This window comes from Balaenoptera borealis (assembly GCF_965194805.1).
Source record: "Balaenoptera borealis genome assembly, chromosome: 2".
Lineage (NCBI taxonomy): Eukaryota > Metazoa > Chordata > Mammalia > Artiodactyla > Balaenopteridae > Balaenoptera > Balaenoptera borealis.
Window position 1 is genome coordinate 158204361 of NC_138867.1, and position 70793 is coordinate 158275153.

General features: G+C 48.2%; 1 protein-coding gene and 2 long non-coding RNA genes across 6 annotated transcripts in view; 1 reads left to right on the forward strand and 2 right to left on the reverse strand.

Moving 5' to 3' along the window:
* The window catches only part of LOC309623865, a 543116-nt gene extending 541182 nt beyond the window's left edge, over positions 1 to 1934 (reverse strand). Inside the window, exon 1 of the long non-coding RNA XR_014241700.1 lies at positions 1812 to 1934. This is a non-coding gene — a long non-coding RNA (uncharacterized lncRNA). The remainder of the gene's footprint in view (positions 1 to 1811) is intronic.
* Positions 1935 to 16637: 14703 nt separating this feature from the next.
* Positions 16638 to 26739, reverse strand: BOD1 (biorientation of chromosomes in cell division 1). Of its 4 annotated transcripts, none has more exons than XM_082381114.1 (5): positions 26131 to 26645; positions 24590 to 24652; positions 22431 to 22555; positions 18346 to 18614; positions 16638 to 17428 (listed from the first exon to the last, which is right to left on the reverse strand). In XM_082381114.1, exons 1-4 carry the CDS (start codon positions 26620 to 26622, stop codon positions 18419 to 18421), a joined length of 876 nt encoding a protein of 291 aa, XP_082237240.1. In that variant the 5' UTR covers positions 26623 to 26645; the 3' UTR covers positions 16638 to 17428; positions 18346 to 18418. The 4 variants fall into 4 exon arrangements, with proteins under 4 accessions (XP_082237240.1, XP_082237239.1, XP_082237242.1 ...); XM_082381113.1 differs by having other exon boundaries at positions 18418 to 18614; positions 26131 to 26636; XM_082381116.1 differs by lacking the exon at positions 18346 to 18614 and having other exon boundaries at positions 26131 to 26739.
* Positions 26740 to 26743: 4 nt separating this feature from the next.
* On the forward strand, positions 26744 to 39406 carry LOC309623856. The gene is made up of 3 exons (XR_014241690.1): positions 26744 to 26892; positions 27293 to 27441; positions 36775 to 39406. It is a non-coding gene; the product is annotated as an uncharacterized lncRNA (long non-coding RNA).
* Positions 39407 to 70793: the final 31387 nt, after the last annotated feature.

Here is a 70793-nt window from a genome sequence, read left to right on the forward strand (position 1 = left end):
TCTTCTGGGTTGGGCTGTGCAATGAAAGGCAAAAGCAATTTGGAAAAAACAAGTTGTGGCTACTAACGGCAAAGGTTTTTTTTTACTGCCGAGACTGGATCATCTATTAAAATGCTGCCATTGCCGAAGTTTGTCAGGCCCTTGGGAAATGTTATGGGTGCTTTTCATTACGGAGCTCACTTGCTGTCAGTGTCTCAAGGAGTTAAGTGAGAGCCTGGCCAAGGTCACACAGTCCCTGCCAACGGAGGTGGTGTCACCTAAGGGCTGGGGTTTCTTTGTTCGTCACATCATGCTGCCTGGTGCTGCGCTCCGCCCACATGCCAGCACACAGGCTGCAGGAGACATGAATTTCTGGGTTGCTCTGTCGTTCTCCCAGACCTGAGATGCAAGTTTCTCGCAGAGGTCACCTGCCCTGTGCATGGCTCCATTGCAACGGGACAGAAAATATTCTCTGAGGGCTGTCTGTGGCCGGGCGCAGGGCTGAGTGAGATTTCTGCATTCCTGAATCCTGAATTGAGAAGATGTGTCTAGATAAGCCATTGCTCTCCTAGCAGCTATTTGAAATGAGCTTTCAGCTGCTTCCAAATGCTTGCTGCAGGCTTCGCAGCCTCTTCCAGAGAGATGGGCAGAGTGATACTCACTGCTGGAGGGGATGACATGAAGGCGGATCGCAGACAATAAAGATAGTGCGTGGTGAAGAATATATTTCCTCTTCCTCTTCTGGCACGGATCTCCAGCTCTTGATTCTTCAAAAACAAAATGATTCCACTTTTCCAGTCCTTTTTTAAAAATAAGTCTTCATTTGGTGCGGTGGGGGGCAGTTTTAGGTTCATAGCAAGATTGAGAGGAAGGTATAGAGGTTTCCAATATACCCCCCCTCCCTACACGTTTCCAGCCTGTGCCATTACCTACATCACTCACCAGAATGGTACGTTTGTTACCAAAGATGGATCTACATCGACACGTCATAATCACCCACAGTCCGGAGTTTACCTTAAGGTTCACTCTTGGTGTTGTACGTTCTATGGGTTTGGATGAAAGTATAATGACATGTATCCATCATTAATTATAATGTCATACACAATGTTTTCACTGCCTTAAAAATCCTGTGTGTTCATCTCCCCCTGCACAACCACTGGCCACCACTGATCTTTCTACTGTCTCCATAGTTTTGCCTTTTCCAGAATGTCATCTAGTTGGAATCATACAGTATGTAACCCTTTCAGATTGGCGTCTTTCACCTAGTAATATGCATTTAAGTTTCTTCCATTGCTTTTGGAAGAAATTCTTTCTTCCAAAAGCGTTTAAGACTTTCTTCCAAGTCTTTTCACAGCTTGATAACTTATTTCTTTTTAGCACTGGATGATATTCCATTGTCCGGATGTACCACAGTTTATTTATCCATTCACCTACTGAAGGACGCCTTGATTGCTTCCAAGTTTTGGCCATTATGAATAAAGTTTCTGTAAATACTGTGTGCGGGTTTTGTGTGGACACAGTTTTTAACTCTGAGTAAATACCAAAGACCATGATTGCTGGATCGTATGGTAAGAGTATATTTAGTTTCGGAAGAAACCACCAAACTGTCTTCCAAAGTGGCCATACCATTTTTTTTTACTGAAGTATAGTTGACTTATAATATTATATTAGTTTTAGCTGTGTAACACAGTGATTCGATTTTTTTAAATTAATTATTTATTTACTTATTTATTTTTGGCTGTGTTGGGTCTTCGTTTCTGTGCGATGGCTTTCTCTAGTTGCGGCGAGCGGGGGCCACTCTTCATCGTGGTGCGCGGGCCTTTCACTATCACGGCTTCTCTTGTTGCGGAGCACAGGCTCCAGACGCGCAGGCTCAGTAATTGTGGCTCACGGGCCTAGTTGCTCTGCGGCATGTGGGATCTTCCCAGACCAGGGCTTGAACCCGTGTCCCCTGCATTGGCAGGCAGAGACTCAACCACTGCACCACCAGGGAAGCCCGATTCGATATTTTTACAGATTATACACAATATAAAGTTATTATAAAATATTGGCTATATCCCCTGTGCTGTACATTTGAATGTACCTTTGTATCCTTGTATCTTATCTATTTTATACATAGTAGTTTGTACCTCTTAATCCCCTACCCCTATCTTGCCCCCCCTTCCCTATCCCCACTGGTAACCATTAGTTTGTTCTCTATCTGTGAGTCTATTTCTGTTTCGTTATGTTTGTTCATTTGTTTTATTTTTTAGACTCCACATATAAGTGAAAACATACAGTATTTGGCCATGCCCCTCCCTACAGGACAAGGGTCAAGTGATGTGTCCATCTGGATCCTATGTCTCCCCTACTTCTCGACCAGGCCCTGGGTACTCTGTACCCTGGAATTCCCTCCCCAAATGGCTCTGTCAGGTAGGACCTGGGTGACCCTGATCAAAGTATGTTGGAAGGAATGGAGATGAAGTGCCCCACAGACAAACTCATTTTGTCTGCTCAGGCTGCAGTTACAACATACCATAGATTGGGCAGCTTAAACAACAGAAATTTCTTTTTCTCGTGGTTCTGGAGACTGGAAGTCCAAGATCAGTGTGCCAGCCTGATCAGATTCTGGTGACAGCCTTCTTCCTGGCTTTCGGATGGCTACCTTCTCACTGTGTCCTCACATGGCAAGGAGTCAGAGCACGAAAGCTCTCTGGTTTGTTTCTCTTCTTATAAGGACACTAATTCAATTGGATCTGGCCTAACCTAACCTTAATTACTTCCATAAAAGCCCTGTCTCCAAATACAGTCATACTGGGGGCTAGGGCTTCAACATATGAATTTAGAGGGAGGAGAGGACAGAAACATTCAGCCCATAATGCTTACCAAGAAAAACATGGGAGGCTAGGTGGTGAATGATTCAGGCTCAACAGTGGGACAACAGTGGAAGCTGCTCAGGGTCTCATCTGGGGGAATCATGTCTGAACATGAACCAAGGGAGCCAACTTTGGAGCCCAAGTGTGGGACACCACTGCAGAAACAGCAGATACAGAAAAGCAGGGACTGCCCCACAGTGGTTTATGTGTCCATAGGGCTGTGCAGAACTGGTGTTCAACAGTGCCCCCTTGTGGTACAGAGAGGAAAGAGCTCTTATCAAAGAAGGATGTGGGCTTTCCAGTTCTCCCTGCATCCGGTATTTCAGAAGAAGGACTAAGGCCCTGGCGTCTTTGGAATATTCAAAAGCAAGATATTAAACTTTATAATAATAGAGTTTGAGAGGGAGGGAGGATTCAAGTGATGAGTTAGGAAAAAAGAGATATGCCCAGATTCATATTGGTGATATAGGGCCTACCAGTTCCTCAGGAAAAGAATACATCTGCATAGCCGTTAAGCAACTTGGTAATAAAAGGATTTCACCTGTTCACATTGGCTAACTTTTAAATATATTCACAGTACATAAGAGCACAGGCACACCTGAATATCCACAGAACATGGCACAAGACTTTAGTGGTTCTCTCTCTCATAAAATAAAATGCTTCAAATACTTTTTTTTACATAAATTTGTTTATTTTTAATTTTATTTTTGGCTGCATACGGTATTTTTCTCTTTTTGGCTGTGTTGGGTCTTCGTTGCTGCGCTTGGGCTTTCTTTAGTTGTGGCGAGCAGGGGCTACTCTTCGTTGCAGTGCATGGGCTTCTCATTGCGGTGGCTTCTCTTGTTGCGGAGCACGTGCTCTAGGCGCGCAGGCTTCAGTAGATATGGCACATGGGCTCCAGTAGTTGTGGCTCGCGGGCTCTAGAGCGCAGGCTCAGTAGCTGTGGTGCACGGGCTTAGTTGCTCCGCGGCATGTGGGATCTTCCCGGACCAGGGCTCGAACCCGTGTCTCCTGCATTGGCAGGCGGATTCTTACCCACTGCGCTGCCAGGGAAGCCTGCTGTGAATACTTTTTAAAAGTGAAAATCCAAGGCAGAATCAGAACAGGGGCCTCTAAAACGCGTGGCCTGGAGCAGGGGTCCTTTTTGCCCAGGTCTAGAGCCAGGCTGCCTGAGCTCAATCCACTAACTGTGAGCTTGGGGCAGGTTATTTTCTCTCCTTGAGCCTTACTTTCCTCACCTGGAAGATGGGGGTAATGATAGGACTCACCTTACAGGACTGTCATGAGGGTTAAATGAGTCCATTCATGTAAAACACACAGAATAAGGCCTGACATATGAGAGCTATTATTTTTATAAAACTCAGCCACTCTGAGTGCTTTCAAAATCATCCACTCACACATAGCAGCAGTGGTTAATGTAGCCTTTACTCAAGATTTAGTAAGTGGGCCAGAGGCCTGGGGTTACATTATGCTTTCCACAGTAAAAACCCTAAAGTTATCCTTTCAGGAAGTTCTGGTCTCTGCATTCTCTTTGGTTATCCTGCCAGCAGCCTGTCTCTCCGGTGGCCCCCTGGCAGCCTCTACCATTCTCATTCCTCATGAACAGAATTTACCCTCTTTGTCCTTGGAGAAGACTCATTCCCTTTCCTGTCTCCTGGTCTCGGAACCATTCAGTCATATCGTTTTTTTATTTGCACATGTGCTATGGGTCTCACCCTCCATCCCGATCATTCTATCAAAGTACTTCTTTCAAGGAGATAAAGCGTTCTCCCCCTGAGGATCCTGGCAGAGGACATTTTCTCCGTCCTTCTATGTGCGGGACTGAAAGCAGGGCCTTGGCGGGCTTGTGAGGCTCAGCTACACTATTTCAATGCTGCCTCTGCACCCACAGTTGAAGTGAGCTCCCCAGAGGCAGGCCTGACCCCTTATTACAGACACCAGGGCCTGGCTTCCAGAGGCACAGACGGCGGGTGTGTGTGTGGAATGGCTGTGTGGGCGCTGCCCTTGGTCTCTGATGGGTCCCCAGGAGCAGGGGGGCTCACCAAGCTCCCTCCCGGGAATGGCCCCTTTCTAGTTCCCACTAGTCCCTTGCATTTTTTATCTTCACCCGAGGGCTTCTGAGAAGCTCTGCTCTGTGCTTTTCCCTAGCAACACAATGTTCTCAGCCTTGGCGTTTAAAACCACCCCTTTTGCGTTGTTTCATCTTAAATAGAAAGGGAGCAAAGCAACTCAAGCGCCAAGATTAATGGGGAACACCCCCCCCTCCACAAGGGTTCCTGATCAAGGCCTGATGTCCATCTCTGATGTAAAACAAAATATAAATTAAGATTTTGTGCAAAGGTATCTAAATCCACAAGCAACCGAGAGGTAATATTTTTTATCAGGTCAGATACTAGCTTAGATAACTGCATAATTTTAAATGTTCACACAATGTGACCTCCAAAACTGAATTGAGACAGCTATGAAGTAGAGTTATAAATATATGTATATATATATATATCTTTCTATTATATTGAGAACTAAAACCAAATCAGTAAATAAAGGATTTTGCAGCCTTCAAGCCATTATATTACTGCCACATGGGCAGTGAGCCCTGAGGGAACTCAGGATGGAAACAAGGATTGCCCGCCATCTAGCAGTCATCAGACTGCAGCCGCCCCCGGACTGTGCACCTGAGAAAACTCAGGATTACACAGCAGAGGATACTGGCCCCAGATAGCTGAGGTGCATATCAAAGGAATGACTTCAGTGAGCCCAGGCTCTTGCATCTTCCCATACATAGAAGAGCACTAAATTCCTTAATGTGAGATATCTAGTTTTCTTTTATTAACAGTAACCTTTTGTTCTGAACTATCTGGTTTTGTTGCAAAAACTCCTATATGTCCTGGCTGCCCGCCTTCCTCTTCAGAATAGTTTTCTCAGCATTATCTGAGTTGCTGTCTCCCAGGCTTGAAGTCCTAAGAATGTCCGCAGAATGAAACAACTCTCAACTTTTAGGTTGTGCCTTTTTTTTCAGTCAACCATATATACATATAACTTTTTTAACTTAAAAAACATTTCATTGGAACTTGTTCTGTGCCAGGAAACGTTCTAAGAATGTTACAAATATTGACTCACTGGCTCCTCATATCAGCCCTCTGAGGCGGGCACTACTATAACCCCCATTTTACAGATGGGAAAACTGAGGGACAGGAGAATGAAGTAACTCACTCAAGAACACACAGCTGGTTGGGGGTAGCTGGGATGAGGAATCTAGGTCGTGGGGCTCCAGAGTCCACGCTTTTTACACCTATACTATCCTTCTAGAACTTCAAGGAGCCTAAGAAGTAATCTGTTTACCTGTGGGTCTATTCAATGACCAGACTCGTGGTGCTCACCCATGCTGGGCCAGGTCCACGCCAGGTGGTGGCCCCACAGAGGGGAAGGCGTTTGTGGTCCTCACCATGTCAGCATCTCAGTCCCAGGTCCACACTCAGCCCTGCCACTTAAGAGCAATGCAATCCTCGGGCACCTTACTGAACCTCCAGTCTCCATTCTTTCAGTTGTAGAATGAGGGTCAGACCACTGACCTCATCGGGTGGCCTTGAGGGTGAAATGAATGAGCACTTGCAAAGCAGTATGTGAAGTCCTGATGAGTGCTCAGTCCACGCCCTTCTCCTTCACAGAAACATTTCCCACTCGGATTCTTGTTTCTATATCCATTTGTAGAGCCGTTCAGCAAACTTGCTTGTTTCACTGGGTGTTGGAGTGTGCTTGGTGCTGACAAAAGAAGGGTCAGCAGAGCCTGCGTGGCTCTGAGGGTTGACTCCAGGGCAGGTGGAAGTGATTTTCCAGGGTGGAGCAGGGTGAAACCTGGGGTTTGGAGCCAGACTTGGATTCCGATTCCAGGCACCCCTCCAACTTTATGATTTGGGGCCAGTCGTCTTACTGAGACGTCGTTGCTTCATCAGTGATGGCACCCATCACCTCGGATGGTGAGGGTATTCACGAGATGCTGTGTGTAAGGTACCCGGGGTGTGTACTTTTGTCAAGGCTGCTGTTGTGGTCACTCCTGGGGGCAAGGCCGGCGGGGGGCACTGAGAGGCAGATGCTAGCTCTGGGGTGGGGCGGGTGATGCCAGGCCCAGTTGGGGTGGCGAGACAGAAGCTGGGGACTCAGCCTGGATGCCCTCTGGCTTCAGCACCCGTCTTGCTGCTTTGCCTGGCCAAGGGTCTTTCATGGCCTGCCCTGTTCCTGGGCTCAGTCGTTATTTCCATCCAACCAGGCTGCCACCCTCCACCTGAACTCCTTCGAGGCCGGTGGCCTCCAGGGCCAGCAGGGAGCGCGTATTTACTTACACTGCCTCTGTCTGTTTATAGCGGTGGCACTGATGAGAGCAGCGCTGTGGTTGGGCCTGGGTGGCTGCCCCACAAAAACAGCTTTCAGGCCACACTCGGCTGGAAAACTGGGGGCAAAAGCAGGGTGAGATAGAGGTCAAGATCAGGCCAGGATCTGGCTCAGGCCGAGAGTGAAACAGACAGGCAGTAATAATAACAACTACTCTTTTTAAAGTCCTTACTACATACCAGACAGTACTCAGGGCTTCACATGCATTATCTCAGTAATTTATGCCACACGGAGGAGGAAACAGAGAGGCTGAGAAACTTGTCCAAGGCTGCTCAGCTACTTCTTAGGGGAGCTGGGATTTGAGCCTGAGCTCTCTGAAGTCGGAAGTCTGTGCCTTCTCCAGCTTGGTTATTTTGCCTCCCCAGGTAAAAATTAATACCAGTATTTCTGTTTAAAGAATTTCTATAGTCCTCAAGGCAATTTTATAGATAAGGAAACTGATGCTCTGAGAGGACCAGTCGCTTGCCCATGGTCGCACAGGTGGAAGTGACAGAGCTGGGGCTCATCACCCAGCTCCTCCAAACTGCGAGGGAAGGAGCCAAGCAGCTCTCTTCTGATAGAAACTTTTCCTCTAGGAAAATGCATGGCGGAGTCTCACTGGTTCCTTCTCCTGTCATGACCACGTGGAGTGGATCTGAGAAGGACGGGTCTGCCATCTCTCTTTGGCTCTACGATAATAACTGCAGCTTGGCTGAGTGGTGATTAAGAGCTGCGTGCTGCACGTTATTTCATCAATTCCCTCAGCAGCTCCGTGAAGTAGGAACCACCATTTCCCCCGTTTTACTGAAGAGGAAACGGAGGCTCAGGGCGTTAGGAAGACTTGTCCCAGATCACCCAGCTACTGAATGCGGTGCGTTCACCCAGGTGGGTTTCACTTCAGAGCCCAGACCGGTTGCCGCTGCCTCCTGCCTTCTGCAACCCCACCCCCCAAACTGCTGGGGACCCTCCTGTCCCCCAGCTCTCCTCTCTCCCTGGCTGTGTCCACGCCTCACGCTTCCTATCTCTCTTTTCCCTTTCCCCCCATCTTTTGGATCCTGCTCTAGTTCCACGTCTTCAGCTAGGCTCCCTGATTTCCGGCAGGAGACAAGCCCTTGCCCCAGCTCTGTGGCCCTCAGGGCAGCAGGCAACCAGCCTACTTCACAGCTCTGGACTTCAGTTTCTGTAAAATGGTATAATGGCTAGTCTGCACTCTGGGGTGTTGGTCAAATGAGTCACCAACAACAATGCCTACCGCTTCTGTTGCTACTATGAGCAATCACAATATTTAATGAGTGCTTGCTATGCGGTGCTCTGCAGGCACGGGTAACTAAGGGATAAATGATGGAAAGGGGTGAACTAAGGGACGTGAGTGTTTCTGAGGTTCCTCTTAGCTGCTGTTCCCTCCCCTATTCCTATTCCTCTCCTATTTCTATATCCTATTCCTTTTCTATCCCTGCGGAGCCTGGCCATGAGTGGAGTGCCACATCTCAGAGCCCATGGAACGAGAAAGCCGCCAGATAACAGAGGTAGTGGTTGAGTGAGGCGACCCTGTCCCTCGAAGATGTAGCTGTGTCACTCCTCACGAATGGATAGGCCACAAGTCAGTCTTACATGAGGGAACCTAAAAACCATCCCCTAGGTAACCTCTGGTAACCATGCACCTTCTATTTCCAATTATTTTATTTTATTTATTTGTTTTTGGCTGCGTTGGGTCTTTGTTGCTGCGTGCGGGCTTTTCTCTAGTTGTGGCGAGCGGGAGCTACTCTTCGTTGCGGTGCGCGGGCTTCTCATTGTGGTGCCTTCTCTTGTTGCGAAGCACAGGCTTTAGGCACGGGGGCTTCAGTAGTTGTGGCACACGGGCTCAGTAGTTGTGGCTGGCGGGCTCTAGAGCGCAGGCTCAGTAGTTGTGGCGCACAGGCTTAGTTGCTCCGCGGCATGTGGGATCTTCCCGGACCAGGGCTCGAACCCGTGTCCCCTGCATTGGCAGGTGGATTCTCAACAACTGTGCCACTGGGGAAGCCCCCTGTTTCCATCTTACAACAACCCTTGACAGATTTGTGGAAGGCCTGCTCTTGCCTCCCTTGGCCCCTCCAGTCCCCTTCACTCTGCACTTGGGTTTATCCCACCGAGGAGAACCCGCTGGCCAGGGGGAACAGCCCTTGTTGGAACAGTTCAATTCTAGGGCCCTAGCGGGGCGGCAGGGCTCGTGTGATGTCGCTGGTCTCCACTCACAGGTCCAGTGCCCTGGTCGTTGCCTTTCTCTGACCGTCATATGAGATTAGAGTGGGCACAGAGGTAACTCTGCTCCCTCAGCGTAGGCCCTGGCATCCTCTACCTCTTTTTTTTCTGTTCTGGAGGCATCTGATGAGAACACAGCCTGGCTCTATAGGCCCTGCTAGGACCTTCTCCATATCTCACGCTGCCCCTCCCTCTCTAGCTCCAGGACTCAGCTCTGCTCCACTCCACGTGCCCCTCCTGCTGCCCATCTTTCTCCCTCTCTTCCTCTGCCTCAGGTGGGAGAGGCCTGCATCCCCCTGGAGTGGTAAGTTCCAAGACTTGGGTGCAGCACAGGGAAGCAGGCAGAGCCACCTTCTTCAAGCTGGCTTTGGTTCAAGGCCGTGCCATCCAAGAGCTGGCTGGGGTGAACACAGTCCCCGTGTGGTCCAGCTTGTCTCCCTGGAGTTCTGTGTCAGGGTTTGGGGCCAGAGGCTCTGCTGATCATAAAGGACCACTTTGCCAGCATCAACTGTGCAAACATCTCCTCGGGGACTTGTAAGGAGGTGGGAGCCTGGGCCAAGGCAGGAGAGAAGTGGTCCTGGGTCTCCAGGTTGCATAGGACTCATCTTACAACTGCAAACCACAAAATGTTCCCAGGGTGAACTTAATGAGGAAAAGGGCAGTGACGTAACACAATACTCCTTTTACGGCGATTTCAGCGAATAATGTTCTCTGTGTTTTCATCCACGCTTGCCAAGCGTTTATGGAGAGATTTGTGCTTGGAATGGACATCAGTGAAATCCTAGCTTATTAATAACTTATGGAATATAAATAAGTTTCTGTTAGTTTCCACAGCTTGTGGACTTTCGCCAAACTGGTGGGTATTTTCCAGGTGGTATAACTTGGTGATGAGGAATATGCAGACATCAGAAAGACAGGCGGGCTGCCACCCAAGGGGCTGACACTGAGCCATGGCAAGAGGACCCAAAAAGTGGATGGGGGCGGGGTGGGGATGATGAGACAGCATGAACAAAGAAAAAAGAAAGAGTGAGCTTGACCCCAAGGCCTCTCTCTGTGGTCCACACCGTCTGGGAAGTGACCCTACTGTTTCCTCTTGTGGACAGGCCTGAAGTCGGCCAAGCCACCTGCTTCACCGGGCAGGGGCTGTCACGTGGTGTGGATTCGATTCCACTGCTCCTGCCGTTTCATCTCTTCATTGTCACCATCCGCTGGCCCATTCATACCATAGGACTTTGAAGTGGGGATCAGGTCAAGGGTTTGCAAAGTTACAGGGCCACCAGGTGGGACTGAGCAAGGTAAGTGTGCATGGAGATGGGAGAGTGGGGGCAGAAGATCAGAGTGCGGTGCCGGAGCCAGAACAGGGTGAGGGGCGTCAGTGGGAGCTTGAGGTGGTGACAGCGATGGGAGATGGGTTCTGAATAGTGGTACTGATCCAGTGTGAATGTGTTTAGGATAATGGAAAAGCAATAGAAAAATAATTACTCTTAAAGGAAGGAAGGAAACTGAAGGTCTGCAGGTTAATGGTAGTAATGTATTAATGTTAATTTCCTGATGCTCTTATTGTGGCTATGTAGGAGACTGTCCTTGTTTGTAGGAATTACATGTTGAAGTACTTGGGGGTGATGGGGCATCAGGTCAACAACTGCTCTCAAATGGTTCAGGAAAAAGAGTTATTTGTACTATTCTTACAACTTTGTGGTAAGTTTGAAATCATTTCAAAGGAGAAGGAAAAAGCTTTAAAAAGTTATTAAACATCTACTAAGAGTCAGGCATCTTTGCTCAGTGCTGTGGTTGAAAGCTAGGCTTTGCAAAATGTGCTGTGTGTATGCCACGGACTATTATACAGCCTTAAAAAGGATGGAAATTCTGACACATGCTGCAATATAGATGAACCTTGAGGACATGATGCCGAGTGAAATAAGCCAGTCTCAAAAAGACAAATATTGTACGATTTCACTTACATAACGTACCTAGAGCAGTCAGACTCACTGAGACAGAAAGTAGAATGGCGGTTGCCAGGGGTTGTGGGAGGGGGAATGGGGAGTTATTGTTTAATGGGCATAGAGTTTCAGTTGGGGCATATAAAAAGTTCTGGAGATGGATGGTGGTGATGTTTGCATAACAAGATGAATGTACTTAATGTCACTGAAAAAATGGTTGAGATGGTAAATTTTATGGTATGTATATTTTGCCACAATAAAAGAAACTGGAGGGGGAAAAAAAGCTAGGCTTTGGAGGTGAACAGCTTCTCAGCTCTGACACTTGTTACTGAGATCTCAAGTGAGTGCTTGTTTCTTTCTTTGTTACTGGTGACAAGGACACTGTCTTCATGGTGCAGAGTCAGAGACCCCATGGGGAAGCCCTTCGTGTAGCGGCTGTAGTGGACAGCATAGAGCAAGTTCTCAAAACAGACTACCTCCTCTTATTCTGATCATTACGCATCACTGACTCCATAACTCCGCAGGGCGGCTGCCGTTTTCCCCACTACCCCTCCTCCCACCTCCCAGACTTGTGGACTATTCAGCCCCCAGCCCACTATCTTTCCCTTCCTAGGAACTTCTTCTGTGGACAGTTAGAGAGGTGGAGTGTATCCCAGCTGAAGACAGACATGAAAACTTACATGCTTATATATGCACAGACTGTCTCTGGAGGGGTCTGTATAGACTGGGTAACAGCAAGGGTATCTGGGAGCCTGGAGGGACACGGTGGGAAACTTCTCCTGTTAAACCCATTCGTACCCTTGGGATGTCTTCCCACATACAAGCATTATTCCTTTAAATAAATAAGATAATTAGCTGGATCAATCAATCAAACAAATTACCCAAAGAGGGGTCCTCAATGACAACTGAGTTCCTTTTGGAGGATCTGTCTTTAGGCAGATAAGAGGAGTTCAGAGAAAGCCTCTCCCTGCATTTGCTCTTTTTCAAGGGCCTACAGCTCAAAGTAATCAGTGTACTGAAGCAGCTTATTTTGTGGAGGCACGTCCTCAACTCCCACCGTCATATTTTGGAGAGGCATATTCTGCTACCCTTCACTCTCATTTACAAAACGTTAAGCTGCATACACTGATCAGTTCCACAGATAAGCCTTCTTCTGGCCTTGGCTCGGGGAGACTGCCTCTTGGGGCACCTCTGAGAGGCTTCTGAGAACACTGGGTGCTGGTTTCTGCCTGCTTCCTCCTTGTACCTCACACCCGCCTCTCCATGCCGTCTACATCCTGTCACCCTCATGCATCCTTGGGTGGTCCTATGTAGACACCCAGACAGGGATGTGAGGGAACCGCAGACCCCCCTCCTATCTTGAAAATTCTAGAACCAAGATCGGGTAGCTTAACAATCTAGTCTCATGGAAAATTAAGGTCTAGAAGATAGCTAAAGAGATGTTTTTGAATAATTTAAAATAATCACAAGATGATGACCCTCTAGGGCAAGTACTTCTGACTCAAATGTCCTCAGGGGCCAGCAGGGTGATGGAAATGGGTGAAGCCGGCCAGTGGCATCTGCGTGTCCCACTCATCTGAAATGGTGGGCTGCTATCAAACTTGGGCTGATTGTTATCCAGTGGGAATATGAAAGTGTTTCCAAACCTTGACATTTTCCTTTAGGAGCCAGAAATACAGATCTATATGGAAATCTCCCCATTTAAAAATATCGGTAATTAATAGACAACCGTCAAAACTCCTTGGCCAATAGAACATGGTTAGAGGACACAGCAGAGCGGCCTGTCAGTTGGCAAACTCTGCCCTGTGACATGCACTTGAGTGAGGGGAGCAAAGGCTGGCTAGAACTAAGGGCATGTGTTGAGATGTAGAAGGAGGTCAAGTTGATTTGATTTGGGCCTGCCTTTGGAATGAAGGGAGGACCCCGGAGGACTGACAAGCTGGAACTTGTTCTGTTAGGTAATAGGGTGGCAGAGTAGCAAACGGCGAGGGGGACGGGGAAATATGGGCTTTGAATTCAGAGAGGCTTGGCTTCAAACCTTGTTTCCCTACTTAATAGCTGTGTAATGAGTAAGATGCATCACCTCTCTGAGTCTTGGTTTCCTCATCCATAAAAGGGAGGATAGATCCTACCTAACAGGGTCATGAGAATTAAATGAAGTTGTGCCTACGAAAATGTCTACCACCTCGTAGGTGCCTAGTTCACTCGCTTCTTCCTTTCAAAGGTTTGTGAGTGAGGACGATACTTGACGAGAGCAGTGTTTCAGGAGGAATGGCCAAATGGCAGCTTGGAGACCGGAGTCAGAAAGACTGGCTAGGTCTCAGGCGGTGTGACCAGTTTGAGAGGACAGGTAATTATTACTGCACGGCCTTGGAGTTGAGCCCATCCCCAGGGACAAGACCATAAAAGCTGACCCACTGGCTCCTCCACAGGTAAGGTGATGGACAGTGTGCAATGTACAGTGCCAAAGAAAGCTTGGCTGCGCCAGCTTTCCCGTCTGCTTCCCACCCCATCTTCGGCAGCCTTAGGGCAGCCGAGGGAGGCAGAGCCTGGCCTCTGGCCAGTGCTGATCCAGACGTGATTTTCGAGCCCAAACCTCAGTGCCAGCCTCAGGCACCAGCCAGGCCCTGACCTCTGCTGGGTCCCTGCACATCTCTATCTTTAGGAGCCACTGAAGGCCTTTCTGCAGAGCTCCTGGCAAAATTCTGAGCTGCTTAGCAAACTCATCTTCAGAAGATGGCTTATAGCTTTTGAAAGCTTAGGAGGTTTAAATTACATGCAGACATTTCTAAGCCACAATGGCCAAATGCACAGTCCTTGCAAGGGACTAATGGGAGAATTAGCAAAAAAAAAAAAAAAAAAAAGAGAGAGAGAGAGATGGAGAGAGAGATGATAGTCTTGCACCTCAGGAGCAGAAGAGACACTGATTTTATACACTATGTAGACACTATGTTTATCCACTCATCTAATTAAACCGTCATTACCAGTCAGCATCACTGACTTTCCGAAGTTGTCCTGAAGTGAAAATGATTTTTAGTGTGCATTAGAATCATCTGGAAGGCTTGTTTGCCCCTTCACCGAGTCTCTGAATCAGTAGATCTGGGATCAGGGCTGCATTTCTAACAATTCCAGGGTGATACTCATGCTGCTTGCCGGTGGTTGGGTGGCATGCTCTCAGAAGCACTGCTGTAATGAATCTGCTAGTATTTATTCAGCCCACAGTGCTACTGAGTGTTACAGAATGTATGGGAACCCCAACACCCATCCCCTGATGAGCAGACAGAAGTTAATGTTGAACGACAGAAATAGGATAAAACAATGATTGATTGAAAATCTGATCTAGGAGCCACGAACTTCACTATAAGCCAAGAAAGAGTTAGACAGTCACGACCAGGTGGACATGGCGGTTTGGCAATACCAGTCAAGCACTTAGGCTGGTAACTAGGAACATGCTGGGGGCGATCGTCTCCAGTAGTAATTGTAGACACTGCCCCAGGTCAAAGAACTGGACTACAAAAATGAGCATGGGGTTCTTCGTATCACTGTGACTCTAAGGCTTTGATGGTTTCTAAAGGTTGGTAATATTTGGTGATGTCTTACAAAGGTTAGTTCTGTGCTTCACGAGGCTTTTGCAAATTGCAGTGGTTTTTCCAACTATAAGGAGAGAAGCCTTGAGGTGCGAGACAACTAGATTCTTGTTTAGGAGTGAACATAGCAAGGGTGTTTCGGGATGAGATATTTTTGGTGGCCTCATCTTTCTCAGGGAGGAATTCTTCTACCTTATCTCAGAACACACGTATTTTCTAGGCTCTGCATGCCTAACCTAATACACAAGCATGAGGACTCCGCTGAGAATGCAAATAGGCTTAGCGGGTGACCCGTTATTAAGGAGAGGGCAGAGGTGGCTCTGGGCTTCCCAGCCCCTCTGGTGCTGTTTGTCTGGTCTCATTTTCCCAGCCTGCCGATTTAACTACATTTGCTCAAGGGAATATGGGCACTACTTCCATTACAATTTGGCTCAGCTAAGAGTCAAAGTCAGCCCTCTGTCCCAACAGTAGTGATGTTTAGTTACTCCTGTAATCTGATGATTTCATTTGAAAAAATTATCTCTAGTCTAGAGTGACTTAGTGGCTGTAACACTGATTTACAAAAAAAGAACAAAACACCTTGGTATCTTGGCATATTTAACATTCTGTGAAAATTAGGGTGTTTCTCATCAACTGGTACACCCTTCTCTAGTAATGGAAAAAAAGAAAACTGAGATGGACCAAAAACTGTCTGCCAAAAAGCATACACAACAGTCACTTGGGCTTTTGTGGGCAGAAGGACGCCTTCTCTGGGTTGCTCTATTCTGCCCTGTCACTGGGTTGAGGTCAGTGTTGGATGGGCAGGATTTTGGCCGGGTCGACAGAAAGGGGCTCTGCTGAGGCCTCCCTCTGGTGGCAGAGGCCTCCCAGGGAAGGAGGCTCATGGTCTTGAAGAGGGGATTCTACTCTGAGAAGCTTCCTTGCAGAGCACAGGACTGGTAAGACTGGTCATTGCATGTTTACCTATTAGTGGAGCGAAGAGGACTAGAGGGGCCCTTCTCTGGGTACTGAGGACTTGGTAGTTGAATCCCAAACTGAAAAGGACACCAACCTGTTTCAGCTGGAAGCAGAACACACTTCAGAAGTAACTGCCGCCTGCCCTAAACACGTGGTCAGCTTGCTTTAAACTAAGGGCACATGTTGCCCAAACATCTTGCTAAATATGGAAGTGCAGTCCTAACTTACAGGTATTGATGGTAAAGGTGGAAGTCTAAACAGGTTAAAGTCTGAGTAACAATATCCAGGAATAGACTCAACTAAGAACGAAAGACACTTAGTTTGAAGTAATTTTTGATATCATCCAAGGCTTGGGATGCAAAATGCCGAGTCATCACCTGGAACCTGTCAGAAACACTCTCAGGTCCTCCCAGAACTTCTGAATCAGAATATGCATTTTTTTCTTAAAATCCCCAGGTGACACTTCCGCAAACAAGTTTGGGAAACACTGATAGAGCACACTATGCTCAACTAAAGACTGGCATCAGGAATAGTCCGGGGAAGAGAGGAACGTCTTGCTCACTTCCAGCTACACCCACTAGCTGCAGGACGACGGTAGTTCCAAGACATGTCTACCAGCCCTTCACTGCCATTAAGTCATGTTGTCCACAGGAATGGCATGCAGGCCGAGGAAAAAGGTTACACTGCGCACCTGGGGTCTAAGAATTAGTCGAAGCTTCAGAGTATCAAATGATTTAATTACAAAACTTAAGCCACTTATTAATTATTCACCTTCTAAAAAACACAAACATGAGAATAAAATAAACACACCCAAGACTCACTAGCCCTTGCAGGATAGGAAGAAGCCCTGGATAGAGAGCCTGCAAATGTTTTTCCTTATACTTAAGTCTACATTTCCTCATGCATTCTAGGGTCCCATGTTTTGACACCTCTTACAGGGGAAAGGAAACGTAGGCTAAAGAGTCATGGACAAGAGGGTCACGACAACCTTAAAGCTATCTGATGCTAATGGCTTGTACACTCTTATTTGCAACTCTGAGAAACAGTATCAAATAAGCATTGTCAAATACCTACCCCTGGCTAACCTTTACTGTCATTCTTTGAAATTGCATCTTTGGGACTGGTTATGTTCCTTCATTGTAGCTCTTGCTTATCCCCAAGAACAAACCCTAAAATTCATACACAGTCTCTAAGTTCAAGTACAAAGGTTTGTTTCAGGACAACCCCAAGTTGATGTAGTGTTTCTTAATGTATCTGTAGTGTCTACTGGGTGTCACCCCTTGGACAGGCTGGCCAGAGGGCAGCACGACGTGGGGCCCACATGGTCAACTCTCCTACTGGCCCACTGGCTCCCTACTTTAGCTGGACACCGCCCCAAAGTCAACGTTGAATTGTGAAGTCAGTGATGACCTTGGCCTGTCTTCACTCTGAAGTTGTACTCTTATGTAACTGAATCCAGTTCTTCACCATTAATTCAATGGAGCTTCCAAAACGTGTCAGGCATATTCTAAAAAGAAAAGATAATCATATCAAAATGTTAGTTTTGTGTTATGTTTAATTTTATGTCCCCAAAGGAATTAAACTAGAAAGAAAGACTTGAAATGAATGTTTTACACTCCATAATGGAATTGAGGTCTTCTCCTAACATAGATAGGTACAAAGGGACAATTTCTCTCGAGTGCCCCACGTGAGCCTGATGTTCTCACTTTGTTCACTCACTGATGCTTATCTTATTTATCAAAAGTAACAGACATCTTAAAGAATCTTATAAAGAGAACACCGAAGTAGAATGAGGGGATGAGGCACACCCTGATGGTTACCAACAATGGCTAAGTTAAGAGTCCGCCACTGCTTACTTGGTGATTGCTGCTTATGTTTACTAATGTCTCCCAAGCTCTGCAAAAAGCATTGTTTTGTGCATCTAGCTGATTTTTAAAATTAAATTTCAAATGTTAAAAAAAAAAAAAAAAAAAAAAAGGAGTGCTCATATCAGAAGAGTCCCACGGTAACTGACAATGGTGAATTGAAATCCTTACTAAATACAAGGAAACCCAGCAGGGCTTAAAGCAGACTCTGAGCCCCATTTAGGATGCCGCTTTAGAATGCATTGCTTGATTTTATATAAAAACTGTAAACCCAAGTTAACTCATGTCCAGGGGAGAGCCTCATTTAAAAAATTTCAGAACAACAAGACTTTCATCTGAATTTGCCTTGTGCACACCAATCATCCCAGGTGGTTTCTAATGAAACATCTATTCACAGCTTAAACGTTCAGCTCTGCTGGCACAGAAAATCATACTCACGGACACAGGAAAACATTACTAATTAGTTCTCAGTAAAAAATGACTCATAACAAAATGAAGTACATTTGAGGTAAATACTTTTCTGAATAGGCAAGAAACATGACCCTCAATAATGGCTTACCCCTTTTCTATCCATTTTCTATATCTATAAGCCAGAGGTGAATGTTCCTGGACAAAAGATGGGATACTGGACCTTAGGAAGCATCCTGGGATGGAGCTGGAGGGTCCTGGCTTTCAGGCTCTGGAGGGGGTGCTGGCACAGCTTCTTTTTTCTGGGCCGCCAGGAACTCATGAATTGCTCGTTCTATCTGTGGCCTGAAGATGTGGTTTAGTTTGGGATCCACCACCTGGGAAATAATTCTGTCCACTCCAGCTTCCAACATCCCTGACCTTGAGGAGACAAATAGATCATTCCGTTATTTAGCCTGCAAGTGTCATGGGAGAGCCCAATAAATGTCCACCTGGTCCAAAGTACAGCCCCTTGAGGAGTTCTTTCACAGGGCGGTCCACTTACCACATAGGGTTCAAGCAATGATATCTTTAGGGGGCAATTCACGACCAGCGGCTACCACTATTCCTAATTCACAATCTCATCCACTCCCACCTCAACCTTGTACAAAAGAACCAAACAAAACTGTCCCAAAGACAAAGAGCAAGTAACAATATGGTAGGAAAGAACCGACGGCACGGGGAGAGTTGAAAACCTCAATCTTTCAAAGCCAGCAAGCCTCCCACTTGACTCCATTTCCTTCAATATCTATCCTCTCACAAGTCAAAGCAGGAGAAGCAGCCTCCAGCAGCAACCTGGCTAGTAAGCTCTAAATCTCATATAACACAAATCAGTCAGGGCTGGGAATGTTTACAGCATCACCAGCAATTCAACAAGGCCTTCGGCTGTGGTTGTTACCTATGACACATACTAGGTAACCCAGAAGCAAACAAGTAAACAGACAAGAAACAGACTGGTTCTCAGCTCCTAATGGGCTAAAATACATCCCCGATCCTTTCTGAAATAGAGCAAAAATTAGTCAAGATGTCTATATTCAAACACCAGGGGTGGGTAGTGAGGAAGATTACGGTCATAGGAAACAAATCTCATTTGAAGAGTTTGGAAAATAGTCCATGCAGGGTCAAACTGAATTGTTCTCCTCAAAGGATTAAAACAGTCAAATACCATCACAAGCATGGTGGACAGGTTTTACTTACTTTCCTTTAGACTTGAGTTCTTAGGCCATTCAAGCTTTTGCTTGGGTAAAAATAGGTCCTGCAGTAATGGGGCAAATGGTGTGTCAGGGTACAGCCAAGGAGACAACTGGGTGAACACACACAGTGATAAGTAAGATGAGAAACAGGCCTTGAACTGGTTAGGCTTAGTAGTGAATAAAGTGCTTCCTAGATCCAGTGGTAACTGACAGCTTATCAACAGAAAGCCTAGATGTAAACAGACCACCACTAGAGTACAGGGGCACTTTTGGGCAGACCCCAACAATGTGTGCCCTTAGAGATGAGCACCGTGGAACACAGAGAGGTCAGCAGCAGGCCATGGGTCGGTGGGGAAGCAAAGCCACCTCTCCTTAGGCACAAGCCAACAGCTGTCCACCTACACCACCCTGCTTCCCAGGTCAGATTCACAGGGGTCTTTACTGGAGGTGAAAGCCTGACCAAGGAAAACAAAGTACCAAGAGTGTAGCTCCCTTTCTTGGAGATTTTAAAAGTGTTTGGAGAAAACAGCATCTTGTCAGGAGCCTAAAACAGAAGATGAAATGAACAAATATGCAGTTAAAAGACTTATCAGTCATAATTAGGTTCAACAGTAGAGGTTGATTTCCCGTTAAGCCCTCCACGCTGCAGAACTGGGATACAGCTTCTGGGCCTGAACGGCCAGGCCAGCCAGCCAATGCTGAGGGCTGCAGCGTTTCATCTATAGGGTTAAGTAGCAAATCTTCACTTTAAAACTTCATTAGAATTTGCCTCAAATTCAAAATGTTAGCAAGAATCACAGAGAAAAGTCTCAGTATCACATCCAAATTCATGTTTTCAGGTTAAATACATTCTAGATCAAATCAAAAAGGAGGAAATATTTACATAGGTGGTAAAACTATGAAAAAAAAGCAAGGAAAGAACGACCATCCAACTCAGAAGTATGGTAACCTTCTGAGAGGAGGAAGGTATATCAAGAAAGGAGGGAAGCAGGGCCGGGGTGTTTTGGAGGGTGCTGGTAAGTTCTATTTCTCAACCTGGGTGGTGACTACAGGGATGTTCTAGTTACTTGTTATACTGCATCTCTGTTCTAAGCACTTTTCTGTGTTACACTTCATATTAAAGGTATATAAAGAGAAGCGCCACATGCATACCTCAAGAATGACATCATTGTGCATTAGAAATTAACAGTAATGTTGACAGTTTTCATACCATTAATGGCACCCTTTCAAATATTTCAAATATTTGGTGTTTTGATTTAGTTTCTTAATATGCTTGCCAATCTTTTAGAAGGTAGGGTTACAAAAAAAGTTTCATCTGATTTGTTACTACAGCTGTCAAACAGGTTTTTTGTAAGGATTAGCAATAACACATACAGGGACCAGTGCCAGACATGAAATAGTTGCTCAGTAAGTGGAAGCTATCGTCCCCTTCTCTCTGAAGGATCCCTGTGCCACAGTCTGCTCCCTAGAGAAACAGAAAGGCAATGGGTGATAAATCCAGAATGACAAAGCACTGGGCATCTTTTGGTATCATGCTTCTTCCCTAACTCTGAGAGCTTTTATAAATTTTAGTTTCGTTTAAAAAGATTCAGATTTCATCAGCCATACAGCCATACTGAAAGTGCCAGCTTGTTAATAAGCATCCTTTTCTATTTTACAAAACTTATTTTGCAATTATATATCCATAGAAAGTTGCAAAGAATTACATAGGGAGGTCCACGCACTCCTTTACCCAGCCACCCTGAATGCTTGTACTGTGCACAGCTGCAGTACAATATCAAAGCCAGGAACACAGGCAAAAGGAAAAATTCTGTAACTATGTGTGGTGATGGATGTTAACTAGACTTACTGTGGTGATCATTTCACAATATATACAAATATTGAATCTTTATGTTTGAAACTAATTATACCTGAAACCAATATGCTGTATGTCAATTATACCTCCAAAAAAAAGGGGGTGGGGGCAAATACCCAGAAAACCAGCACGGGTACTCTCCTGACCTCGTTTACATCTCAGTTACAGCTGTACTCATGTGCGTCTGCGTGGGTAGCTCTGCACAACTTTATCATGAGGAGCTTCATGTAACCACCACCACAATTAAGATACTCACCTGTACCCCACCCCCTTCATGCTACCCCTTTCTAGCCACACTCACCGGCCCCCCTGACCCTAAGCCCTAGCAGTCACTAATCTGTTCTCCATCCCTATAATTATATGTTAGTTCACGAATGTTACAGAAATGGAATCGTGCACCACTATATTTTTGATACTGAGTTTTTTTTCACTCAGCACAATTCCCTGATATTTCTGTTTTTAAAGAGGAAGGCCTCACAAGCTTTTAGATATTCTAGGAGAGATAGTGGATCAAGAAAACCTGAACATAAGCGCTGGTATTAAGAGCAAAAAAAGGATTCTGAATGGATTAGAAAAAGCTTATCTTAGGACACTGGATTTCATGAGCCACCACCACTTTTGTGCCAGTGACACTGAGAAGTCACTTGGATGAGCAATCAGTAGCACCTCATTAACTAAGGTTCAGTTTGCTACTGTGAAGAATATACTTTAATAAGACTCCATGCCTTCCTGAAAGCTGCCATTACACTTTAGAGGGGCCGTGTGGATTCAGAAAATTTGTGTAACCCACACTGACTTGTGAGAAGATCCAGCTGCTCTTGCCCAAGACCCAAACATTGATGTATCGGTATGAACTCCAGCGTATGTTCACATTACACTGAAAACTTCAGAGTACGAAATATGTCTTACAATTTGGAATATCTTTCCTGGTAGAGGTGTGCATGGGAGGCCTATGTGGGTAGCAAGAATTTCAATTGAGTTCTTTGCTTACTTGAACCTTAATTTTAATAGGGGCGGGGTCTGCTGTAACTTGTATGTCATATTTGCTGGAAAGTACCATGCACCTTGACCAAACAGTGCCTTGCACTGGCCTTCTTGCGAGTCACACTTGTGATTACTGCCTTTTCGCTCTCAATTCTGCTTACTTACTGAACCACACTCTGCCTCAGACCATTTCGCAATTGGTTTTTGTTCATCGTAGGATTCCACTCCTGCTTGTCCAGATGTGTTGACACAAAATTATCCACTTTCTGCCTCAGGTTTTGGTAAGCTGGCTAAAATATTAAAAAGAAGGGGCAAGGTCAGAAGTTACATGCACCAAAGTTTTGGAACTTAGTCATTCAGAACACTGCTTTTCATAGAAACGCAGAATTTCAGGTCCTTAAATACACTCCCATCGTGTCCGTGAAGATCACCACACAGCATGGCAGAGCATGGATTAATGACCAACATGTGTGCCCGCTTCATGGTGGGTAGGTACAATGCCAGATGCTTTATCACCCCACTTACTTTTCAAATAACTCTACGAGGGAGGTCCTATTGGCTCTCTCCTGCTCTCATGTTAGAGGATACAGGCTTAGAAAAAGTAAACAACTGGCCTACAAGGCTAAAATGTGGCAAAGCCAAGGTGAGACCCAGGCCGCTTCCCAATCCAAGGAAATGGGTTCTAGTCCAGCTCCACTGCTTACTAGCTCTCTGACTTTCAACAGGTCAGCCAACCTGAGTCTCAGTTATTTCTGTCTGTAAAACAAACATTACTGCCCTGCTTACCTCATAGGGTCTTCTTGGCAACAAGCAAGGCCTCAGGAAAGTTCTCCACATAAAATGAAGGGCCACCCAACCCTCAGCATGACTCATGAATGCAGACTGAAGTCAAAGCCTACGGAACACTGGGAAAGGCTGAAGGGAAGCAAAACTTAAGTCCCAAAAGGAGCCTGAGAGGCACTTATCGGTGTCAAATGTTCTAGACCCAACTAGGATCAGAACAAAATCAGAAAGGAACTTGATGAACACAAGGAATCCATGTGAACACAAGGAATGCATGTTCTAAGCCTCCAAGACCTTCTGGCACCACCAGCTGTTCTTCTCCAAACCAGGTGCAGCAGTGTGCACTGCTGTTCACACTTCATTCCTCTCTCCTCCCACTGTGGGCAGAGAATACTTCCCTACCCCAGTGACGCTGCGTTTAGCAGTGTGATTTGCTCTGGCCAACGGGGTGTTAGTGACAAGAGGTCCTAAATGTGGCTGTGCCACCTGGCTTGGCTCTTGTACTCTGGTGACCTTTGATGAGGGTATGTCCTTTGCAGCCCCTGTCCATTTGGCCTGGGACCTATAGGATGAGCACATGTGCAGCAGACCTACCCCAACCCACAGCTTGGACCCAAGCCCAGGCCACCTACAGCTGAGCACCAAGCCTATCTAGATCAGAGGAACTTTAGCTGACTTGTAGCCCCATCAGCGTGAGAACAAATGCTTGTTATAAGTCACTGAGATTTGGTTTATTATGTAGTGTTACTGTGACAAAAGTTTGCTAACAGTCAAGTAAGTGAAACTGACAAAGGACTCAATAGGTCTCAACTCCATGAATGGGCTCTCCCCAAAGGCCGTGACTCACAGACATAAAGACTCTCCAGCAAACCTGGAGAGAGTAAGGCAGGGAGACGGGTGAGGACTAAAATTCACAGATACCCATGTACTGTCTGCCTGGCAACTCCTTTTTCCTGGTAACCATCTTCCCCTCTTCATTACCCACTACTGTGGGTAGGGCAGTGGGTGCCATGTTCTCCTGGCTACAGGGGTGGGTGCCTACCCGTGTTGAGACAATGCAGACACTTCCTGGGATTTTTTGAACTGGAGCTGTTTCTAGAGGAAGAAGCTGTAAGGTGTAACCAATAGATACTAGTAACCAAATGGATGACTGTGCTCTGCAGCGACAGTTAAAAGGTTGTGAAGAATAGGCATGAGAGACAGCACTAGCGGAGCATCCCTGGTTCCAAATGCATCCCGACCCTTCTGGCAGTTTGTTCGTTCTATCTTTCCTTAGATCCCATGAGCCAACAGATTCTCCCCTTTGCTTACAGGAGTTAGAATTAGATTTGTAGCTTTTAACCATTAATCCTGATACTATACCTTCTACGATTCAAAATAACTCACCCAGTTTTAGATAGAAACGGTTCCCAGGGAAAAGGACAAAGGACAGCTAATGTCACCACCAAACCTTAATAGACCCTGACAATATAGAATAATCCCTTCAGTTCATGAAGTGAAAGGACCTAATGTGCCTGCCACTAACATTTTATTATACTTACTATCGCCATCTCTCTCTCTTCTTCACCTATCAGTTTGTTCTGTTTGTTTATATTTTGGATGCACTGCAAAGTAAATTACAAACACCATCAGTTCACTTTTCCTTAACTACGTTTGCAGTCTGGGGCGGAGCCTAACAAGATGTAAATCTGACAAGCTGTCAGGTGATGCTGATGATCCAGGGGCCACACTTTGAGAACCACGGGACTAAAGCAACAAAGGATGTGCCTAAAACACACTATCTTCAAGAATGAAGACAACCAGGTGACTACCAGAAAGAACATCTAAGGAGGTGTTAAGTGGTGAAGGCTCCAATTCCCTCTCCCCCAACAGATTCTCAATACCGATTTAAAGAAATGTATACTACATTGATCAAGCTGCACAAAACCCAGTGAGACAAATGAAACATGAGTGGGGAACTTGCAATGGGAAGTTGAGAACACCTAGTCCTGGAAAAGGTGAAAGCTCTGTCAATATGTACCTGGGAACCTTAAATAAGGAAAATTAAATACTCCATTTCAAGGATAGCACTTCTCCTTGAGTTTTTAATCTTGGAGAATAACAGCATACACCACTTACTATTTATACTATCTGGTCTACGTTTCAGTTTTCTACCCTAGAATACGATCTTTGAGCACTGGGTAGTGACTTGCTCGTTCCTGTATCCACAAATCCCATCAATAAATGTTTAATGGGTACGTGGACAAGGTCTTTCCCTATTTTTAAGGCCTAGTTTTAAGCTCACAATCTTGCTGTGAGGTACGCAAAAGATTTCCATGATAGGCTCAGAGAGGAGAAATCACTTCCCTCTAGCGGCCCATTCAGTAACAAGAGCCTCCTAAGTCTACAACCACAGTCTTGTCGGAGAAGCTTCTGAAAAGGGAGTAAACGAATATTCCAGCAACTGCTGTTTGTCTGACACTTAACACACGTGACTTCACTGAATACAAATGAACCTTGGCAAGTAGGTAAAGTGAAACAGCATTGTACTAGCTGTTGACTTGGTTGACCTATGGCATTAGGATCTAAAATAGGCACCAAATCCCTTTCAATCAATGATGGAGAACAAAATAGGACGCTGGTTCTACAACAATGTACCTTAATTAACTGTGCATGCAGGTCTGCAAATCACTAAGCTAGAGAAAAAGAACAAAGAGTTATTACAGGCTGATGATTGTGTATTCAAACCATTCACGCTTACTTACCTGGTTTTCTCCACTGTTTTTAACGTACTGAGATTTGTTACTGAGGGCCTTAAAGGAGTCCCATCTTGGGAAAGACAGGAGATAGGCTGTGAAACCGGTATTGGATCCCCAAGTTGAGAGATGCGACTGGGCTAAGTCGCACACAGTAGTGATGGGGCTGGGACCCGAACCCACGTGGGCATCTCTCAGAAAGCTTCCTATACTGCCCTAAGCGGTCTCCTCGCTGCCGTGATTTTTAAGGTGTCTTTTGTTTTCCTCTCTCCTTTGGAAATGTGAAATGCAACCCTGGCAGCCTCATGCCCAGTCCGGCCCGCCTGAGCCCCGGCGGCCTCATCTACCTTGGTGTCCACGTCGGCCAGGCAGTCCCGGCGGAAGCTGTCAAACAGCCCCCGGCTCTTGAGCTGCTCCACGATGAGCGCGATGAGCTGCGGGTCGCCGGGAGGCAGTGAGGCCGGGTTGATGGGGCCGCCGCTCCCACCGGCCCCCGTCGCGCCTGTCGTCGCCCCCGCCGAGGCCTGGCCGGCGCCGCCGCCGCCCACCGCGCCGGTGCCCCCTCCGCCCCCGCCGTCCGCCATAGCTGCGCCCCGTGCCCGCGAAGGAGACTGAATACGGATTCCTCTCAAGGACAGAGGGCCTGGGTCGTGTAGAGGTGGCCGAGGGGCAGGAGGAGGGGGCGGCGGCGGCGGGGGAGGAGGAAGCGGTGGCAGCGGGGACGGCAGCGGCGGCGGCGACGGCAGGTTCTGAGGCAGCAGAGGTGGTGGCAGAGGCGGCAGAAACCGCCCACCCCATCCAGGGCGCTCTCCGGCTGACGACACCGCCGACCTCTGCATTGTGGGGCAGGAGGTTTTCCGTCAGTCATCTCCGGCTTTCTTATAGGCAGAGGTCCGGCCGACGGAAACTACATCTCCCGGCAGGCTCCGGACCCTCGTCTCCAGTTTGCGGGGCAGTATGGGACTTGTAGGCTTAGGCCCTCGTGATTGCTGCAGCCTGGGCTGGCCTTCCTCGCTCCGTTACTGCCCTCTCGCTTTAGATCAGCGCGTCCCCAAAGTGCCTGATTATAAGAATCGTCTGCTAGGCTGATTGAAAGTATAGATTAACAGGTTTGTCCCTTAGAGATTCTGATTCAATATTTCTGGGTCGGGGCCTAGGAATCTGTGCTTTTAACATGCATTCCCGCGCCTTTCTTGAACAATACGATCCAGGAAATGTGGGAAGCAGTGGACTAGTCAAATTTCTTTTATTCAGAAATTGTGGGTTTATTTCCCCTTCTGATTTTAATAGAAATGCATACTTATTTTAGAAAATTGAAAAATAATGGAAAACTGCTGTAAAAAAAGTTTCCCTGATTCTCTATTTTATGTATTTCCTTCCAGATATTAAATATTGTCAATAATAATAAACGAATATTGAGTAATTGGAATATTACAGGCATGATGCTAAGTACTTCACATACACTACTTCACAATCTAAAAAGCAGATCTTGTCATCGCTATTTTACAGAGGCAGAAATGGAGGCACAGAAAGTTTTTTACCCTGATCACGTAGCTAGAGGTGGAAGAGGAGGGTTTGAACAAAGGTTTCCTGAATCCAAATCTTGGCAATGTTTAACCTAAGGTGTACTACATTCTGAGAGCTAGCTGGCATCAAAGGTAAGGCTTTTTTCTTGATTTTTTTTGTAGCCCCAGTTTACCGTTGGAACTGCCACCACTGTCCTCTCTTCCATTCAGCCTTTTGTCCATTATTGACTGAACTCCTGCCCACAACCCCTGGCAATTCTGCCTGCTCTTGTTATTTCCTCATCTTCCATAAGCAGTGGAGGGGTTGTAAATAATAAATTCTTCAATATTCTTGCCTTCTGGGAAGAGGCATAATAGACAGAGATCTGGGATGCTCTCCACTCCCCCATTTCCTATTTAACAGAGTTTAACCCTTAAAATGAAAATCGGGATGTTAGTTTATACTCATCCTTTAACTCAAGCTAAATCTTCCTCAAAGGCTAAGTTAATGACCAACATTCTCTCTTAATACTTCACCGTCCTGGAGATTACCTAATGACTATTCCTCCTAGTTGTCCCACACTCATCCCCCACCTTTAGCCCCAGGAGAGGCCCCATTCAGACCGCCTGGGCCTCATGTCCATTCTCCTCCAAGCTCCCTGACTTTGACCAGCCTCTTCTCCATTTTGGCACAGCACACCTTACTCTCTTTCTCCAGGGTAACTTTTCTGACCCTCTGACCTAATCTGGTCTTGTCTCACTGGTATAGACTCTCAGAGCCTCTTTCTTGTAGCAATTATTGTAATCAAAAGTGAATAATTTATAGGCTAATTGGCCACCTGTTTCCCCTGCTACAGTGCAAGCTTTAGAGCTGGGACCACAGCTTGCTCTTCATCACTGTGTTCCCAGCCCATAGCTCAATGCCTAGCTCAAAGTAGATGTGTAAATTTTTGTCTGTTTCCTATAATCATGGGATAGGGTCAGAGAGAGAGAGAGAGAGTGAGTGTGTGTGTGTGTGTGTGTGTGGAGGGGGGGAGGTGGGTGGAGGAGGGTGTCATTTGTAGCCACTACTTTCAGAAAAGAAAGTAGGAGATGATGGATTAATCCATCATGACCAAATGGGTAAGTGATCCTGGAGATTGGCAGCAAATGGTTTAACCCTTTGTCATTCTCATGGGGACCTTGTGTCCTAGTTGCTAGAATCTCAACTGTGAAAAGAGGCTGCACCCTATACCTGTGACCTTGCCTCTGGAATTGATATAAATTGGGTGTGGTGGGGTCGGGGGAACGAGGAGTGAAGGAAGTCAAGACTAGGGGAGGCTTATTGTTCGTCCAAATTTGCAGTAGGAAGCTTCCACGACATCCAAAATGCATTCCTCCCCCAAGTCAAGGTGCATGTAATACACAATAATTGTCACCAGGGAGCGCCATTGCTGTATTAATAATCCAGGACCTTTAGCAATTTCTATGCAGAATACTGTTTTAATTTTGGCCCAGGTGGTGATCTCATTTTCAGATATCCTTTGGGAAAAAATAATTGTTGCCTCTCATTGTTAAAATTTGTCTGTAACAAGTTTCCTGAGCCCAGTGAATTGTACATATTAGGTGTTGGAATATTTTATGTCAAAGACTGCAGGCCAAACCCAGATCTCAAAGGAGAAGGGGCAGAAACTAGAAATGAGATACACAGTTTGCCAAGGGAGATGTGAAAAAGCAGCCAAGTGCGTGGGCTTTTTGCATCAGGTGGCACTGGATTGGAAGCCCAGCTCCATCACTTTGGGGTGGTGTGACTTTGGGAAAGCTGCATCACCTCTCCGAGCCTCAGTTCCATTTTAGCAATCCATTTAGCATAATTCCTGGTCCTCAGCAAATGTTGATAACATATTACAGTCACAAATTCACATCTGGGTTGGGAAGTTATTTGATTAACCACTGTCTCCTCTGCTAACTTCTAAATTACATGAAGGAATGGATTGTCTGTTTATCATTGTGTCCCCAGCACCTAGAACAGTGTCTGGTACATACAGGCTCTCTGTAAATATATGATAGATGGATGGATGAAAAAAGTAATGAATGAGTAAATGGGAAATTTGCTCTTCTAAGTATAGGATCAGGCCATTCAAGATTCTTGATACCTTCCTTCACCAAATGGAAGAATATACTCAATATATTGACTATATATACAGAGGGGTCAGGTGTTCTAGTGAGCTTTCCATATGTGTGACTGAATTGGACTAGGAGCCTGGGGCTGGGAGCAGGCCCCGAGGTTAGAAGTCAGTCTATGTGTTGCCTTGGTAACCTTCCAACCTTCTAATCCAAGATCCAGTTATTTAAGCAAGAGCGTTCCAGAGCCCAGGGCTGCATTTAGACACCACATCCACTTGGGGTAGACAGGTTGTTGGTCCTTATTCATGTTCATGGTGTGGCCCTTTTTCTCCTTGCTTCCTTGTTTTCATCCAAAGAGCCTTACTAATTCTTAGGCTGGACAGGTATTCATTTCTTAATTGACAGCATCCAGCGTTTCTCGAGATTGCCTGTCTGTAGTGTATTGGCTATATCTGCATCAGAGGATCTTGGCTGCTTTTTGTTTGTTCCTTTGCCATGTTTTCCAGCATCGCTAATGACAGATTGGATCCAAATACACACTCAGAAAACAGGGCTTTGATAAGCAGGCGTCCTCAGCACCAGTCAATACTACCACTGCCTCGCCCACCTAACATGCATCTTAGATAACATTTCAGGCTGCAGTGTTTTTAACACGTTGTCATTTTGAATTATTATTACTAAAGAATGCTGAGTGGAATAGGCAACCTGATATAATGTAGAGAAAAGAATGGGAAGTTTGGAATCTGGGTTGGGTTTGGATCCAGCACCTCTGCTATCATCTATGTGACCTAGGACAATCTTCTGAGCCTCAGTTTGTCGTGAAATGTAGAGATAATATATATGCAGAAGGTGGCACATGGTAGGCACTAAAGCTAATAATATGGTCTTGAAACAACATCCTAATGTACTCATTTGTAGTCTGTTGTGGACAGAAATCTTGAATAATATATATTCAGAATTAATACATATTTAATTGCTTTGCTAGTTTTAATCTTGTGATGACATAGAGAACCACTCAGCCAGTCCCTAAATTGGTGGGCTCAGTGAAGCCAAGTTCACAGTCGAGCCCTCCATGCTATTGCTGCTGTGGTCTGGATCCGTCCTCTGCCTTTGTCTTCACACCTACAATGCCGTCTCTCATTCTCCAGTGACACACATATCAAATCATTTACTTCTAGTTGCCTATCCAGTATCCATTCCCCTTCTTTATCAACAGAACCCAATTTTGTCTGGGGCTTCGGTGTGCCCTGTTGAAGTGTGTACTTCCCTAGATTCCTTTGTTGCTAGGAGTGACCATAGGTGCCATTTCTGGCCAAGGAGATAGAAGCTGAGGGTATCTGGGAAAGCTTTGCCTTGCTGATAGAAGCACTGCCACTTCCTGCTGTGGCGTCGAGGTGCAGCAGTCCTAAACCAACACCCTAAGGGTTAGTTAGCGGCCAGTTACAAACTGGTTCTGGCCAGCAAGTTGTGAACAGAAGTGAGAGTTGTGTCCCTTCTGGGCCAGGACATTTAAGTACCAACATGAAGCTGATTCACTTTGCTGTACAGCAGAAACTAACACAACATTGTAAAGCAACTATACTCCAATAAAAAATTTTAAACCATGTACCAACATGAGACCCTCCAAGAATTCTCCTTTCATCTGCCATGATAACCAGCACAATTTGGGATAGTGGCTGATCTATCATCCTGAGCCCCAAAGTGAGGCGACATGGAGTAGGGGCCCTGGTTGGCCCCTAATGGACCAGCAGGAGTGAGAAATAAACCTTGGTTGTTTTATGCCACTGAGGTTGTGGAGTTGTTTGTTACTGCAGCATAATCTAGCCCATCCTGACTGATATAACCCTGACCCCATTCCTCCACTAAACCCATCATTTGTGGAATGACTGAATGTAAAAACTAACTAACAAATGACTAACTAAAAGCATGAATGAATTAGCTTCCTTCTCCTGGGCCCCATCCCTTCAGATCATGTCTAGGAATGACTATAAATCCACCTAGTTTACCCTGTGTACCTTTGTAGACAGCTTAGGTCAGTCTTTCTTCAACTTTGGTGTTCATCAGAATTCTCTGAGGACCTCATTAAAAATACAGATACCCCGCCATCCCCTCAGACCTGCAGAATCAATCCTTAGAAGTGGGTCTTGGCCATCTGCATTTATAATAAGTTTCCTAGGAGGTTCTGACAATGGGCCAAAGTTAGGAACGGTTGCCTCTTTGGGTAGAAAATTCAGACCCCCATCAACAGGTCTGAAAGGGTGATTGTTTTTGGCATGTGGGTTTTTCAGCGTCTCTCAGTCATCCCTGCCTCAGCTCCTACTCCCAGCCCTCACCCTTGTTCCCAGGTGGCCACTTCTACCTAAGTGATTACCTTTGATTAAAGGTTCCCTTGAAAATATCAGTGACATCTCCCCTCTGGCCCTTGCATCTCTTGTCTGTAAAAAGAAGGGAGTTTATACCTAGAGGGAGGCCATCAATAATGGTGCCTGAGAATGGAGGCAGGTACGAAGGGTGCAGAGGGGTGCCGGTAACTGATCGAGGCAGCTCTGGGGCCGTCCCACAGAAGGTGGCATTCAGACAGGGTCCTAATGAGTGTGGAGGGCATTGCCCTTCTTTGTAGAAGTGCCTTTGAGCATGTTCCTGCATTTGGGCCCTCCCCGCCTTATGAGTCTTGGCAGGATGGGGAGACCCCCTTCTACCTGGGAGCCCAGAGACTTGCTTTCCCGGCTTCCCAAACATGTGGCCTTGACTTCAGCCATCAGAGGCCAATCTGGCACTTGACACAGCAGGTGGCATGTGAAGAAGCAAGCTCCATAACTGGGGGAGGTGGTGTCTGCCTCCAGAAGGGCCACGGTGGGGTCCCGCAGGGTGTCCAGTACCTGCACGGGCAACATCAGAGGCACCTGATGCTGTTCTGTGCCAGCATTGGGACAGTGGCATCTCCATGGTGTCATTTGGCAGTGGCTCCTGTCCATGTCGTCTCCAAGCCTGGATCTCTGGCCCTCCCAGGGGTTCTGGAAGCCACTCCACATTCTTTACTGCATACCTTTACTGATTAAACCAGCCAGAATTCATTTCTGCTGCGACTAAAGGACCTTTCCTGGATAAGTAGGTAGAGAGGAGAGAGGTTCAGGATCCCAGGCAGAGGGTACAGCTTGAGCAAAGGCCCAGAGTCTTGAAGAGTGTGGATATATTCTGAAAAGGGTTGCCAGTCCCATGGGTTGCAGAGCATGTATTTGGGGTGGAGTGGGGACCAGAAAGAGATGAGGTTGATGAAATAAGCTGGGACCTCAAATGCTACCATTTCAGAGGTTGAACGTGACCTTGGAGTGGAGACAATGGGTTTTAAATAGGACAGGAGCTGTATCAGATGCAAAATTGACAGAGATTTCTCTGGGACCGCGCAGAGTGTGACTGGACCCGGTGAAGCCGGGGGCCGGGAGACGGATGAGGAAGCCAGAAGAGGCATCTCATGTGTTAGGTGTTGGCTAGGGCGTCCCTGCCCTTTGAGATCTGGCTAAGACTGCTCACTCCTTCCTCATCACCTCCCCCCGCCCCTCCCCATTGCCTTCCTAGGCCTTGCAGAAGGCCAAGCGGGACCCCTTCCACAGTTTCTGCAACTTCTCCATGGTCATCTCTGCTTCGGAGCTCCTGCCTCTGCTGTATTCATTTTAGTTTATGGATTTTCATGTGAAACTCAGCACCTTGATTCTTTGGCACAGATTGAAGTTCTGAGAGTATCAGAGGGGAGACTGACATTTCAGCAACATTAAAAACAAACAAACTGCAAATTGTACTTTCAACCATCTTGTTCTTAGAAGACGCTACATGTCCCGAGGGATTCATGGTCAGCTATTTCTCCTCATGGGTGCACCAGCCTCAGTGCAACTCATTACCTCCTCTCTCCCCGCCCCGGCTCCGCCTCCCTCTTCACTCCCACCCTCACGGTTTGCCTGTGAAATGCCAGTTACTCCTGATGGGATGCACCGCAAGTAAGCCCTCTCAAGCCCTCTCTTCCAAACTCAGCTCCAGGCCCACTTTTGCACCTCCAGGCCCATGGAAGAGGCCATCCAAACATGAGGTTATCCTCTTAAAAAGCTCCACACCCCTTTGAAGACAGGAGTGTTAACAGTTATTTTTCTGCCTCTAAGATAGCTTTTCACAGTTGAATTTTGCTGTTAGTAATTGTTTTTTTTTTTTTAAACAATCTTCCTCATTTTAATTTTTATTTATTTATTTATTTATTTCTGGCTGTGTTGGGTCTTCGTTTCTGTGCGAGGGCTTCCTCTAGTTGCGGCGAGCGGGGGCCACTCTTCATCGCGGTGCGCGGGCCTCTCACTATCGCGGCCTCTCTTGTTGCGGAGCACAGGCTCCAGACGCGCAGGCTCAATAGTTGTGGCTCACGGGCTTAGTTGCTCCGCGGCATGTGGGATCTTCCCAGACCAGGACTCGAACCCGTGTCCCCTGCATTGGCAGGCAGTCTCTCAACCACTGCGCCACCAGGGAAGCCCCAGTAATTGTTTTATTTATTTATTTATTTACTTTATTTTTTTGTCTGTGCCGCGTGGCTTGCGGGATCTTAGTTCCCTGACCAGGGATTGAACTCGCACCCTGGGCAGTGAAAGCGCAAAGCCCTAACCATTGGACTGCCGGGGAATTCCGAGCTGCTAATAATTGTAAACCACAAAATAGGAGAATTTTGTCTATCTCATGTAAAAGTCTGGAGGAAGGCTGACAGGGCAGCTCCATGACCGTGAGGCTCCCAGGCTCCTCCGCCGTCTTGAGAGCTCTGATCCAAGGTGGCTGCCCAAGTCTCCAGGCCCGAGGGAGCTGCGGGCAGGCCGGGAAGTGTTGCTGGACCTTTTTGGTACAACCTCTGGGTAAAATTTGGTGTTCATGTTATTAAGGAAGAAGTGGCAAATGCACATCGGGAGGAAACTAGTGGTCTGTGCTGTATCTACGAAGACCACTTATCTCAGAAGGTAACCTGCACTTTTCCCTGGACTGGGTATTGAAGGAAGCTTAAATGTTTAGTCTGTCGGTCATGGTGTACAATGGTACCAGTAGTTGTTCTCACTCCTTTAGAAGTGTCAACATTACAACTTCAGGAAGGGCTGGGGGCCAGTCAGACCCGGGGTGTCTGAGGCCCCTCATAGGTCCAGGCAGACCCTCACTCATAGTGCTTCGCTCCCCTGTGTTTTCCTGGGACTCAGTCTGGCCAGTCACCTCTCTGTAGCTGAGATAGAGTATGGGCCCAAGAGGCCTGTGGATACGCCAGATATCTCAGCTCCTGCTGCCCGTAGAGACTTTATTTCCAGAGGAATACTAGGGCCACTGAGAAGTGCCCGTCTTTCTGGGGAGACAGTGCGGTGGCTCAGGAGCCTGTGAGTGAGGACGAGGCTGGCTTGGCTCTTGGCTCTGGTTACTCCTGGCCCCTCCAGCGCTTCATCGGTGGGCTGCGCTCTGAGCATTTGCTGCTGCCACGTGCAATTTGAGTGGACCACTTCCATGATCACACTCCAGAGTTGGGGTTTCCTCTGTCCCTTAGGGATGCTAGAGGAATGTACAGGTCCCAGTGGCTCAACCTGGAATGAAACTCAGGTCTCCTGACTCCATTTCAGTGCCTTTTTCTTCTCCTCCCTCCCTAGGAAGGCTCTGGTTGGCAGGCTCCACGTAGCAGACTGTGGGCATCATTAATGCTATTCACTGGATAGTCCCAGCTCTCTGCTTTCTAGACCCAAGGCAGGATTGTAACTGCTGGCCCCAAGGCAGGACCATGTGACTAGTTCCAACCAATGAGCCATGAGTAGAAGTGATGTCACTTCTGGACTAGAGCCTTCAATGGCTGCTCCAGATCTCTCTTTCCGTCTGCTGAGGTGACCGTGGGCAGTGATGGTGGGTGCTCCATCAGCCTGTGACTGGCAGCAGAGCCCCCAGCTGACCCCTGATGGATCTGTAGAGTGAACAAGAAATAAATCTTTGGTGTTTTAAAAATTTAGGATATTTTTTTGTTATCACAGCGTTACCCATCCTAACCTAACAGTACACACCTACCATCTATTTGGTTGCCTGGCATCTCAATGCCCTTCCTATTTTGGGGGTAACCTCTACCCTCTTGAGACTTGTTGGGAGGCAGAGCCTTCCTATAGATGAAAATGCCAGGTACCACTTTCCCAGCTCGCCTTGCAGCTCAGGTGCAGGCACGTGGCCAAGGCCAGAGAAGATAGTGCTACAGCGGCAGTACCATGGGCTCGGCATTTGTAGCAGCTGCAGTGGTGACATTGTTGGGCTGGTTCCGTTGCAAGAGTTTGGGCTGTGATTATGGCTGTGTGACCTCCCTTTTCTCTTGCCTACTCTCTAAGCCTAGTTCTCCAGCCTTCCTCTCTCATCTGTGAGCTGCTCAGTATCCTTTTGATAAATTCACGTTCAATTTAGATCACGGAGTTCATTTATGTTGCTTCCCCGACTAAGAGACTTGGATGGATACAACCAATTTAGAGGGCAGCGTGGGGCGGCATGGGAGCCAGGAGCTGGAAGGAAGGATCTGGCGAGATGCACCTGACTTCTCTCTCCTGCGCGAGCTGCTTCTCTGGGAGCAACCTTTGTCTGTCTTAGGCCAGAGCAAGCCAAAGGGTGCTGGGTAGGGGCTGTGGTCAGACTTGGTCAGCCTTTGGGCATGTGAACCTCACTTTTCTTATCTGTAAAATGGGGCCAATTTTAGGACCTCACTTATAGAGTGGTTGTAAGGAATGTATTTGAAAGAGAATGTATTTGAGAGAGTTCTGGGAACCATAAAACAAAACCCCAGTGCAAGTTCACCACATTATTCTGTGTTAGCTTGCCCGAATATATCCAGCTGGGAAATCTTGGTTGGCGTGACAGGGTTAAATGAAAACTGTTCTTCCTGATGCCACCGTTCTATCACTTACCTCTTGGAAGGTCACAGGCCAGTCCTTACAATTCAGATCCATCTGAGAGTCTACTCAAGAGACCAGAGACCTCAGACTGGAGGTAATGAAAAGATTCCTGATGGGCTTGGTAAAGACAGAGAAGCACAGAGATGGGAAAGGATATTAGGAGTTGTTTTATTCAATCCCCTCCATTTTCAGAGTTCAGAGAGGGAGAGCCACCAACCCACAGCCACACAGCACCTCTGTGGCTGAGCTTGGGGTTGGGATGCAGATCTTTTCACTCTGACAGTGTGCCTTAATCTGGAGATGTGTTTGTGCTGTAATCCAAGGATGCAAAGTGAATTTTGGGAATATGACAACTCTCCCTCAAATTAATAACCCCCCTTTCCTAGCAACCTATGATCAACTGATCCTTATCCCCCCCTACAGAAGGATCCCTGGAGTACCCCTTCTCTTTTTTCTTTCTCAGCCCTCTAAAACACTTTACTGAGGAAGGGTGAAAAATTGCTGAATCGGTCTTTTTCAATTAGCACGGGATCTGAATCAAAGAAATTTGGAAGAAGAGAACTTTCTCATCCGAGTGGCTGCCAGCACCCCCGCCCCAGCTGAAGTGCTCCCTTGTTCTCGCCTGCTCTGCCCCAGATTCGTGGGCCACTCTCCGAATCGTTGGCAATTTTCTCTGCACTGTCCTGACAACCTCCGGCCATGAAAATTAAAAAACTAGTTACCGAATCTCGCTCCTAACGGCTTTGTCCTTGTCAGCGACTCGACAGAGAAATCTGGAAGAGGGAGCCTCCTTACGCCTGCAGTGGGCTGAAATGCCACCAGAATGACAATGGGCTTTGCCGTGGGAGGAGGGGAGAATGTGCAGTGTGCCAGGAGTGAATGAATGAATGAAAGGGAGAGAGAGAGAGAGAGAGAGAGCGAGCGAGCGCGAGTGCACAAACTTTGGGCTTCAAATTAAAAAATTCCTGTGTCTCAGCAGAGGTCCTGGTGTCTGTACTCCAAGACCTTCTGCCAAATGCTGAGCAGGGCGCTTTTCCCCACGCCATTGCCCTCTGGTCCTCCGCCAGGGTACAGAGCTCTGGGCTGGAGAGGGGGGCAGTCAGAATTTGGTGAGGAAACGGTTCCAAAGTGGGGAAAGCCCTGGGAGGCCGGCCCACCTAGTCAGCTTGCTGTCTGGCCAAGCTTCCTGCACCACCTCAAGGGTCTCCCCTGATTTCAGACATTAGTATTCACTCCACATACCGTCACCGCCCCCCCTCACCACCCCGCTAAAGGAATTTTAAGAAATCCTCAAAAACTGGAGGAATTTTAATTACCCTTAATTAAGAGAAAACTTTCTAGAAGACCACTGTGATGGGTGACTCACTGCGGCATGGGTGTCCCTGAGCTGCAGGAGGGTGGGGCTCAGCCTCGTGGCTCTGTGTCCCCAGCCCTTGGCTTTGGGACCCACACAGAGCAAAGGCCTGGCAGGTGCTTGTTGGGTGAAGGAGTAGGAACGGCTTCATTCAGAGAGTTCTCGTTCCTGCCTCATCCCCCCGGGGCGTGGAGTTGCAGACTGACATGGGGATTTGCAGGGAAGCAGGAGAGAGAGATATCTAAGCACTGGGTCCTCAGGGCCAGGCCGAGCGAGGTCTGTGACTTCATAGCCAAGAGACCTTGAACAAGTCGCTTAACATCCTCAAGTGTGTCTCCTTATCTCTGACATGGGAATCACCATGGTGACCACGCAGAGGGAGGCTGTGAATTAAACAAAGTCCTGCATGTCTGCTTGCTGTATAGTCAGTGCTCAATAAAAAGAAAAACTTAACCAGGCCTAGACCCAGAGCCCGTCCCGAGATAGGGAGACTCTTCTCAAGAGCTTCTGCCTCATCATCCACGGATCTTGGGATTAGTCTCATTACTGGACAGGCCTGGCATCGAAGGGACCCCGGGCAGCTGGGCTGGTCCTTGCTGTTTAACTGAGCACGTGCATTCACTCAGTCAGTCTCTCATTCGTTCATACAAATATCAGTATTTATCGAGTGCCTTCTACATGCTGCCTTGTGCTGGGGTTTGGGCTAAAAGAATAAGTGAAAGGTGGCCTGATCTCAGTTCTTGAAGCTCCTAAGCCAGCAAGAAACAAACAAGCAAAGTCAAGATCAAAATCATTTGGGGTCCAGATCAGTAGGTGGTCAGGGAAAGCTTCTCTTGCGGGCAGTATTTGAACCGAGATCTAAATAACAAGGAGCGGCCATGCTCGGGCCGGAGGGAAGAGGGACCTGGGAAGGAAGCAATAGTTCAAAGGCTTGGAGGTGGGGACAGGACTGGTTAGGGGGCAGGTGTGGCCAAGGTTGATGGAACAGCAGGATGGGGGTAGCAGATGGTTTCTGGGAAGCCCCGGGAGAGCTCATTTCATAGGAAGTCTGCCCGGAGGACTGGGGCTGGGCCCAGAGTCCAGAACATGTACTGAGAGTGGGGTGCTTTCACCAATGTCTCCCTGGAGGCCTGCTCTGGCCCCCTCTTTGCCCTACACCTGCTTTGACTCTGCACTAAAGGACAGATCATTCAGAATAGAGGCGTAGCTCCGCCATTATTATGTGTGGCGCACTTTCTCCCAGTGCCTGTCTCCCTGACCTTGGGGGTCACGCCTGGGTGGAGGGGGTGAATATGCCTTCCTGTCTGCCACCAGGCTCTCCTGCTGCTCTTAGCGTGTGGAGCACACACTGGTGCTGGCCGCCAGGGGTGCAGGTAGTCCTGCTGGAATCGGAGGTACCCTTCCCCAGCTGGGTCCTGATTGGGGCAGTGGTCAAGTAAGCTCCACGGTGGGCCCATCCTCCAGGCCCCCAACCTGAGATCACTCCCATGACCAAGCCTTCCTCGGTCCCAGCTGTGCAAACAGAGGACCTGCAACCACCCTGGATGTCGGGTCTGGGGTCCCAACACACGTTGGTGTGACCAGCCAATTCACAAAGGGCTACCTGCTTGGCGTCAGGCACCAAAGACCCTCTGGTGATGTGGAGCCTGATGCTCTTCCTGTCAGAAGGAGCTAAGAGACATTTAACCCAGCCCCATTCATTCATTCGTTCATTCAATAAATGTTTGTTAAGTACCCACCATGTGCCATGCATTATATTAGTGCCATGTTATGTACTATACGTGTGGTGAACAAAATACAAATGATTCTGGTCTTCACAGACATCAGTATTTTTAAGGGGGTGAAGACACACAAAACCAGGAAACCTACAAATACGTAATTCTGAACACAGTAAGTGAGAGAAAACACAAGAGCAAGACATACGGCATATGTTACAGATCCAGTTTGGTCAAAACTGATCTAATGGTCCAGGTATGAAGGCTCAGGTAAGGTGCCAGCCACATATAAATACCCAGAATGCCCGTATCATCTGTGAAGTTCATTACTAATAATACTGCCAAAATGAATAAATATGAAAACCATGTTGTTGAGAAAGTCTGAAATGTGGTCAGTATTGAGATTAGCTGGCGAATCCTGATGTTAATGAAAGTGGTTAAATTTGACAATCATTGACTGTGTTCGTAAACTCAGAGATGGGAACAGGTGAGAGGTTTATGGAGCATCTCCTGTGTCAGGCTCTGTGGGGGGCACTGGGGGTCCCCAGGATGTTAAATGTTAGCTAGAAGTAAAGTGTTCCTGCCTGCCTGCCCCTTGGAGCACCTCACGGGGCCTGCCCGCGCCGTGCCATGTGAGGCATGGCCAGGCTGCAAATTCCCGCTTGTCTGTTTTGTTTTGCTTCAAGATTTGACCTTGTTGCCAGATTTCTGTCGAGATTAACCTGACAGAGTTCCGAATGTACTTCATTCTACGGCGGGTTAGGTTTCCACAGTCGATGAAGTCAATTATGCCTACATCTCCGTGAAGCAGGCGCAGAAGGGGAGGTTTGCGTGGCAGAAAAATCTCTTTTTAGATTGGGCAGAATAGAATTCATGCTTGAGAAGAGTGCTATTTCTGTCTCTAGTCTCATTTTGTACCCATTTCAGTTTGAAGCTGTGTCCCATTCCAGTGCAAAACCCTCTTCCTCCTCCTCCTCCCACTCATCTCCTCCTCCTCCCCCACTCATCTCCCCCTCCTCCCCCCATTCATCTCCTCCCCCTCCTCCTCCCCATCTCTTCCCCCTCTTCCTCCTCCCCTTCATCTCCTCCTCCTTCCCCCACTCATCTCCTCCCCCCACTCATCTCCTCCCCTCCTCCTCCCCCATTCATCTCTTCCTGTTCCCCCCACTTATCTCCTCCCCCTCCCCTCCTCCCCCTCATCTCCTCCTCCTCCTCCTCCCACCACTCATCTCCTCCTCCTCCCTCCACTCATCTCCTCCTCCTCCCCCCACTCATCTCCTCCTCCTCCCCCCACTTATCTCCTCCTCCTCCCCCCACTCATCTCCTCCTCCTCCCCCACTCATCTCCTCTTCCTCCCTCCACTCATCTCCTCCTTCCCCTCCTCTCCCCACTTATCTCCTCCTCCTCCCCCCACTCATCTCCTCCTCCTCCCCCCACTCATCTCCTCCTCCTCCCCCCACTCATCTCCTCCTCCCCCTCCTCTCCCCACTTATCTCCTCCTCCTCCCCCCACTCATCTCCTCCTCTTCCCCTGACTCATCTCCTCCTCCTCCCCCCACTCATCTCCTCCTCCTCCCTCCACTCATCTCCTCCCACGCCTCCTCCTCCTTTTCCTCCTCCCTCCTCATCTTCTCTCCCCTCCTCCCCCTTATCTTTCTCCCCTTCCTCCACTTCTTCTCCCATACCCCCTTCTGCCTCTCTTCCCTCTCCTCCTTTTAAAATTAATCCACATTTATTTGGCTTTGATTTGGGGTATAGTTGCAATTAGGAGATTTAATGTTAGAGGAAAATCAGATAACCGTGGAGCTGCTGACCTAATTTATATGAGTTCCTCTGTTTTTCTCTGTAAAATGGGAATGGTTCAATACCGCATGTATTTGCACATATATTTGTTTATGCCAGTTTTCTGGGTTCTGTGAGGAATAAAAAAAGGAATTAATAGGACAATATCCTCCCTCTTAATAACTTCCTATCTCAATGGGAACCTCCTATCTGATGGGGACTTTCTGTCTCAGGACACGAGACAGATCACAGTATGTACATAATTGAAAGATCGAGAGGCACAGACATGAGATGCTAGCAGAGATCGGGGTCACTGTGGGCTGGAGGAAGGCTCTGTAGACAATGTGGTGCTTAAACTGAGTCCTGAAGTTGGAAGGATCTGGAATCGGAGGGCTAGGCACTCCTGATTCTGATGGAAGGAACAGGTATGTTCATAGAACCAACTTGTCTGTCCCTAGATTCCCTGTTCCTACACTGCGGGGACCTGCCTTCTTGTTTTCGTGCCCGTCTGCCCTGCACTGCAGTCTCCTACCCCCAAATCTTTTTGGTATCGGGCTCTCCTCTCCCCTTTCCTCTCACTGGCAGTGACCAGCCCTGTCAGCTGTGCCCATTGTCCGGGAGATGTTTCCCTTGGCTCTCCCAGGAGGACCAGATGTCCTAGTACAACGGGAGCAATGAACGTGGCAGGAAGGGCTTGGGCTCTGAGCTCACACTGACTTGAGTCTGGATCCTGCTCTGACTGTGGACCTGGGCAAACCAGTTGACAAGTTGAGCCCCCCGATCCTCTCCTCTAACCTGAGGGTGATAATCCCCACCTCGCAAAGCTGTTTTCAGGAGGAAACAAGATAATGCATGGGTCTGGTGCAGGTGAAGACTCTCCCAAAATACTAGTTCCAACTTTTCCCCAGTTCATTTCAGCTAAGCGCAATGGATGGCAAAGAGAACCAGCCAGGGGGCCAGAGCGAAAGCCCTCACACCATGGAAGCTGATCACACTGGCCTTGGTTCCTGGTTCCTGGGTCAAGGAGAGGTATCTTTTGGATGAGTGACTTATCCACTGGGAGCTGCACTTTCCTCCTCTGTCAAACAGAGGTATCCAGGATCCCCCCAGGGCCGTGCTCAGCGTGAAACTAGACAATGCAGGTGAAGAGTTGCACCCGGTGGCTGGAGTATAGAAAGTGCTAGCTATGGTGACCGCGGCTGATCCAAGGCCTCAGAAATGGTACCCTCCATGGCATCGGGCAGAACTTTTGTACCAACCTTAGAAAGATGATGAAACAAGTTGGAAATGGCATCAGGTCTTTGCATGGAGTGGCTCACCATCTCTAATAACGGTATCTGCAGGCCGGAAGCATGTTTGGAAATAGGACTCGGGAGCCCGGATGTAACTGATTTGCTTGCGTTGCCCTTTGGAGCTCATGCACACATCCTGCCCTCCTCAGAATTCACACAATCCCAAGAGCTCATCATATCTGGAGAAAAGAGTAACCAAACCTGAGGCAGCTCGCATTCTAGGGCGCTTTGTTCACTGACCTTAAAAACAAACCCAGCACGCTGACAACAACCCACCAGCCTGCTTCAGGCGGGGCAGAGCCCAGGGACTAGAGAGTTCTCCTCACCTCTGATCAGAGTGACAGCAGCAGAGATCAAAGTTTAAGGCACTGATTATCTTTCTGGTTCGGGGTGCCCAGCGGGACTAAAGGGGCTTGGAGCCCAGAGAGGGTGGTTGGGTAGAACTGAAAAAGGAAGGCCGCTCAGCTGATAACAAAGCCAACCCCACTGAAGTTTTAATCAGGGCTCTGAGTGCCCCGGGCCTTCTCTGCGACTCACCTGGAGGGCCTGGTTCAGTTATTTTCAGACTTCTCAGGTCCATGGAGGTTTGGCGGGCATGAGGAACAGAACAGAGGGACCCAACTGGAATAAGTCCCCAGGAATAGAACTGCTTGCAGGAAAATCAAAGTAATAAATATCTGGACATATTTGCATGCTTCTAGACCGGCTTAAAATGCATCATGTTACCGGAACCTGCCCTTATGATGGGAAAGTGGGCCATGAAACTGATAAGAACAGGAAGGTGTTCACCCCCTCTCCCTCAATGATATTTGACAGCAATAATTATTATTATGATAACAACAGAAGCAACTTACACTGATTGAGTCCTTCCTATGTGCCAGGCAGTTTTCCAGGCACTTGACATACATTAATGCATTTAATCCTCACCACAACTCTATGAGGTAGCGTGCTAATATCGATTTTACAGAGGGGGAAACAGGAGGCTCAAAGAGCAAGTGCAAGAACCAAGAGATAATATTCTTAGACCAGTGTGGTCCCAGCCATCAAAGAGCCTGCAGTCCAGTGATGGGTCATTAGGTTTGAGGAGTGGATAAATGAATCAATCAGTAGCTGTAGGCAGACCATTATGCATGACGTGAACGCAAATAAGAGATGCAGACAATTAGAAAGGAGAGATTGTCTGAGCCTGAAAAGATTGGTAGGATTCCAACAGTTGATCAAGATGGAAGGGGGAAGAAGGGACTTCTGGTGGAGGTCACTGCTCAGGAAAAGCCCGAAGCAAGTCTGGACGAAAGGATCCTAGTGTGGCTGGACTTGGGATTCATAGAAGGCAGGGCTAGGAAAGGGAGGTGGAGCTGGATTGGGAGGCCTTGAATGCCGAGTGGAAGGGACTAGGTCTTTTTTGGTCAACTGTAGGGCACAACTGAAGTTTGGAGCCCTGGAGGCCCAGGACACTGCTCTTCCTCTTGGCTTAGGGAAGGAAGTAGAAGGAACAAAGGTGACCTTTGGAGTCAGGCAGTCGGCTTTAATCTTGATCTTCCTCACACATTTGCTCTGTCTTCCTTGAGGAAGTTACCCAACTTCTCCAAGCAAAGCAGATACTTACCTGCATTTCAGAGGTTTTTGGAGACCATTAGATATGATAATGTATGTAAAGTGTAAGGTGTATAGTAGGTGTTCCATGATGGTGGCCAATATTATTTACTAATAATATGAACTCTCTTGTTTATTTTCTTTTTTGTACCTGTTTCCAAAAGCAGGTCTGCAGACTCCTAGGGATTCCCCCAGACACTGTTAGGGGGTTCTTGAGGTTAAAACTGTTTTCATAATAACTCTGGGACATTACTTGCATTTTTCATCCTGTTGATATTTGGACTGGTGGTGAGTAAAACTGCTGGCATCTTAGTACAAATCAAGGAAGCAGCACCAAAGTGTACAAGGAATCATTGTGTCCTTCACTATCATACATATACCAGCTTCACTTAAGAATGTCCTAAATGAAGCAGTAAAATGATTAACTTTAGAAATCTCCTCCCTTGAGTACCTGTCTTTTTAATGATCTGTGTTTAGAAAAAAAAAAAAAAAAAAAGAAAGCTACATAGAAAGCACTTCTGCCGCATACCAAAGCACAATGGTTGAAGGTAAGGACGAGAAAAACACGTGTAATTGAATTGTCCACTGGATTGGTCACTTTTTTAATGGCACATCATTTTTACTTCAAAGAACAGCTGACACACCAGGGTTTTCAAATTTGGGCAGATATTTTCTCAAAAATGAACAAAGTGAGCCTATCACTTTAATGAAAGCAACAGGCAGTATTTGTCACCAGTGATAAAATTCAAGCTGTTAAGTGAAAACTAGAAGTTTGGAAAACTTTATCTGCCACTCTGAGCTTGACATCTTCTCATGAAACAGTCTCTGATGAGAACTATGGTGATACTAATGAATTTGAATTTTTGATGCTGTGTAATGTGTCAGTATTTGGAAGATCTGCAAGGTCAGTGAAGCAATCCTTTTCAAATGAACAATGTTATAAAATGTTATAAAAAATCATGCCTGGGTAAAAGATCCATTCAAAGTCCAGGACAGACCAGTGGATTTTAATGTGACAGAGTAAAAGAGTTCATCAACATGGTTCAGATCTTCCATTGCAACAACCCCTAACACTTGTCAAGTTTTGGTATAGTACCAAAGAATATCCATCATTATCTGAAAAGGCGATTAAAATACTTCTTCCTTTTCCAACTACATATCTGTGTGAGGCCAGGTTTTCTTTATACACTTAAACCAGAAAAAGATACTGCAACAAACCAATTGCAGAAGCAGATCTGAGAATCTGGTTGTCTTCCATTAAGCTGGACATTGAAGAGATTTACAAATATATGAAACAATGACATTTTTCTTAATGAAATGTCTTCTTTCTGTAAAATAGTTTAGTTTCATAAAATATGGTACATGTGAATATGTAATGGGTTTGTTATTATTTTTAATTTATTTATTTTTTTTAGGTATATGGCAAAGTGATTCAGTTCATATATATGTGTTTTTTTTCAGATTGTTTTTCAGGTTATCACAAGGTATTGAATATAGTTCCCTGTGCAGTATAGTAAATCCTTGTTGCTTATCTATTTTATGTATAGTAGTAGTAGTAGTTTTATGTATAGTAGTAGTATCTGTTAATCCCACACTCCTAATTTATCCCTCCTCTCTTCCTTTCCCCTTTGGTAACCATGTTATTATTATTTTTAAACGAATGAATGAATGAATGAATATTTGCATAATTCTTCAATTTTAGTTTCTTATATGATAAATAGAAGCAAAAGTGCTTTGGGGTCCTCAATAACTGTTAAGTATGTAAAGACCGAAGATTTTTGAGAGAGGCTGCCTCATGGCCTGGCACATAGTAGGTACTCATTAAATAGGTGTGGAGTCCAGGCCTTTGGGGGTGATGGCAGGCCAGGCCGCCTGGTCCCCATGTCACTCTGTTTCTCTGTTCGTTGAAGGACAGTGTCTGGACTGCCTGGTCCTCCCTCCTGTGACTCTAAGCAGGGGCTGGACGTGGTGACCTTGGAGCTCCCTCAAACCAAGTTCTGCTGCCCAGTTTATGCTAAGTAGGATTACCCGTGAGCCCTCACATCCACATCCCGAATCGCCTCTGCAGACTGCAGGTTCTGATTCCATTTGTTTTCGGCCTTTATCGCTGGGTTTAGGCCAGATTGGGAAGCCTGCAGAGTTGCTGAGACAGTAATTTGCAATTAAATGTAAGACATGTTAGGGGTCAGGCCTGAGGCAGATGTGTAGGCTATTTTTATAGATGGGCCACTTAAGAAGAGTAAAGGTGGACCACTTAGCACTAGGGCCTTCCTCGGCCTGGCTTGGGATACTGCCTTGTGCAGGAGGGGAAATGCTGATTACGCTCTCCTTGCTCAAAGGCAGAAAGAGGTGGGGGAGCGGTGACTCTTCCCTGACACCCGGCCATCCAATCTCCTCTCTCCTTCTCTCCTTCTCTGGGCTGCTCCCCGTGGGCCTGAAAGAGAGCATCTTCCCCAGTGGCCTGAGCAGCTGCCCATCATCAGAGTCAAAGCCGTGATCCACTTGAGGAAACAGCAATGGGGCCTGGGAACAAAGCTAATTAGCTAATGTACTAAGACATATAAATAAAGAAATCCAACCACCTCCAAGGTTGGCTTGTGGAGGTTGAGGTGACCCTGGGGCTTCAGTGCCGCCAGGGCCCTTGGAGAAGGTCGGATGCACCCGGGCTCCCTTTGCTTGGGTCTTATTGGGGTGGGAACCGCTGGGGAGACAGGGCTGGTTGCACCGCTGGTTGGGGACAAATGCTTTTGGACAGCGTCTTAGGTGGAGTTTCTCAGGCAACAGACTCTGAGACAGATGGGGTTTGGGGGAGCGGGCTTGGGAAGCACACCTGTGAGGGAGGGAGTGGAGCGAGGCTAGCCAGAGAAGGTGGGCTGGGGTGCAGCTGCAACAGAGGCCCCGGCCCATCCCCCGGGGAGCTTTGGTGGCCCTGCAGAGTTGTCCTGAATTGAATCCAGGGGTTTCAGTTTTGTTCCCCCATAATGGTCAGTCCCTGCTTGCCGGCTGCCCCCAGGGGGAATGACTAGAACTGACATCCATGCAGTTCTCTGCGGTCTAGTGCAATTCCCAGTGAAGGACTCAGTGAGGGCCACCAGCAGCCGATAGCGCTGGAAGCCAGAGGGACGAGTGCCTGGGTCCCGATGGGCCATCTGGGCAGTGTACCATGGCACAGCCCACAGAGGCAATCGGAGGCCATTTGAGGATGCAGGGAACAGAGGGATGCAAGTCAAAGCATGCAGGGAGCTGGAAACAGCAAGTTTCATTTAAAAATAAGTATTGCTTCAAAGGAACCACAGAAGATACTCAATGCATATCTGTTGAATGGCTGGATGAAAGAATGAATAGAAAAATGAAATTGTATATGGGAATCCAATATGTACAAAGGATAGAATTGCTCTTGGGCAGGTATTTAACCTTTCTGTGCTTCAAATTTCTCATCCATAAAATGGGACTAGTAATGGCACCATCGTCATCAATGTTTTTGTGAGGATGAAGTAATTTAATATGTGTAAATGCTTAGAACAGTGCCTCGTGCATGATAAGAGCTATATAAATGTTCACTCTGATGGTGGTTGTTAGTACCATTGCAAGGGTTGTGGTTATTGCTGTTACGCGAAGTGCTCGCCCATCGCGGCAGGCCCCAGGTACAGCCGTGGAGCTCGAGGTCTCCAACGAGCATAGTAACAAACCAACAGCTGCCGGGAATGGTGGAGACACGTGTATGGGGTTTGGGGTTTGGCTCAGATTTTGGTTAGGACAGAGTTTCCCCAAGTGTTGGGGACACTAGTAGTGTCTGGGGTTCCTGTAGTGGGGGACGCAGACAAAGCATCAGAGAGAGCATCTCTCAACCCTGATTATATCAAGAAGCTCTCAGGCTGGTGCTGGGGTGTCCCTAACGCCTCCCCAACAGTAGCTCTTCTCTCTTTTTAACGACAACGAGAGAGCAGGCTGCAGACTTAGCAGCTCCCCGAGTTGCAGAACCTGGCTGGGTTTCAAGGAACGTTATCTTGTTTTCAATGTTCTTATTTTTATGATGATCATCTATCTATAGCAAGTGAAACCTATTTTGCAGTTGCTACGATGAGAGAAAGATTCTTCTTAACATAAATTTTATAAAATAGAAATCGGTGAGTTGATTTAAGGAAAAATGTGACATCACTAAGAGCCCAGGTCCCACATGGATATGGCAACCATGCAAGGGGTTTCCACGAGTAACTGAAGTCTGAGAAGCCCTGGGTTTAAGGAAGCAGACAGGAAGTGTGAGGGAGGCAGACTTGGCAGGACTGGAACCTGCTTCCATCGCTTTGCACACGGAGAATGCCCCTGCCTTCTCACCTCTGTGCGGCTTGGATCCAACACACCCTTCCCATCCTGGCTCCAGGGCCACTTCCTTCACCAGGTTTTCCCTGGTTCCATCCCAGGTGACAGTTACCTGTCTCCCTGCTCTATCCCCATAGCACTTAGGAGGCAGTGAGGCTTTTCTGTTCTGTTAGAGTAGGGCACCCCCAGTTCCAGTCGTTTGCAGTGAGCACAGCACAGAGCATGCAGCAGGTGCTCAATGAATGTTCACTCTGAATCTGCACCTTACTAAACCATGGCCAGGTGATAAGCACGTGCACTGCTCCAGGTAAATGGAGCCGGAGATGGAACCCATGGCAGAGTGCTGTGGGACCCCCAGCTGCCCGTTGCATGGGCATCCTGTGGTTTAAGACTTTGCAGTGATTGCACACAGCTCAAGCTGGACTTGGTGGGTGGGAAGTGGGCCTGAGGGCTGGGCGGTGAAGGCCAGAGGCGGGCAGCCACTATCCCTGTTTCTGTGAGGTGCCGTGGGCAGCTAAGGGCCATGGGAGTTCATCAGAACTGATGTCTGTGGCAGCTCTTGTCCTGTCATCTGCTCTTATCAAAGCCACTCATCCTCCTTCTCCCTCCTCAGGACACTGCCGTGTCCTCCTCCCCATCGTAGATGACTAGTGCTCTGCCCTGGTGGTCCTAGCTGCTCATTAGGAGGGGACAGGAGCTTTCTTCTCTCAACACCATGATTACCTTTCTCCTGTTCCCATCTGGGGAGAGATAGTTTGGCCTGGTAGGAAGCTCCCCAGGGTACCCTGATGCCATGCAGACTGGGTTTTGAACCCTAGCTCCTCCAATGATGGCCTTGTGACCTTGGCCAAGTGACCTCCCTCTTGGAGTCTCAGGTTCTCCATCCTGATCCCTGCACTCCAGGTTGTACCAACGGGACCGGCATAGTGATGGGCGTGTGGCAGGAGCTCCTGCTCCACAAAGCTTGGGTTCCTTCGCCTGCTGTGCTCCAAGGTTGCAGTGGGGTGTGGGGGGTGGCATGGCTTGGGAGGAAAATGCTGAAGGGGAGGTGCCCCTGCCCCCCTTGTAATGGCTGCAAACGAAGAGTTTGATTTCCTCTTAAAATGGAAAATCCAGAATTTGTAATCCTCAAATTTTAGTGAGCGTAAGCACCGTCTGAGGATGCTTCCTAAAATGCAGATTCCTGGGTGCTGCCTCCCGAGAGTCTGGGTGGGGCTGGAGAAGGCACTTTAAATAGTCCCCTCAGGTGTCTACGGCAGGTGGTGCCTGGGAACACCTCTAAGAGCCCTGCCCTACGTCACAGGGCTGGGCCGTCTAGTTCAGAGGTCACAGCTGGGGGACCACCCCTCGAAACTGAGAGTTTTCCATTTCTATTCAGCTTTCTGGTTCTTTGGGAAAATGTGAAGCATTGGCGATCGTGGGCCTGCCGTCCTACCTGACAAGGGGCCGGAGCTGGGTTGCTCCTGTTCCCTTCACACGGGGCTGCCGTTGCTATTTAAAGTCCTGGCCTAAACTCTGGTGTCATTGGCATTTGCGGGCTCTGGCTGGTCCAGTCCCCTCAACCCACAGATCAGGAAACTGAAGTCCAGAGCGAAAATAGCTCAGGCGTGGAGAGCCAGGTTTGGTGAGGCTGCAGAAAGCAAAGGCCAAGATGGGAGCGTGAGGAGAGATAGTCCTCACGATGTTACTTGAACTTCTGGATTCAGCTTGTTTCATGAGTTAAAAGTACCCACCCCACCTCGGGTCGCCAGATGAAACACAGGTTGGCCAGTTAAATTCGAATTTCAGAGAAACAATAACTCTTTTTTTCTATAAGTATGCCCCATGAAATATTTGAGACCTATCTGTACTAAAAATTATCAGTTGTTTATCTGAAATTCAGATTTAACTGAGCATCCTGTATTTCTGTATTTTTATTTGCTAAATCTGGAACCCCAACCTCACGCCTCTTTTGGGCTGAAGCCAGTCTGGTTGGGTTTCTGAGTCTTACAACTAAAGGGATCCCAGTGGAAGCAGGCAGTTGAGAAATGACTCAACTTGCCTGGTGTCACAAGGCCAGCAAGTCACAGTGGCTGGATTGGAACTCAAGTCTGTGACTCAGGAACCTGTGATTACTCCTCCGAGAGGCTGGGGTGTGGCGGAGAACAGATGATCGGAAGCTCATGTGACAGAATTGGGCTTGAACAGAACGTGGGGCAAGGAAGAGGGCGAAGAGAGAAGGAGATGGGGACTTGTACCTTTGCTGACTGAGAGATGACAGTAGTTTTCATTACTATTTGCTAATTCGCTCACTAAATATTTATCAAGTACCTGTCAGGGACAAGGCACTGTGCTTGTTTCTCTGATATCTGGAATGGGCTGCTACTATCCTTGTGTATCTTTGGCATTGTACAGGATGGGAGAGGGATGCTCAGCGAGGCCACAGGGCTGGGAGCTGAGGGAACTGGGGTTTTTCCAGGCCTCCTGAGCTCCACGCCCCACCCTGCCAGCCCACATGGAGGCCAGTCTGCTCTGCCACTTGCTGCATGTTCAAACCTGACTCCCCATCCCCTGCCTGGGCAAAACAATGCAAGTTGAAATTGCTGGTAAAGGCTCAGGCTGCACCCGCCCTTGGCAGGTGCATCTGTTGTGAAATAGCTGATGTTTAATCCTGACAGCCTGTGTCCCACACCTGGCCGCAGCCCTCCTTGCACACCCCTAGTGTGGGTGCCCAGCTGTGTCTCCTTTCTGTGTTGTGGGATGGAGGATGCTGGGGGAGGGGGATAGGAGCTCTGGGCCTCAGCAATGCTGGAAGTTGGATCCAGGCCTCTGGTGCCATGGTGACGGTTACTATAGAAACACACGGGCTGCACTCAGCACTCCTACCGGGATCTGTGGGGGGTTTTCATAGACTGGAGTTGATAGAGAGGGGGGACTCAGTAGTGGTTAGAGCCCTCCTTCCACAGTGAGGGACAGGTCTGTTCTTGGGGCTGCCCCACCTGTGTCTCCATCTGCCTCTGCTGCCACTTCCCCTCCCATCCCCTCCCGTTACCCCGAACAGTCTCCAGTCCAGGTGGCTTTGGCTGTGGCACTCTCAGCCTGGAGGACCCAGGCTTCTTCCCTTGGCAAATTCCTACTCATCCTCCAAGCCTCATCCTGATACTCTGTTTCATTCAGCAAATATTTATTGAGTGTCTGCCAAGTACAGGACACTGTTCTGGCCACTGGGGACCAAGACAGACAAGGGCCCTGCTCTCATGGAGCTGCCAGTCTCGGTGGAGAAACAGGCATGAAGGAAGCACCCAAGTAAGTGCACAAGAATATATTCTGACGGTGCCATGGGGAGAGCGAGGAGGGTGACGAGGCAGACAGTACGGGCCTGTAGGGATTGGGGGTCAGGGAAGGTGTGCCTAAGGAGTGACATCTGTCGTCTCTGCACCCTCCAGCTATCTCACCTGCATAGTCTGGTCTCTGAATCACAGCACTGATGACACTATAATGTCACTGCCTGTCTCCCACCCTAAACTGCTTCCTCCTTGAAGGCAGGAGCAAGGTGTCATTTGTCTCTGTGTCCCCAAGGTCTGGTGCATAACAGGGACTTGATAGGGCACACACACTTACCGGCTGTGACCCATGGGTCAGGCAGTGTCACACATGGCCTCCCATTTCCTCTTCATCTTGAGTCCAGGACGTAAGTATAATTTGATTATTTCCTATCACTTTAGAAATAGTGGAGCCAAGCTCAGCCAGGTTAGGAAACTAGCTTCACGCCCCGCCTAGTCCACAGAAGGGCTGAGAGTCAAACCTGGTCCGTCCTCTTCGTGCTCCTTTTATGTAATGTGGTAACAGCTTTATGGAGATATAATTCACACACCGTACAATCCACCCTTTTAAAGCGTACAGGTTAATGGCTTTTAGTTTATTCACAGAGTTGTGAAAACATCAGAACAATCAGTTTTAGAACATTTCAATTGCAGCCCCTCAGACAACCAAATTCCTCCAGCCAGGGCCCCCAACCTGAGCCTCGTGGGAGGGCTTGAAGTTCAGAAGTTGGCTGCAGTTGTAAATTTAGAGCTGAGGGGTTCTGCGTGGGATGGTTGCCTCTCTCTTGGCATAGCAATAATGAGCTTTTGCTTGTTGGCATTTTAAATGTATATGCTTGGCTTCTCTGAATTAAGACACTGATTCTCTACTGAAAATCTCAAAACAACCTACGGACAAATAAGTTGAATTCCAGGAGAGCCTTCAGAAGGCTTTCCTCGCTGGGACATGGCGGGTGCTGTCCCTGTAGTGGCTCAGAATGTCTGGAATTCACCAGACTCTGCATTTTTAAAGCCCGAAGCTTTCTGGAAGCCTGACTTTGTGGCATGTGCTGGCATAGAAGGGACTGCAGCCAGGAGGAACCGGGGACTCTGTGAACCCCAGGACCACTCTGTCCCCACTCTTCATGAAGGGCCCGTGGTGACCAGTTTAACCCATATGTCCAGATCACTTAGCCCCAGAACCAGTGAGTGGAGTAGGCGATGGATTTATCCTTTCCTCAGTGCCAGGGGAGGCTCCATTGCCCCAAATTTTCACATCTTTCCCCCCTCCCTCCTTCAACTAACCACAAGTGCCTGAAATTCACCTCTGAAGATGTATTTATTAAACTATTGAATGGGAGCGGTTTAACTTTTCCCCCAGCTTGGTGCACGAAAGAGGTCACGTGTCGTTTTACCATGCACACCACAGCCCCCAGTCGCCCAGTTTAGCAGAAGGTTTAGAATCTCTCTCCTGGCTCCATCTCTCCCTCCCTTGGGATCGTGCAAGAGATTCAAGTTCTTCATTGGTCTCCAGGGGTCAGGCTGCAGTCACAGATGGGTGAGGCGAGCTCTGGAGAACCTTACCAGTTCTTGCATCCTTTTGCTCATGGCCAGCTCTGCATTCTCTTTCCCTGCTCAGAAACAGGAACCAAACCTGGCCAGTTGAAGCAGGAAAGGATTTCTAAAAGGTTGCTTGTTGGCTAGCTTCCAGAGTCTTTCCGAGGGCCAGAGACCCAGGCTTGGAGGTCGCTCAGCTAGGAACAACTTCCAAAACCACACGACTCTTCCTCCACTGGGTACAGACACTGCCACTGGCACCACCAACACTAGCAGGGCTGGACCCTGCATCTGGGCCTGCTGTTGCCACTGGAAACCGGATTCAGCTCGTGGCTGCAATGCCCTCCATACAGTCCCTGCTTCCCTGTGTCATTAGTGCCCATGCTGTCCTGAGAGGGCATGTCTGATAGGAGAAGCCTAGCTCACGTGCCATCTCCCTAGCTACACTTCACCAGAGGCTGGGAAGTGAATTTCAGCTTTTGTAGTGGGAGGTGGTCTCTGCCCCCCGGGTAGACTCACGGGGTGGCGAATTCTCCCTAAAATGAGCCACTCAAATGAATACTCAGTTACCAACGGTTTCTATGCAGATCTGTCCATCTCCACCCTGTACCTCTGTTCCATGGGATTTGAAGAGCGACAGCCATTGGCCCCTCCTTCCCCCTTCCCCCAGGACCATGAGTGTCTGCCTGGCATTTCTATAACTAAGATGAGCCACGCATGACTGCACAGAGTAAAGAAGCCTCCTTCAAGGTGACCATAAAACCCACATGGACCCAAGTGGGAGGAGCTGTCCCCCACAGGAAATCAGGGTACCGTTTCCAAAAGATGGGATTCTGGGCAGGAAAAACCACACATGTTCACCACAGCTGAGGAATCCTGGGGCAAATCAGTTAGGAAACAAAAGTAACGCATTAGAGAAGACACGGAGGGGTCTCAGCGAGTACCAGTGTCTTCAGTGGAATGATCTGGAATGCGCATGGCTCTCAGCCTGTTCTTACACCCCTGTTGCCCCCTCAGGATTCCCTTTCCTCTCCTCTTTGTCTTTCAGGGGAGGCCTTTCCCCATTCCATCCTACCTGTTCCGGAGAGGCTGTGATGCCCTCATATGGGCCTTCATCCCTGACAGGTGGTGCGCTCTGGGCTTAGAGGTTGGGCTTTGGATTTGAGCAGATCTGGGTTCTGCTTGGACTCTGCTCCTTTCTTTTTTTTAAAAAATTTTTTGACCACACTGTGTGGCGTGCGGGATCCTAGTTCCCCGACCAGGGATCGAACCTGCGCCTCCTGCAGTGGAAGCACGGAGTCCCAACCACTGGACCACCAGAGAAGTCCCAGACTCTGCTCCTTTTTTGTAAGTTGGGCAGCTTTACCTTTCTCAGCCTCGGTTTCTTCACCTATAGCATAAATAAAATGATAGTATTTATGTCCTAGGATTGTTTTGAACTTTAAATGAGATTGTTCAGGTAAAGTATGTAACAGTGCACGGCACAATAACTTGATAAAAGGCAGTCGTTTAATATTACTGATGGTAGCATAAATAATCATTATTATCATTTAAGAGTTGGGGCAAGTTATTCACCACCTCTGCGCCTCAGTTTCCCCCACAGTAAAGGGTGTGAAAATATGGGTCCCCTGTTGCTTGAACCGTGTTTAGTGCAGAGCAGTGGTCCAGGAAATGTTCATTATTCAGTGACATCATAACGAAGCTTTCACAAATGTCTGTGGAATGAGGGAAGGGATTATTTTACAGGGGGATTGGTGCTTGTAGCTGTTCAGGGTGAGGTGGAAGGGATGCGCGATTACTGACTCTATGGGCAAAGCATCTTGGGCCGGAGGGACCCCAGGGGCACTGTGTGGGCCTTGATCAGTGTAGCACTTCCTAGGATTTTGACGTCCTCTTTCCGTTCTTTCACGGCTCCGGCATCCAAGGTCACCTCGTTATGGTTCTGTGTGAAGACAGTACCCCAAAGGGGCCATCGATTTGGAACATCTGATCGGCTTTCTGAGTCGGATCCACTAGCTTGTAAAATCCAATAAATGTCAAAGATCTGTCAGGCCCATTAACCTCTGGAGGTCTATGAAAAGACTCTGCTTTTGCTAAGGAGATTCTGTTTCTGTCACACAGACGCCAGGGCGGCCAATTCTAAAAACCCTGGGATTTAGGAAGTTAGGAAGGGGGCAGGTTTAAAACGGGATCCCCTGGTCTCTACCAGTTTTGCCTTAAGACTCTGCCACGTCTTCCACTGGTACATACAGAGCCTCTGTCAACATGACCAGCCCTGTGGTAGGTATGTGGGTGGGTGGCCTCCTCCAGGAAACGGTCCAGAACTTCTTCACCTGCTTCCAAGAAAACGAACCCAGTCCTTCCCTTCAAAATAACCCTCCCCCGTCTCGGTTTTACCCCTTACAACACTGAAGCATGATTATTTGCTGCACGTCGGTCCCTTCCATTAGTTTATGAGGGCCGCAAGAGTGGAGTGTTTGTAGGGATCTCTTTGACAAGAAGTGAGGGAAACCCGAACCCAAATTACTTTAGCAGGAAAGGAAATTTGGTTGGCGCATCTGTCACAAGCCCTCCCCATGCATGACAAGACGGGCGCTGGCCGATCCCATGTGACGGCAGGGCTGCCTGCAGCAGCTGCCGGCATCCTGCGGCCAGCCTAACATTCCTGTGAAAAGGGACTTTCTTCCCCAGTAGAGCCAGCCAGTCTGCCAGGCTGATTTCCGTTGGCCCAGCCTGAATCCACCTTCCAATCCCCATGCATTCCTCTGGCGAAGCACTTAGCGTGTTGTGCTGTAATTACTGCTTTGCTTGCCTGTTTCCCACCTGGAACTGTGAGTTCCCTGATGGTTGGAACCAATTCCATCTTCCCAGTGCCTAGGTTAAGGCCTGGCACGCAGTGAGCACTTACTAAACGTGTTATGAATGAAGTTAACGTTGTTGACAGTCTTCTGTGTATTAGGCACTGCGAAAGTCTTTTTGGAGGAAACTGTGTTTCCAAAGTGGCTGCAAAAATATCCCCTACCTCCCATGCCTCTTTGTGAGGAGAACTGCTATGTCCACACCAGTGGCGGAGTCCATTTGCCCTGGCGTTGAATCCTTTGGGGCTGGCCCTCACACCTGTTATGATCAACAGAATGTGATGGAGGTGACACCGGGTAACTTCTGGGCCTTAAGAGAGCTCTAGCGTCTGTCTTCACCTCTTGCAATATCCCTCACGGCCATTCTGTGAGGAAGCACAAGCAGCCGTGTGGAGAGGTGCATGGAGGAGAACCAAGATTCCCGGACAACAGCTGCAGCTGAGATCCCAGGTGGTGGTCAGAGCTAACTACTAGTCATATGGGCAAGGCCATTTTGGACTTTCCAGCCATCCCTGAGCCTCAGCTGCACCATGTGAAACAAAAGAACCACTGAATCAATCTACAGAATTGTGAAACATAATAATAATACAATTTTATCCTCATATCAGTCCTATGGAAACAGGCTCAGAGACATCAAGCAGCTTTCCTTCAGTCACACAGTCCTTAAACAGTAGGGCCTCCGACTTACAGCCAGGATGTGCCCGTGGAAACTAATTTTGCCAGCAATTAATAATGGAAATCAGTAATTGGAAAGCAAACCATTTGGCAACATCACAGGACTGCATCTTAGAGCGAGGCAGTGGATTTGGTTTGACTCTTACTGAGGACTTTAGCATGGTAGCTAGATTTAGCATAGTAGGACATAAGGTAGGGGCTACATCAGTAGCATAGTGGGAGAGATGTAGGCTGCGGTGCTGTGATAGGGGATGGTGAGGACTGTGGCAAACAGGAGAGGGCATGCCTCATCTAAAAGAGATAGCCGTCATGAAGGCCATGCCTTTTGCTGCTAGGTGTGTAGGTTGGCCCAAGAGCACCAGCTCCTTCAATACTTCAAAGGCACTGAGTATTCAAATCCCTCAATTTTGTCTGAGTCGGGGGGAAGTGGGATGGAGAAGACATTTGCATGCCAGATCTGACCCACGGAAGCCCAGTGTCTGACTTTCTTTCCAAAGAGCCATCCCAGTTTAGGCTCTAGAGAGAGAAACATACCCACTGCCTTTGTTCCAACAGAAAAAAAGCAATTTTTTTCACTATAAGCTCTAGAAAGGGTTCCAAAATGTTCCGATTTTATTTTTCCATAGTTAAGATAATTCACAGGGAACTCCTGGCCCATCTTCCACCTCCCAACTGGCTTTTGCTTCTCTGAGCTCTTCTCCTCTTGTGAAATGCTGCTGCTTCCCAGGGAAGGTCAGCCAGGGAAACTCCTTGTTGAGAGGCAGGCAGCTCCTGTTTCCCTAGGCCTAGCCAGCCATGGGTCCCCATCCCAGGCACGGGGCCCCTGGCAGTCTGAAGGGACGTTGTACTCCCTGAATACATGTGGTCCCATGGAGCCATCCTGGGCAGAAAACATCCCACTAAGTGACTTCGCTTACTGGGTCCATGACCTGAAGGTGGAGGCTTCTGCAGAGAGCCTGATCCAGGCCTGTGATGGCCTCAGAGACCCTCAGAGAGGCTGGGCGGTCATGCTGTCCTCATCCTTAACGTTGCCTTATGGCCAGCCTCAAGCTCACGGCCTTTGTTTCTATGTGTTCTTCTGCCCTTTTACAGAATGGTAAAAACCTCCCCCGCTTCTCTCTGTCTCCTGATGCTTCATGCTGCTGCTTGGGTAGCTGTTTACAGCTACGTCAAGTGTTTCACATCCATGAACTGATTTAGCATTTACTGCTGCCCACCAGTATTGTAAGTGGTGCCTGACCAGGGCTCCAACGGTAGGCAACTTGTTCAACATCATATGGTGAGTGAACGTAGTAGACCCAGCTATTCTCTGATTATTTCTGTTTTTCACTCAGCAGATTTTAAAAGTAATAGTGATAATAATAATTCCTATGTTAATCATTGAAAAGTCCTCTTTCTTACCCTGATTCCCCTATGCCCAGTCTTCTCCTCAGAGGCAGCCGCTGTTACTGGCTTTCTGTGTGTCCATCTGGATATCAAACGTAATAAAATTACATGAAGTTGGGGCTGGTTGGGATTAGCCAGTCTCCACAGCCACTTGACTAATTGATCACTGCTTCCTGGGGAGAGCCTGGCGCGTGCTCAGGGATGCCCGCGCTTGGTCACTGGTAGCGGTGACAATGCAAGGCCTTTCACCAGGGTACCACAGTGGACCCAGCGCTTGCCCTGGGCATCAGCGGCCTGATTCAGGCCACTCAGTTTCACAGGGCAGCACGCTCCACTTTTACAAGATGAACCAGGAAACTCCCAATGTGGGTGTCCATCCGAATTAGGGGAGTGCTTTCCAAAATTCAGATTCCTGGGTGTCACCCCAGGCCAATGGAATCAAAATATCTTTGAGAAGACCCAAGAATCTGTCATTTTTAACCTCCCTAATATCCTTGAGTGAATTCACAAAAGTACACAAAGATTTACCTATAAGGGAATATAAGTGCTAGAAAGCTTACTGCAGCCTTGTTTGAGCACGTAATTAGAATGTCCACAGATGTCCATCAATAAGGGGCCAATTCTGTACGACGGAATACTATGCAGTCGTAAAAAAATTAGTTATATCTTCATGTCCTGGCATATGGATACAAACATCCAAAATACACTGATAACAAAAAGAACAGGAAGCAAAATAGTGTGTGGATTGGGCATCCAGGAGTGTAGAGAATAGTTTTGCTTACACATATATGGATTGCCTTCTGGAAGGTACCTAAGAAAGAGTGGTTGCTTCTGGAGAGGAGACACCGGGGGACTCTTTACTGAATACCCTTTTGTGCAGCTGGAGGGTACAGCGGTGTGCATGCAAAAGGAAACCATTCTCATGCTAGCATCTGCAGAGCTCCCAGGTAAATCAGATGAGCCCCTAGGCTTGGTAAACCGCTGGATTAGATGATTCTTGCCCTCCTGGGTATGTTTCAGCACTCAAACTCAGGCCCTGGGATTAGTGACTAATACATGTGACAGAGACTTGTGAACTGTAAGGTGACATCAGAAGTGCGGTGTCACCATCGCTAACCCCCATGAATCAGTCTGGAAGGGCCGCAGCGGTGACACGTTCTCTAGATGGGGCTGAGTGCTACTGTCAATGTATGCAGTTCATAAATGCCAGCCCCTTGCCAGTGGACGCCAAGCATGGGCTGTGCTGGACCCCTGAACAGTGGTTGGCCTCCCCAGCTTTTTAGGGAGAAGGACGGTGATGGGACACACCGGTAGGCCAGAGCTGGAAGGCCCTGTGGAAGAGGCCCTGCCCTGGGACTCCCTGCCCGTTCCCAGGTGAGTGCATCACAGCTGCCGTTGAGAGAGCACCTGCTCTGAGCCAGGCACTGGACCAGGCTCCTCTGTGTGCATTGTCCTCTTTACCTCACTTTGTACAGATGGGGAAACCGGGGCTCGGAGAGGTCAAGTGACTTGCCTTTCTGAAAGAACTTAGATCTTTCTGACTATAGAGCAAGTCCTGTTTCCCGGTTTTCATGACCCAAGTGACCTCCTACTGTAATGGGACCTGCTGCCATGGGGTCCCACGTTCCCAGCATCCTTTCCTATGTGCCTCTCTCAGAGCCCCCAGTGACCCAACTCCCAGGGGTTTAGGTGACTGGGGTCTCTGAGCTCAGAGTCACTCCAGTCGAGCGTGTGGGTGGTGATGTGGGAAAGAGGCGAAGGCACCTTGTGGTCGCAGAGTTCAGGCAGACTGGGTGGGTGACCCTGGCGAGTGCCTGAGCTCCGGCTGTACTACGGGATCGCACCTGCTTGGGTTTTGTCTGCGAGGATCAAGCAGCGCACCGCACACGCTTGCAGCAAGCTTGGCACGGGGTAATTTTACACATTCACTCTACCAGCAATGGACCCTTCAAGTATCCCACGCCATACTGCCAGCACCTAGAATAGCGCCTGGTACATAGTAGGCACTCAATAAATATGTTGCCTAAATGAACAAATGAGCCGTTTACATGTTTGCTGGAGCTGCTGCTGACAAACTAGGTAACGATGGACCGGTTCCTTCCCCTCTCCTAGCCTCAGTTTCCCCAGCTCTGAGGAAGTGGGTCCCCTCCACCAGGTCTCAACCCACCCAGCCCAGGTCTCATCTGAACCAGCCTTCAGGGACCTGTGAGCAGCCCAGAGCAAGTTGTCTTGTTTCCCTGAATATTAGTCTTTGAACTAAACAAATCTATTTGGAGTATTCACCGTTGCCATGGTATTACAACTGCTCTCTCTCTCTCTCTCTCTGTCTCTCTCTGTCTCTGTCTCTGTCTCTCTCTCTTTCCCTGTCTCCCCCAAGCAGCTGAGAAGTCCTTTCCTCCTCCCAGTCCCCTCCAGCCCCACCCCAGGAGGTGGCCCACGGGCCTTAAAGCCCAGCTCTGCAGTTCCCAGAGAAAGATGTCTTCTGAAGTCACAGGATAGCTGTTGCTTCCTGGCAAGGTGTTCGTTTGGGTTTATCCTTTGGGGAGGCAAATTGTAGCTATAGGAGCTGTGGAGTCAGGGCTCCCCAAGGAAGTGGCAGCTCTCCCCAGGCTGCAAGTGGTGACTCGCGTACACCTGAAAGGTTAGAACCTCATGCCACCTGTCCAATTCTCATACCAGTATGACCCCAGATGCAAGCTGGGTGGGAAATGGGAATGACCTCTAAATGGGCCCATGGACCAGAGGACCCTGGTTCTGTGAAAGGCCAGAGCACTACAGAGATAGGCCACTCCTTTAGGGCAATAATTAATGTTGGTTCAAATTTGAGACTTAAATTTAGTCATGGTTGCTCTCTGAGGCCACTGCCAGAGCTTGGGAGCTTTGGGGATGGAATTTTCTTTGCCCGCTTAATTGAGATGTAATTGATGCGTAACATTTGTAAGCTTAAGGTGTACCATGTGATAATTTGATACATGGATATATTGCAAAGTGTTGGCCCTAACAAGGCTTGTTAACACATCCTTCACCTCACATAATCACCATGTTGTTGTCGTGGTGAGAACATTTAAGATTTACTTTCATATCAACTTTCCGAATTGTTCGCTGTAGTTGCCATGCTGTACGTTAGATCCTTGGAACTTATTCATCTTATAACTGAAAGTGTCTGCCCTTTGACCGGCACCTCCGCATTTCCCCACCCCCCAGCTCCTGGTAGCCATCTGTCTCCTCTCTGTTTCTATGAGTTCAACATTTTCAGATTCCACGTCTAAGTGAGGTCAGACTGTATTTGTCTTCCTCTACCTGAATGATTTGGGGTGGAAATTCTTAAAGGCACTGCCATGGTGGGAGGGAAGGGCCAGAAGTTTCCATTAGTAACCAGATTCTGGCAAAGGTTAATAAGTAATAATACCTTTTTAGTATATAAATAATTATTAAAATAAATGAAATTTGTGTGCCTGTTGTGTCCTGCACTAAGCAGTAACATACCCATTTCACTGATGAGGAAACAGAGGCTCAGAGGGGTCCAATATTTGACTGAGGTGATTTGGACTGTGTTGTCTGGAATCCTCTTCCCTGCATGGCTCTGGGTGTGACTGGTGGAAGGAGACACGTGTGCCAGAATCCGGAAGTGGAGGTGAGCAGCGGCCATACTCAGCTCGGACCTCGTTGGATGTGGTGGCGGTGAGATGCTGAAGGGCCAGTGGTGCCTGGGGGCCTTTGCTCTCTTTGGCTCTGTGTCCAGCTGTCCTCCCGCAGACACTCTGGCAGATGCACGAAGGCAGCAGCCCCCTGGTTTCTCCCCCACCAGCTCCCCCTTCCCAGTCCCATTCGGCTTCCCGGATCCACCAGCCCGTCAGCCATCTGACCCTCCCACTCCCCTCTCCCAACCTTCCTTCTCCCACAAGGTGTAAGGTCGAACTCCAATAATAAAGCCCTTATCCCATGACCCTAGCGGCCTCTTCCCCACTTGAATCCTGACTGATCCCTTGACAAAGGCACAGATAATAAGAGGTGGAAGAAACCTCGACTTAAACCCAGCTCTGTCCGACTGGGAAGCCTCTATTCTCCCGGTGATGTGCTCTAGGATTCTCATCAATAGAGAGTTGTTGGTCAGCCAGGTGCCCAGTGCTGTGGTAGACCACGGATGACACTGAAGAAAGAGAAGCCAGGCCTGCTCTCAGGGAGTTTTTGTCTGTTAGAGAAAATGAACAGACACGGCACCTTGAGGACATATATGTCAGGGTCTTTCTTAGCAGAGATGATGTCAATTACTAGAGTTTAATTCCATAAGCTTTATGTGTAGGGCATAAAGCCACACCCTGGAGGGGCTGCAAAAGTGAGCCAGCCGTGGGTCCTGGTGGAGTAAGGTACGTAATTAAAGAGACGTACAGCCAAGGAGCCGATGACATCTACTGTGTGTGCTTGGAAGGCTTCCAAGCCCTCTTCGTCCAGAAACTTGTTCCTTTGGGAAAGGATGTTTCCTCTGGTCTCACCCCATGTGATCCAGGCGTGGCTGACCCGTCTCTCCGGCCACAGTGAGCGGTCCAGGCCGCTGAGGGTCAGTTGAAGGACTTTCGCTGGAGCTATGGGAAAGGGGGCTCTTTCCATGGACTTGTCATGCTGGCAAGAAGTGAGCCTGGGTCCTTCAGGGCCTGCCACCTGGACAGAGGCTGCCCAAAGGTGGGCGGGGAGGCAGGGTGAGAGGTGTAGAGATAGGCAGCTTCCTGCCGTCCTTACACCAGCCCTGGGTCTGCTCTGGCCCTGGCAAGTATAGATGTGTGAGTCTCTTCTCCCAGTTGGGCTTTGTCATGGAAAACCACCTGAATTAAACACAAGGACTCAGGAGGGAGTGGTCACACTCGGTTAGGGCCTCAGAAAGGCCTCCTGGAGGGGTTGGCTTGGGTCCTTGGGAGAGAGGTCAGGAAGGGACAGATGAAGGCAGGGAGAAGGGAAGGTGTTGGTGGGAGTGATGAACTAGGGTAGGGAAGGGGACGCTCGTTCCCTGGGAGATGTACACTGGGGCAGTTTGGCTGGGGCCAGGCTCTGTGGGACAGAAGAGTAGGGTGAGGTAAAGAGGGCACAAGGCCAAGCTGGAGCAGGCCTTGAGTATCAAGCCGAGGCCACGGAGAGTCATGGAGGGTTTTAGATCAGGCGTGCAGTGGGTGTCATGCCTGGTGTTGCTGAAGATGCTACATGTTCAGGGAGATGGGTTTGTCACCATCGAATGAGCTGCGGGGGACGTCTGTCGGAATTCGAAATGTGTTCCATGGCACCTGAACTGGGAAGAGGCCCGGGTGACTCGCTCCACACCTGGCTGCCTTGGTCGCCAGAACATTGCTGAGTCTGAAGCTCCTCCACCTCAGAGGACAGGATTGGGTGACCCAGATGAACGGGGGCCAACAGGAGGCCTCCCTGCATTCCGTAGTGGGGGGGCCGCAACCCCATCAGGCCAAGGGCTCAGGAACCCTCTTCTGTTTTTCCTCTGTGTCCCTCATCGCACACGTGATCCCCCAGTAGGAGGATTATCTGATGACTGACTGTCCGTCTCAGTTGCTGACAGGGGCCAGAGAGCTAGTAGGACTGAGTGTAAGTCCACAGAGAGTGGGAGCGCTGATGGGGTACAGAGCTCATGACCATCTAGGGGGGCGGCAGAAATTAATGCCAAGAGGGAATGGAATCCTCCAGTTTCTTTTTTTAAGAGAAGCCAGAAATCTAGACTTTGATGTGAAATTGCCTGTTTTAAATGTTGGAAGACATTTTCTTTTAAGAATAAACCAAACATGCCCAGGGCCCAGGTTCTTTTAGCACCCCACCTGTTCACGCTGCACCAGCTCTAAATACCACGGGGACAGCACCAGCTCTGTTGTAGCCCCGGGGCCCGGATCAAGGAAGACTGTCAGCGTCTGCCGTGTGAATGAAGGAATGGATGAATGAATGTTTTCCATGGTGTGTTTCTGGCTGGGCCATGGTGTGAGGATCCAGAGGATTCTCCGTTCTCGAATGCATTGATATGACTGCCAGGACCCTTTGGCTGGCCTGGGGGCCTGGAGTCATCACGAGTAAGACTATCTACCTCTTTGCCCCTCGGGCAGCTGCAGGAATGTTATTAGCATTGTACAGCCCACCAAGAAGGCATCCCCCCATCTTCCCCAGCTGCCTGGCTGGAATTTCTGGAGCCCGAGGAAGGTGCTGGCCACCTTGCCAGCTTCCAGGACCCTATTGAGCCTTGGGCATCCTTGGGCATCAAAGCTTGTGGGAGGGACCGAGGTGCCGCCTGTCTATGGGTGGCAGGTGTCAGCACCTCGCCTTCCAAATACCTTCCCCAGGTTTGTTTCCTCAGCAGTCCAAATTTGCTCGTGGAGAGAGGGGCCCTGCAGTGAGCCCAAAGCCATTTTCCAAAGTCTGCCCGCAGCAGGGAAGAAGGAGGTCAGTGCAGCCCTTCCATCCCAGAGAGACTGCCGAGGCCGTCCTTGCATCACTTGGTGTGGTGACTGAGACCCTCCAGGAATGCGTCCTTCTCCCCCACTCGCCTACAGGTCCCATCTGTGCCATACTTCCAGGCTTTAGCATCTACCCATCCACTCAAAAAAAATTTACAGCAGGCTTGCTGTGTGTAGGACCGGGGATGGGTGGGGACAGTACCTACTCTCCTGTAGCTCCAAGTGTCAGACCGAGCAATCACAGACGTGTGTGCAGAAGTGTCAACTTTGCTGAGCGTCAGGGAGGGAAAGAACAGCAAGTCATGAGGCATGAAACAGGGGATCTGACCTTGTCTGGGGGCGGGAGCCTTTGTCAGGGAGGAGTGTTTGAGCGGTGCCCTGGGAAGTGGTTTCCAGGAGGGATTCTGATGTGCAGAGATGAAGGTCACCTCGCCTGCTCCAGGAGCACAGGGTGATGGGTGCGGGGGCACCGTCAGGAGCCTGTGACGGCAGTCCAGGAGGAGCTGGAGGGTGCGGGAAGGCGGGCGGCAGCAGCAAAGATGGGGCGGAGCGGTGGGCAGATTCGCGTTATATTTAGGAGGATTTGGTGACAGCTTGGACGAGTGAGTGGGCAGGTGCCAGGGTGCCGCCTGTATTTGTGGCTTGTGACCCTGGGGGGCTGGTGGTGCCTCTGCTGAGACGGGGGATCCTGGGGAGAAGCAGGCTGCAGGGGGGGCGCTGAGGGGAGTGGGGAGGGGGACGTCTGAGCCAGCCACCCGACGTTATCCTCTTTCCCCAGATGTGCTCTGCTTCTCACATGCCCACACTTTTCCACGTGCAGCTGCCCAGAAAGCTCTTCTTTCTGCTCTCTTGGCCAAATGCCTGTTCACGCTCCAAGGTCCAGGTCAGATGCCCCTTCCTCAGGGATACTCAGCTGCACCCTTGGTGGGAGCTCAGCATCTCCCTTTGCCCATAGCCTGAGTCACACTGGACCCGAAGGAACATTTCAACTGGGGAGGAAGGAAGTGGGGAAGCTGGCAGCAAGCTGAGGGTCACCTTGGCTTCTGGGAGCAGGAGGGCAGGGTGTGTGCGTGTGTATGTGTGCACGCGCTCGCACGTGTGTGTAAGACTGTGTGTGAGTGTGCGTGTGAGAGAGCATGAGTGTGTGCGTGTGTGCTTGCCTGAGAGAGGAGGGGGAGGCAAGTGCAGGGAGGCGAGGACGGGGAGGTTGGCCTTGCCTATCTCTGCCAGTCCTGGGAGGACTGTATATGCTGTTTGCTCAGGGTCACGGGCGATGGAGACAGGTCCACCCGGCTTTGAGTCTGAGCTCTTCCTCATCATAAGCCCTGTGACCTTGGGCGAGCAATATTACCTCTCTGAGCCTAAGGGGACTTGTCTGTAATGGGATTATAATGGCATCTGCCCCACTGGGCTGGTGTGACAAGTGAATAAGATGATACTTGTAAGAATACTTAGGCAGGACGTGGCATGTGAAAGCACTCAAACCTAGTGGCCGTTCACCCCAAACTCCCTCACACCCCAGACACGCTGCCCACCACACAGGTCTTGTCTCCTGGTTATTCCTGCACCCATGCGCTCCCAGTGACACTCAGCAAAGGGACAGTCTTGTGTTTATTTATTTATGTATTTATGTAGTTGAAGTTATCTCCTCCGTAAGCTCCAAGAAGGCTGGAGTGGGGTCTTGCTTTGCTCGCTATTGTCTCCTGGGCACCTAGTGTGAGTGGCACATAATGGATGCGTAACAAGCTTTTATTCAATCAGTTAATGACTGTAGAATGGTCGTCTCTTCCCTCCTACTCTCCTTCCCTCCCTCTTTCCTGTTTCTTTGACACTGCACCCCCACTAGCAGAGCTGACCCTCACACTCGACCCGGGACAGGACTCACTGTCCTCTCTGGGTGGGATAAAGCTGGTAGCCGGAACCTAGAAAGAGAGTGAAATAGCCAAGACAGATCTGAGGCTCTCCTGAGACTTCATGGTATGGCCAATGTCTGTCAAAGAGCTGGTGCTTCATTATTTAATCGATGGCTGCTGTCACCTTTCACACCTCTGAGCACACTTCAGAAATTACACTTTCCTTTTTTTTTTTTAATCCTGAGGCTCATTATTATTTTTATTACTTTTAAGATCTCGTTCCTTGTTTTAAGCCTCCTAAATTAAGGCCACTAATTTATATTTGGCCATAATGGCAGAGTTTTCTAATTTGTTAATTATTGTTGAACTCTAAGCTGCTAGGAGATCTTACCAGAAGTTATCTTTTGTCCTGGAGAACCCTTAAAATTGTTGACAAATTTCTTCCTGCTGTGAGTCCCGCCAAATAAATGCAAGAAAGCATTTCACTGCCATCTGAAAGATTGATATTCATCCTCCCAAAATAAAGCCGCTTCTTTCCCATTATATTTGGGAGCTGAGGCTCCAGATATTTACATGGAAAACGAGGAGCGGCTAGCAGTTGGATTTTTTTCCCCTTTTTTTTACCTTCAGGAAATTGCTCTCTTATGCAAGAGAAATGCAGGTTCACTCACAGCAGAGCAGTCATATGATAAGAAATCTGTTTGCAAGAGAGGGAGGCTCATATCGCCTTTGAGAAGCTGCATTTGTTTGAGGGAAACACGGAGAGAGAAAGCATTTTTCTGGGGGACAGCGAAGGGATTAAGGTATCATGACAAGCACATGGCTTAGAAATGAGCCCAATTAAAAAAACATGAACCCATCTGACCCTCATAGGAAAATCCGGAGCTGTCACCATTCACTCCTTGATTTGAGAAACCAGCACAATTATTCTGGAGATCATTAAGATTCTGGGGGAATGAGTTTTCTGATTTTGCCTGTGATTTCCATTTTCTCATTACTGACAGAAGCTGCATTTATGGATCTTTCTCTTTTAAACAGGAGCTTCTCAGACTAGAGTATTAAAAATTGGCCTCCCCCAAAGGTATCATGCCAAAGCTTAAATGGGTTCATCTCGGCTGGTTCCGTGAGAACTGTCCCCGTCCCCCTCACACCCTCACTTAAAACATTTTTTTTTTTTTTTTTTTTTTTTGCCTTTGGAGATGGATTCACAGCCATGGGCAGGCAATTAGATTTCAAAGCCGGAGAACTCCGTTGCACTTTGCCAGGAACTGCTGAAGCAAGCAAGACAGCCCATGGGCTTTCAATGCCTGGCCCCGAAGCAGGCCCTCCCAATGCAGCTCTCCCAGGATGAGCTAGAGGAATGTGTGTTTGTCTTTGTTCTGCAAAGGGAAATCTAATTTCATCCCTGGAGCCCTATCTGCGTGGTAATTCCGTAGCTAGGCGATACTGGCACGTTCAAAAGGCTGGGAGATAGCCGAGTGCATGAGATGCTGAGAGCTGGCAGGGTTTAGGAGGGGGTCAGTTTCCAGCGAATAGGGCAGCCCTCGGGACTGATTCTCAGGCTTTATCTGTGGCTTGGTTCCTTGGAGGGCTGCTATCTCTCTGAAGACTGAAGGCACCCTTGTGTCCCCAGCCCAGCCTTCTCTCTTGCTGCCGACTGAGTCACGAGGTTTGGGAATGAGATCTGGTTTCCAAAGCTGCTGAGAACAAAATGCCAGCACTTGTTCCAGAAGCAGGCTGGTGCTGTGGCTAGAACTGTGAATGGGGAGCCACCTGGAGACGGACCCAGAATCGGTGGGTTGTGTCTGTGACCCCAGACAGTGCTACTCCTCTCATGGAGCTCATCTGCTCACGGGGAAAAGAAAGTGCACAGCTAAGTAACTAGAAAGATACTGCTAGTGACGAGTGCTGTGATTACTGAGTGATGTGAAAGAGCAAGAAGGGAGGGCTTCTCGGTGGAGGTGGCATTCAAGGCGAGACAATGAGAAGGAGCCAGCCACACAGAGATCTGAGGGAACAGCCTCCTAGGTAGAAGAAACAGCAAGTGCAGAGCCTCTGAGCAGGGAGTGATCTTGGCATGTCTGTTAAGCAGCGAGGAAGCATGTGTGGCCGGAGCCTGGGTGACCAAGGGGGAAAGGGCATGAGATGAAGTCGGAGAAGTAGGCACAATCATAGGAAGGAGTCTGAGGGAGATGCTGAATGTGTTGTGGTAGTTTGGAGGCAGGGGAGAGACAGATGACCTGATTTATGTTTTAAGAGTATCACTCCGCTTTCTGGATGGAGGATGGATTGGATGGACACAAGGCAAGAAGCAGGGCTGCCAATCAGAAAGCTACTCAGGCACTCCAGGTGGGAGAATGGAATCATTTTATCTTCCAATGACAGAGACACCTTCCACAAAACAAATACGGTGCCCTTCTTCAAGAAAATATTTCTAGGGTTTTGCTTATTCTGGACATTGAGAGCCACACCCCAGTGGAGAGCTGGATGGAGGTTTGAGTGCTCTCTGACATATGTTTTACTAACCAGGCCCCAGAAACTCACCTGTGGGCAAGGGTCTGATTTTTTGAGCACCAGTAGCCCTGCAATAACAAGCCAGTGAGAGTGGACTTGAGCACGGTGGATACTCAAAGCAAACCCCCAGTGGAATATAGTGGAATAGCCACAGTCTGTGTTGTGTAACTGTGAGGCAAGGCAAAATAATATAAGCCATGTCTTATTTTCAGGGATGCATTCCAGACCACAGGTCTGATGCCTATCTGTCTACAAAAATCAACATACACAGGGATAAATTTAAGACATGCTATATACCTACGCACTACATATTTCGTAGCATTCTGACACGGTTATCAATTACGCTGTACAAAGGAGAACAAATCATGCCCATATTATTGCATGTGATGCTGGACAACATTCAAATTTCTTAAATTCTTTGTGATTTCTCACTCTTCACAAGCTGAAAAAATATCAGTGCCAAAAAAATCAGAAAATTTTCTTTGAGAAGATTTTGACAGTCATTCTCCCAATTGCTGTGTGGCTTTGAGCCAATTAATTAGCCTCTCAGTGCCTTAGTTTGTTCTTCTGTAGGTGGTGTCTCCTTCTCAGGGCTACTGTGTGCATCGAGTCAGATCTTGACCACACAGAATTCTCAGACAGTGTTTGGGCCATAGTGCATGCTGGAAAAGTGTTAGCTGCTCCCGATGAGACAGCTTTTCTTCATATGAGTAGGGCTGCATTGGACCTGAAATGCCACAGTTGTAAATGCACAAAGGATATAAGTGTGACTCTGCAAATCAAACTGCTAGCAAGTCAAGGGCTACATGTCAACAACAATGGCAATAATAACTATACAGTGAACGGAGATAGTGCTACTGTCGTAAGGTATATTTACCAGGGTCCTGGCAGGAAATAGAACTTCATTCAGATGATTCTATTGAAGAGAGATTAATGAAGGCACCACTCACATGGGAATGGAAAATTAAGAGAACCAAAGAATTTGAGGTATCCAAAAACTATGGTGCTAGATTGCAAGTTATGGTCACAGATTCTTCCCACTCCAGTATCCAGGCCCCTTTGCAAAAAGACTTTGCAGTTGCTCCTATTCAAAGACGAAGTCCATTTTCCCACTCCCTGACTCTGGCCTAGTCTTGGGACTTGCTTTGGTCAAGTGCTAGAAGTGGTGTTGTGCTAGTGCTAGAAGTGGTGTCGTGAGAGGTCCAAAGCAAGGCTTCTGGAAGCCTTGCAACTTCTGCTTTCATCTTCTTGGAAGATGACCTGGACTTCCAGGTACAGAAGCCTAGTCTAGCCTACTAGACGATGAGAGGCCACGCAGAGGAGAACCAAGGCACCCAGCCAACAGACAGCACCAATCCCCAATCAGGTCATCCACCTAGTCAACCTGTCAGACGATGGCAGCTATATGAGTGATTCCCTGACCAGCAGAAGAACTGCCCAGATGAGCCCAGCCCTGACTGCAGAATCATCTGCAAATAAATGATGATTGCCTTGAATCCCTACATTTGGAGTGATTTGTTATGTAGCAGTAGATAACTGATACAACTAATAATAGCAGAAGCCATTACCATCCCCAGGTCTGAAGAGTCACACAACTGCCAGAGACCTGTGCCTTAGGAAGATGGCAACGGGGAAGAAATGCCCCAACCTCTCTCCCTTCCTCACTTCCCGTTTCTTTTTAGTGCCTCCTGTTGGGCAAACAACCAGAAACCAGAGGCTGAGTGAGACTGAGTGACACAGTCCAGAGGGGTCAACCTTCCAGGGCTGGGAATCGCTCTGGGGGTGGGTGGAGGGCACAAAGGGAAAATAGCCAGCAGATAGGGATAAGTGTGAGGCCTCCCACTTATTCCACAAGAGTCCCCG

Excerpts from the sequence above, each read along its gene's own strand:
- BOD1 (XM_082381114.1), bottom strand. The coding sequence starts at position 26,622 with ATGCAGAGGTCGGCGGTGTCGTCAGCCGGAGAGCGCCCTGGATGGGGT. Across the intron at positions 24,653-26,130 it reads TGGCCGACGTGGACACCAAG|TGCATCCAAAATATAAACAA; the intron begins GTAGATGAGGCC and ends TTTACTTTGCAG. Across the intron at positions 18,615-22,430 it reads CTGAGGCAGAGTGTGGTTCA|GTCAGGGATGTTGGAAGCTG; the intron begins GTAAGTAAGCAG and ends TGTCTCCTCAAG.